Source organism: Bidens hawaiensis, unplaced genomic scaffold, assembly GCF_021521415.1.
Source record: "Bidens hawaiensis isolate Kalapana, Puna unplaced genomic scaffold, B.hawaiensis_p1.1 tig00036429_1, whole genome shotgun sequence".
In the NCBI taxonomy this organism is placed as follows: Eukaryota; Viridiplantae; Streptophyta; class Magnoliopsida; order Asterales; family Asteraceae; genus Bidens; species Bidens hawaiensis.
Genome location: NW_027496369.1, coordinates 110,756 through 182,844, shown reverse-complemented (window position 1 = coordinate 182,844; position 72,089 = coordinate 110,756). Strand labels below are relative to the sequence as shown.

Here is a 72,089-nt window from a genome sequence, read left to right as displayed (position 1 = left end):
TGATGGAAGATTATCATCCTTCAAGGCTTCGAGTTGCGCATCGCGAATCTGATCGGGTAAGTTGGCGTGAATCGTGAGTTGTAATGCTCGCACTCGCCTAGGTTTATCAGTTTCTTTTCTGCTGAGAGCGTCGGCCACTACATTGGCCTTGCCAGGGTGGTACTTGATTGCACAATCATAATCCTTAAGCAGCTCGACCCAACGACGCTGTCGCATGTTCATCTCCTTCTGATCGTAGATATGTTGGAGACTCTTGTGGTCGGTGTAAATGGTAAACTTGGTACCGTACAAGTAATGCCTCCATATCTTAAGAGCAAACACCACAGCTCCGAGTTCCAAGTCATGGGTCGTGTAATTCTTCTCGTGAATCCGTAGTTGTCGAGAGGCATAGGCTATAACCTTCTCAAGTTGCATCAGCACGCAACCGAGACCTTGTATCGATGCGTCATAATGTACCTTAAAATTTTCTGTTCCCTCGGGAAGGGCTAGGATAGGGGCGCTACAGAGTTTGATTTTCAACAGTTGGAAAGCGGATTCTTGCGCGTCACCCCAATTGTACTTAGTACCCTTGTGAGTCAAAGCGGTGAGGGGTTGAGCAATCTTTGAAAATCCCTCGATGAAACGTCGGTAGTAGCCGGCCAGTCCTAAGAATTGTCGCACCTCGGTCGGAGTCTTAGGTGCTTCTCAGTTTTTGATGGCCTCTACTTTACCAGGATCGACATGGATACCATTCTCGTTAATCACATGTCCTAAGAAGTGAACCTCGCGAAGCCAAAATTCGCATTTCGAGAGTTTAGCGTACAGTTGTTCCTTCTTTAGCAATTCTCGGATCAATCTCAGGTGTTCTTCATGGTCAGTATTGTTCTTGGAGTAGACGAGGATATCATCAATAAAAACAATCACAAACTTGTCGAGGTACGCCTTGCATACTCGATTCATGAGATCCATAAATACGGCTGGTGCGTTGGTTAAGCCAAAAGGCATAACTGAAAACTCGTAGTGACCATACCGAGTTCTGAATGCCGTCTTTGAAATGTCTTCTTCGCGCACTCATAATTGATGGTAACCAGATCTCAGATCGATCTTCAAGTAGTAACTCGATCCTTAAAGTTGGTCGAACAGATCATCAATTCGGGGTGAGGGATAACGGTTCTTGATCGTCACCTTGTTCAGCCCTCGGTAGTCGATGCACATGCGGAAAGTCCCGTTCTTCTTTCGGACAAATAAGACAGGGGCTCCCCATAGCGATGAGCTAGGTCGGATTAAACCTTTATCCAACAAATCTTGCAGTTGAGTGGACAACTCTTGAAGCTCTGCCGGTGCGAGCCGATACGGGGCTCGGGCTATGGGTGCTGCACCGGGGGTCAATTCGATTTGGAACTCGACTTGTCGAATCGGAGGGAGTCCAGGCAAATCATCCGGGAAAACTTCCGGAAAATCTCGCACAATCGGTATGTCTTCGATTTGCTCCTCCTCCGCGGTTTCTCAACCATATGGGCTAAAATTGCCGGATGACCCTTTCGTAGGTATTTCTGCTCCTTCATGAGGGTGATGACGCTGGTGGTCATGCCGCTTTTCTCGCCCTGGATCGAAATGATCTCGCCGGAAGGGGTAGTGATGTGGACTATCTTGTCGTGACATATAATCTCTGCACGGTTCTCGGATAACCAGTCCATGCCGACAACGACATCGAAACTACCAAGTGTAAAAGGTATGAGGTCGATATCAAAAGTATGACCCGACATTTTCAACTTACATCCCGCAAGTACATGAGTTGTTTCTATAGACTTACCGTCAGCTAATTCAACAGGAAACTTAGCATCTAACGGGGTTGGAGTTAAGTCTAAGAGTTTACTAAAGGCTTTCGACACAAAACTCCTATCAGCTCCAGTGTCAAACAAAACAGAAGCAAAATAGTCGTTTACAGGAAACTTACCGGTCACCACATACGGGTCGCTGCGGGCTTGGCCCGACCCAATGACGAAAGCTCTACCTTTACCATTGCTTCCGCCACTGCTGCTGCCTCCATTGTTCTCATTCTGCTTTAGCTTGGGGCAATACTTCCTGAAATGACCCTCTTGACCACACTAGAAACATCCTTTAGTCGCCATGGGTGGTTTAGGAGCACCCTTTGCCGCTAGGTCTCCCCTAGATTCTTTGGCCTGATGGCCCATTTTTCCGCATCTCAGACACTTGACACGGTCACACGGGCCAGCATGGTGATAGTTGCACCTGTTGCATTTCGGGTGTTTCCCAGCATAGCCGCTCGAACCCTGCCCGCCACCGTTTTTATTGTTGGGACCCTGATTGTTGAAGCTCCGAGTGAGTTCGGGCTTACGGTAGTGTTGTTGCTGTGGGGGGTTCGATGATGAGGACCTGGTGTTGTCAAATTTCCTCTTTCCATTACTCGGGTTCCTCCTCAGGTGCTTCCTTAGGTTCTTCTTCGGGTTCTGCTGCATTCTGAGCAATTTGCATCTGTAAGACATCGCAACGCTCTTGAGCTATCTCTGTCCGGGTCCTTGCCACATGGAGTTGCTCTTGCAAATCGATTATCTCTGCTTGCATTTTTCTCATAATCTTCATCTGTTGATCACTAGCATCTTGCATTCCCTTCATAGTCATCTTCAGGCGGGAAATTTCCTCCCTAGCCTCGGTTCCATCTCTTATCAATCCGGGAATGTCCGCTCTCGCCGAGCGCATAAAACCTACGTCACGCTCTAAACAAGAGACAACAGCTGCGAGAACTCGCTCCATTGGTTCGGTTATGAGTGGTAGAGTGTTGGGGTAAGCAGGACGACTCGGGTGGGGTAGCGGGGGAACTTGTTCGCGATAAACCATACGCCTGATCAGACTCGGGTACCAATCCCAGCTAACATTGTCGTCGTACATGCCTCCAGACAGGCGATACCTCTTCGGGGCAGGGGCTTCTAGTTCCGGTTCTACTCGGGGTGGCGATGAGGTAGGTAACTGCGGTTCCTTTCCATGAGCATGAGTCATCTGGTCAGATGATGATGATGGCAGCGTCGACATCCCTACAGGTAAGTCGTGTATACGCGCGTATGAGTGAATGAGGTAAAGAGATAAGATAACGAGAGACTAAGCAAAATATATATGCAATGCGTATATAGTCTAGTATGCATGCAATTTCTAGTTCGCTATAACCAATGGCTCTGATACCAATCTGTCACACCCTCAAAATCCACTAACGGAGTTTTACCGTCAGAGGGTGTGAACTAACAGGATCGGAATCATTAGTTATAATCAAGCCATAAATAAAGTTTTCAAACCACGAAAACATTTAAGTGTAAATAAATGCGGAAGCGTAAAACCTTTAACCAAAAGTTGCGTCACGCAGGACAACTTATAAACCCAAATAATAATAGTTTAAAACAAGTTTGCATAAACAATAGCGTTCAAAGTAATGCATGATCCTATACCGCGCGCCCGCCTCGGCTACCTGAGAATAACATACTAAAAGTGTCAACACGGGGTTGGTGAGTTCACAAGTTTATATCAATAAAGCGTTTACGTTTGCGTTTTGCGTTTTGCGTTTTGCGTTACCAGATAGTGTTAAATCAATTATACATCTATAGGTAGCTAGCCTATAAAGCAAGTATTACTAAGTGTTCGACACCGAAGCTGACTGTTTATCATGTGCCTTGCCACCAGGTCTATCCCGACCATGGTAATGTGTTAGCCAAAATTACACCCACTCGACCTCCAGTCGAGCTTAGCGTTGGGTGGGGTTTGTTAAACCCATTAGTACTACTCAACAGTGACTCGCTATTATCGAATACTAAACGGTTCGATGTGTGAAGGACTTCAGTTATTTCGTTTGCCACTTAGCCTTTACAAGTGATATATAATAAATAACAAAATCTAAAGCGTTTCGGAGTATGTATTCTCCCCCAAGTGAAAAGCGTTTTAAAAGAGTTAAAAGGGGAACATGAAACTCACTGTTTGCGAAGAATTCCAAAAACAAGTCACCCAAGTGATGCGCGTCACAGAAAACCCTCACTAGCGTTCTAAAACAACAAGGAGATTTTCTAAGTGTTGGAACTATTATCGAGTCTCTAGACTCGGCACATAATATCTATGCACAAGATACGTTTCGTGTTTCGTTTGTGAATTGTGTGTGTCTCAACAAACACATTTGTGATACGTTACATGTGTGAACAACTATTTACGTGTCAAGTATTAATAGTGTACATTTCTAGCAATTATTTCCCGCAAGGGCAATTTGGTCAAAACATAACAATTATCTAGCAATTAGCACGTTTCATGTATTTTCACAAAGTTCAGCAGCTAGTTTCATCAAGACAGAATTCTACTTGAAAGATTACTCTGTTCAACAGATCATAGCATCTCAATTAATTCACCAAAAATCGTCACAAAATCATACATGAGTTAGGTTTCCAGAACATATTTTATTGTATTTTTATTCCACAGAGATTTCTCACAAAGATCAAAACATTACAGCGAACTCACAGCAGTCAAAATCATGCGCAACAGAATGTTATTTGTTATTCCCGTTAAATGAAAAATCCAATTAATACAAGACCAATTGGGTTAGGTTCTTAACTCAACAAGTTAGCTTCCAGAAGTGGAACCAACCCATTTGGTCTTGTAGTCCATGAGATATGATAATTACAAAAATAACCTAACAGCAGGTCTCACAATTCAGATTTGCACTTCAGTTTTGTAAAATAATAAAAGTTAACTTTTACTCGTCCAAAAATTACAATTTTGGACTTTATAGAAACTAGACTCAACATAGTACCCTGTAGTATTAACAAAATTGACCAATTTCCACATTAACATTTAGTTACAGTTGTCTAAACATAACTTACAATCTGTCCAGTACCAGTTTTGACCTTTAATCACATTTAAATCGTTTGAGCAACCAAAACACCTCCAAATTAGGCGTGGTTGGGTTTTCTGAAAACTAGACTCAGAGTACTACCTCTTAGACTCATAAATAGCTCAGTTTGGTTTTATATTTAACAAGTTACATGTCGTTCAAGTTTAACTATCTCTGCTGTCAAAACTCAGCAAGCACAAACAATCGTCAAACATGCATCCTAAGCATACGACATAACTCCAACATGCAATAAACATCATTAACCATAAAAATCAGTAGTAACCCTCTAGGGTTTACAAACAATCAATGATTTAACAATCTTTCACCGTTCAAAATCACATACGATCATCTAAATCAATAACCAAAGCATAATCAATCATCATCTAGCATAAATCAACCCTAGTTCATCTTATTCATCAATTTCATGACTTAGGGTTTTAGATTAACCCATTCAAAATCAAAATTAAACATAAAGGATGCATAGAATAGTTGTTTATACCTTCCTAGCACCTTAATTCTTCAATAAACTTGAACAATTCTTGTATGTATGTGTGTGTATGATTGACGGCAGCCAAGAGAGCAAGGGGGGGGGGGATCGGGTTGTGTGGGGAGAGGGAAAGAGTTAGGGTTTTGTTATTATTAATAATAATATATTACATCAAGGCCCCTCAACTTCTAATTAATACTTTTCTTGCCTAAAGTAACTTGTTTGCATCTTGAGTTAACGTTTTATACAATATTATCAAATAACACATAAGCCTAACACTTAATTATCACATAATTATTGTTTGGATGTTTTTCGTTTATTCACCAATGATTTGCGTCAACTCGTTTGCGTTTCGGTGCAATCCCGAAAGACTACATATGTAGTGATTGTCAAGCGTCATTTAAAACCCTAGTTTAAATGTACTGAGATGTGCGTTATAGATCAAGTGATCTTAAGTTTGAATTGACGGAGTTTGGATTAACGGAGTTAACCTGAAATTGACGAGTGTCACAGTAAAGGAACAAAAGTGTGAACATTGCGGTCATAAAAGTTCAAAGCAAGGAAACAAAGAAGGTGGTTGATGACCGTCGTTTGAGTCAATCAAAAACCTAATTATTCTAAATAGTTAGAGCAAGTAGGGTATCGTATCACAAGGAGTATGTGGTCAGTGCAATTCGTGTACAGACTTAATATTATGAAGTGAATGGTTTTAGTGCTGATCACACAAGCAATTAAAGTGAGTTTATATAACTAAGCAACGAACGAACAAGCGAGTTGTAAACAATTAACAAAGCAAATCACACCCGGGAATTCAAGTAAGCAACCAAACAATATCTCATGCAACCTAACAGATTGATTATCAACGATTAACTGAAAACTGGTCAACCAGACAAAACCTTAGACGTCAACAATTACTTTACACACGGCACTGGTTATCAAACAGTCCTTGCCAGTGTGACTCAGTTAAGGGTAATTGTACGTTTTATCATATTCAATCTAACCAAACAGTTATATGACTAATTATCTAGCAACTGGTAACAGATCGTTCAGACCAACGTAAACCTAAACCGACCGAACACAAAGAAATACTAAATATCAATAATCATATATCAATAATCAATAACAAAACATAAGTATTCTTAATCACATGAGAAAAACTATAAATGGTTACAAACTATACATCCCGGGTGCGATTCTAGGAGATTAGCCGAGCCTAGACATCATCAAATCTTCGATACAGATGATAGGGATCATGCGGGAGGTCTTGACACGAGCTAGGATAATGGAAATCGCCTATAGGACTACTGGAAATCGCCTTTGGTTCGTAAAAACGGAGTTAGGGTTCTCTTGAATGAAAAATATAATTTAACCCTAAATTCCCGTCTGAGCATCCCATCGCGATACGCGATGGGGTATTCAACGGTCCATCGCGATACGAAAGTCAACGAACAAATTAAACCCATAGCGATACGCTATGGTCCTTCAGCCAAGCCAATCGCGTATCGCGATGGGCCGTGTCATCAGCAAACTTCTTACGTTGTCTACTTTCGCGTGCTGGACATCCCGGGTCTTCATACCGTGTCACCACAGGTCCAAATTATGCACTTAATGCTTGTGACCTGAAATCTAATAATACACGGATGAAGTATCGATAGTTCTAGAATAAACAGTTAAAGCTAAACAACAAACGAGCTAAAACATATACAAATTAACCGACCATCACATTCCCACACTTATCTTTTGCTTGCCCTCAAGCAAAACTCTAAAGCAAATATCGACCTCCATCATAGGTATGTAGATTATCGCCATTAATACTAGTAAGGTTTAAGGCCATACCCAGTTTCCCAGACTGACACTGTTTTTAGATTGACATCTCACAAATACGGTTAAATGCTATAATAAAAACAATAGAGCTGCCCAAATAGGTGTACTTTGTTTCCGGTTAAGGTACACATGCTCATACCACTCGTAATATAACATCTCTCCTCTCGGTTTAATATATGGACTAGCAAAAGATGTGCCAGTATCACCCAGCTCTCAATATCACTCATAGGTACATATTAATCCATCAAGCTTCTTTGGCACAAATGCAAATCAAGAGATCATAAAAAGGGTTGTAACGGGGCTAGGTGTAAGGGTATGGAAGAGAAATATTTAAGTAGCTCAAACGATCCGACCAGGCTTATTACAAAACATCTAAATAAACGAAACTAATGTACAACTAACTGACTGATTATATACATCTAAATAAATAAACTATCAACATCCTGATTTCACAAAAATTTTTTTTGACATAAACGACTTCAGCGAACTACAGAATACATAACTGAATATAAACAGACATCTTTTTGTCTTTTTCTCAATTTTTTTATTATTATTTCTATTTTTTTAAGCATAATAATGTGATGCTTAACAATGGAACAAATACAAAAACAATTACAAAAACAAATACAATTACAGTTACAAATAAACCTAGTAAGCCGGATCGTCTCGTAACATAATGTTGGGGTTAAACAAACGAAAAATAAGTCCAAGAAATGTTTTCTAAGGGACCCAACCCCCCGCCCCTCACATTACCCACGCTCATATGTATAATGTATGAGGCCCACCCCCCCCCAGTACCCACACTCTCGCTCATCCAGACGAGGCTTAACCTAATTGCCTCTATCACTTTTGCATTTTGCCAACTACGATCCCGTAATCCATGAACATCAGTGGAAGCACTCAAATGACATGTGTGTACTATATATTATATGTGTATTATATATATTTGGGTCAACTCACACACGTACCGGAGGAATAGGGTTGACGATATAAACATGTGTACATGTCCCCATGACTCGTTATCCCCGCCTAAACGACCCCATTTTCAACTTCTCGTAATAAAAACATTTGTGAGCAAGACTAATGAGACGCTGAAAAACCAACCATGACCAGAAACCTATGACTTGGCATTAATGGCAATAATTAACAGTTAACAACTTTGGTTTCTGAACACTCTTCGAGGTACTATCGGGCTAAAAATTTTCAAAATTCCCCCCATCCCCACACTTTAGGTTGACAATGTCCTCAATGTTAACAAAAATGATAAAACGATTAATGAACATTTGAGGGACGGGGTTGAAATTGACTTTTTGATTATTAAGCAATTTTAAAATTTCGGGGCTCATGTGTGGCGGTTCTACTAACAATTATACAATTACACTTTTAACATTTTAAAGTAATAAAAAATAAATAAATTATGAAACTGAAATCACCTGATATCAACGTGACTGGAAAAGGACCAGTCGGCTCGTGAACTCTCATAAACACTCGTATACTCTCGTGTCATCCAATTACCAAACTGACAATCGAACCTGCAAAATCTCGAGACGTGTAGAAGCAAGCTTTTCACAAGTGTAAGACATAAGTCTTTTAAGAGTTAAGAAAATGTGTATTTATTTATTTTATTAAATAATTACCGAGACAAATTAAGTCATTTCATAAGAAATTATGTCAAGTTAGTTAAAAAAACGTTAAAAGACCTAACTCACTTTCGTAGGAATCACGATTGCATTTAGCGTATGCAATAAGCCCTGTAAACCCCTCGGTAGCCCGGGAGGACGAGTGGGGTCTCGTGAGGGTTTATAGTGAACGAAACCCACAAAGTTCGATTACAACAAAATATACAAATAAAATCAAACACAGTAGCAATCGAAAGATATATGAACATATAAGCCCAACCAGTTACCCAAACATGATACCCCAAAATATAATATAATATAATATAATATAATATAATATAATATAATATAATATAATATAATATAATATAATATAATATAATATAATATAATATAATATAATATAATATAATATAATATAATATAATATAATATAATATAGACCATGATACTAATAAAAACAAAATAAAGTGAAAAAGGTAACCAAAAAGCTACTGTACTGGCGGATCATCAGCTGCCTCATCCTGCGGATCTACAGGCTGCTCCTCTGTAATGGTCAATGACTGTGGGAACGGTACCTGCGAAGCAACAAACAATAACCGAAAGCAGTCATCATGGCGGGCCAAGGTCTCTAAAATCCGCTGTTGCTGCTGATAAATCATAGCCAATGTGACTGGATGTTGCGGCTGTGAAGATGATGATGCCTGTCGGAGTGCATGTTGCTGCTGTGGCCGCTCAATGCGCGGGACCCGAATATGCTGACGATGAGTCGGAATCCCCCGCTGCATGGCCACGTCAGCTGCGGTACCCTCTGGTGGCGGTACCTGTGGTCCCTGTTGGACTGGGATGAGTGCCGGCGGATCGTCATAAGTACATATCCCGATCCTCTGAGTATCTGCCAACTGAAACGGCTCGGTAGCCGGGCCCGTAGTGAAGTAATCTCTCGGATATCTATCAAATACCTCCAATGTCTCTGCAATCCTGGTAATGTACGACCCCAATGCTAACTGGGCCGATACACCATGTATACTCTGGACTCATGCGAACGATGTAAGGATCAGCATCGCGATATTGGCCTCCCTGTTGTTAATCATGGAAATGAGGCACAACAAATCGAAGTTGCTACACTTATCGCGGCCCGAATGACGACCAGCGTTAGTGTAAGCAACGATGCGGTGTAAGTATCGGTGGGCGGGGTTCCTGATAGCGGATGCTACCACATAAATGGAATGGGCCCCGTCCGCGATCTGCCCCCAAAACTGAGCCAGATCAGGCTCAGTGAGCCAAAACGGTCGACCCTGCTGCTGATATGTTGTATAACCGCGAAAGCTCTTTAAAAATGAGGGAGCCTGAACATCCTCCTGCGTGTAGAAGCTCGTCGCCACAGCGAAATCAGGGACCGACATCTCATACACGTGTCGTCTGAGTGAGAACGACACGGCATGCGGCTCGTCGAAGTCGGGAGCGGTGTATGAGAATGTCGAGTAACACTCGCGTGTGAGCTCAACATATGAAATCGAGTCACACTGTAGTACTGTCCGTCACCGAGCCGACATCAATCCCTGGAGTGTGGTATCTGCCCCCAGATACCCAATAAATCCCAATCAAACGTCCTCATACGCATAAGTTGCATACCTCTCATCCGCGTGTACCTGGTGTACTCCTCGGACGGATAAGAAAATCTAAGCACCTGATGAGGCGTGCGGTGTCCATCGCCCACACTATCTGCTCGCTCAACGCCCTCGATAATCGGCGCCTCGTCACCATCGTAACGTATGGTGCGGGGTCCAGTCCTCTGTCTCTTGCGACTGGAAGACGCTGATGCCCCATACATATCTGTAAAATCAAACATGTAAGTTAGATATGTCAACGGTCAATGTGGTGACAACCGTATAGCATTTCGGTCGCGGTTGTTCCATATAATTAAATAATATTAAAATATTAATAAAATATTAAGACGACAAATTCCGGGACACCCTGTGCGTATATCTAAAAACTAGATTAACCCGCCTGAATGGAGATTGAGTACGGGCGGCTAATCAATTAACAATTCAAACTGTAACGGTATCCCCGAGACTCGATTAACAAAATATAAGAAAACATGACTCGACACGACTCGATTAACCACAAACAACCAAACAAAACAAAACAGAACTAAGTGACTCGAATTATTTAACACACAAACTAACTGTCTCGGAAAACATGCACAGCAAACAACTGATATGTCGATTCGGGTTATGAAATAATAATAAAATATTTTAAAAATAATTTCACATAAATCCTTAAATATCGAACAAACACAATCATTAGTTTCATAATAAAATAATGATTTTTTTTTACTGTGAACATCAAAACCCGACTCGTCACTTTGAACAGTCACGCTTAGTTAAACGAATAATCAACCCGACCAACCCGCCAACTGTAATAGCTAACTAGACAAACTAATCCAAACCGACAACCCTTTCCAAAGTAACAACTAATAATCCCGAACCAATATCCCAACAAACCCAGTCGTCCCGAAAATTCCAAATCAACCTGATAGTAATTCGACAGTAACATGACAACCATAAATCCCAATAAACCCCACTAATCCCACAAACCGAATATCGACGAAATAAAATAATAATATTAAAATACATACCTCAAAATCGACGAACTAAAGTGACTCAAATACGAAAGACGGTGGTGGATGCGGGTTTTCTGTGGTGAGTGATGGTTGGGAGTTGGACAGGCGGTGATGGGTGAACAGTGGGTGGCAGTGTCTGAAGTGAATGACAGGATGGTGGTGATAGTGACTGGTAGCGGCGGTGGTGCAGTGGTAACAGGGGGAGGGAGACGGAGATGGTGGTATGTGGTGGTGTGAATGGGAAGGAAGAAAGACAGCGTTGGTGGTTATGTTCGCCGGAGATGAAGAAGGGGAAGAGGGAAGAAGAGAACGCAGAAGAAGAAAGAAAGAAAGAAGAAGAAAGTAAATAACATCAATCACGGGTTCGGGTTAAATCATGACCCATCGCGATACGCGATGGGTTAAGTTGGATACACATCGCGATACGCCGCCCAAATTTTTACCAATTAGGGTTTGACCACATCGCGATACGCGATGGGGTGTTATATGGCGTCATAGCGTATCTCGATGACGTCATATGCCAGGATATGCCACCTTCCATCGCGATACGCGATGGAGGTAATACGAAGCCTATCGCGTAGCACGATGGGTTCTCTGACAGACTCAAAAATTTTATAAAAATGCAGCTTTTTGGCATCCCGACATCACCCTGGACACGTTCAAAACTGAAAATACCTTTACATACCTGGAGTGACGTGTACTACACCAATGCTTACCGAACTTCTCTAATTTTCCATTCTTCCCCACACTTGGCGTTTACTGCATAAAACTCGAGACGACACTAAGTACAAGACTCAATAAAATAAAAACAAACTGGAATGACACTTACCGACCCCGGGTTGCCTCCCGTAAGCGCTGAATTTAAAGTCTACAGCTCGACAATGCCTCGAACTCAGTTATCTTCATAAACCGGTGAAGTTACAATAAAATTCGCCGATTCCTCATCCAGCTCGTGTATGTCCTTCATCTCCAAATATGGCTTCAGTCTATAGCCATTTACCACTTGTCTCAAATGATCATCAAAATCTTCAATCTCGTACTGACCATGATTCCCGACTCTTACAATCGAGTATGGGCCCGTCCACTTACTTCTTAGCTTGCCCCGGAAGAGTTTCATTCTCGTGTTGTACAACCACACTCGTTGACCAACTTCAAAATTCTTCAACCGGATATTAGCATCATGAACTTTCTTCATCTTTGCCTTGTAATCGGACGCGCAATCGTATGCCTTGTCTCTCAACTCCTCAATCTCGCACAAAGCCAATTTCCTCGCTTTACCTGCATCATCATAATCCATATTAACCTGTTTAGTAGCCCAAAACGCTCTTTGTGCAATTTCAATCGGTAAATGGCAATCCTTTCCATACACAAGTCTATAAGGAGTGGTTCCAATTGGCGTTTTATAAGCAGTTCGGTAGGACCATAGAGCATCAGTCAACTTAGTTGACCAATCTTTTCGGTCCGCCTGAATGGTTTTCTGAAAAATTTGTTTAATTTACCTATTAGAAACCTCCACTTGTCCACTCGTTTGTGGATGGTAAGGAGTTGCTATTCTGTGATCAACACCATACCGTTTAAGCAATTTCCCGAATTAAAAATTCTTAAAATGAGATCCCCCATCACTTATGATAGTTCGGGGAACTCCAAATCTCGAAAAAATATTACTTTGAACGAAATTGCAAACGACTGTATGATCGTTTGTCCTAGTAGCTATTGCCTCGACCCATTTAGACACATAATCAACAGCCACTAGGATATACAGATTACCGTGCGAGTTAGGAAACGGGCCCATGAAATCGATCCCCCAAACATCAAAAATATCAACAACAAGGATCGGGTTCAAGGGCATCTCGTCCCTCTTTGAGATACTCCCGAGTTGTTCACACTTTAAACAGTGTGTCGCAAACTCGTGAGCATCCTTAAACAAGGATGGTCAGAAGAAACCACTCGTTAAAACTTTTCGAGCAGTTTTCTGGCCACTAAAATGACCACCACACGCAGACGAATGTGAGTGTTCTAACACCGCTCTGACATCCTCCTCGGGTATGCATCGTCTGATCATCTGATCTGCACCAATTTTAAACAAATCCGGATCGTCCCAAATGTACTGTTTAGCTTGGGATATCAACTGTTTCTTCTTTCTCCTCGGCCAATGCTCTGGTAAATCACCTGCTACTTTAAAATTAACAATATGAGCAAACCAGGGATTTTGTGAAACTGCCAGAATATGCTCATCCGGGAAGGACTCTTTAATGGGCCCATCTGTGTTCCCACTTTCCACCATAATTCGGGACAAGTGATATGTTACAACATTTTCACTCCCTTTCTTGTCTCGAATCTCAAAATCAAATTCCTGCAACAGCAAAACCCATCTGATAAGCCTCGGTTTTGCATCATTTTTATCCATGAGGTACCTGACAGCAGAATGGTCAAAATATATAATAACTTTACTACCCCAAATATAAGACCGGATATACTACTGCTAGTAACTCCTTCTCGGTTGTGGTATAATTTAATTGAGCATCCGAGAGGGTTTTACTTGCATAGTATATAGCAACGGGTTTCTTGTCAACCCGTTGACCCAAAACAGCCCCGACTGCATAATCACTTGCATCACACATTATTTCAAAAGGTAAACTCCAATCGGGTGATTGCAAGATCGGGGCTTCAACTAATTTCAATTTCAAAATGTCAAAAGCCTTAGCACATTCATCATTAAAGTCAAACGGGGCATCCTTAAGCAATAAATTACATAAGGGTTTGGTAATGTCACTAAAACCCATAATAAACCATCTATAAAACCCGACATGCCCCAGAAATGATCTAATGCCTTTGACATTGGTGGGATGATGTAAAGTGGAAATGACTTGGACCTTAGCCCGGTCCACTTCGATCCCTTGACTCGAAACAACATGGCCCAATACAATTCCCTCTTGGACCATGAAATGGCTCTTTTCCCAACTAAGAACCAAGTTCGTTTCGACACATCTTTTCAAAACTCTTTCGAGTTGGTTTAAACATGACTCGAAAGATGTGCCGAAAATCAAAAAATCATCCATGAAAATTTCCAAAGACTCCCCCACCATATCTGAAAAGATACTCATCATGCACCTCTGAAAGGTGGCGGGGGCATTACATAACCCGAATGGCATTCGCCTTAACGGGAATGTGTCGTACGGGCACGTAAACGTAGTCTTTTCCTGATCTTCAGGATGAATAGCTATCTGGTTATACCCGGAATACCCATCTAAAAAGCAATAAAATTTTTGACCAGATAGCTTTTCTACAATTTGATCGATAAACGGAAGCGGAAAGTGATCTTTTGATGTTGCCGCGTTCAGTTTACGATAATCAATACAAATGCGCCACCCGGTTACCGGCCGGGTGGCGACCTCGTTACCTGAGTCGTCCTTGACGACTTGGATGCCCGCCTTTTTCGGTACTGTCTGTGTTGGGCTTACCCACGTGCTGTCTGATATGGCAAAGATAATGCCAGCATCTAACCATTTCAGCACCTCCTTCTTCACTACTTCCCTCATATACGGGTTCAACCTCCGCTGAGCATCGTGCGCGGGTTTGACAGCCGGATCTGTTAAAATTTTGTGCATCACGATTGAGGGACTGATTCCCTTCAAATCCGCTATTGTCCACCCGATTGCTTCTTTATTCGCAACCAACACCTCCATCAAAGCATTTTCCTGTTCAACAGATAAATTAGAAGCTATAATAACAGGCAATGTATTTTTCTTACCAAGAAAAGCATATTTTAAATGATTTGGGAGCTCTTTCAGCTCGACTTTCGGTGCTTCCGGCATTGACGATTTCAACCTGGTATCAATCTTCTCGGGAAGCGGTTCCACCTGATCTGACCATGGTGGACGGTCTCCTCGCACAGCTGCGATCTCCATTTGTTTTCTTCCTCTTCCAGCAACTTGTCTGTTTCCACCTGTAACTTGTCAAACATAAAACACGTCTCCGCTGTGCCATCCGAACTGACGACAGAGTCGTATAGCGGGATGCACTCGTCAATGACATCAGCCATGAAGCACTAGTCATCGACCGGAGAATTATTTCCACGTGTGAAAACATTAATTCTCAGATTACGGTTACCGAATGCTATGTCAACAGTACCATTTCTACAATTAATTTTGGGATTTTTCTGTAGCCAAGAATGGTCTATCGAGGATAACCGTAGGTTGTTTGGTCCTTTCGCCCGAAACATAATCGAGAACCAAAAAGTCAACTGGAAAGTAAAAGTCTTCCACCTTGACGATAACGTTAGTCAATATTCCTCGGGGCAGTTTCGGTGTCTGGTCAGCCAAGACAATCGTAGTGGCAGCCGCACGAAGCGGGCCAAAATCGTACTGGTCATATATACTGCCTGGGAGGATACTGATGCTAGCTCCAAGATCTAGAAGCGCCCGAGTCATTTTAAAATCACCCACTTGAATGGGTATAATAGGCGTTCTCGGATCTTGTAGCTTGGGTGGAAGCGAACCCGAAAGAATTGCACTCACATTATCGGTAAAATCAATTTGTTTAGGAATCTTATGACTCCTTTTTTGTGTGCACAGCTCTTTCAAGTACTTGGCATAGGCGGGAATTTGTTTAATGGCATCTAAAAGAGGAATGTTAATTTTAACTTGTTTAAAAGTTTCCCACATTTCTTCTTGTTGCGGGCCTCGTTTGATGCCATCTTCGCCTTTGATGGCGCCAACAAAGCATCGGGATATGGAACAGTTTTCACTTTTCCCTTATCCTTAGAGTTGTTGGTGTCATCCTTCGGAACCGATTTGTTATTTTTAGTTTCACTTTTGTTAGATTCATTTAATTTAATCGGTTCCGGCTCATCATCACTAACGAGATTTTCATCAATCTCTTCCACCACCCCATCAACCAATGGTGGTGGACCCCCAACTTTATTATCATATTTCTTACCATTGCGTAAAATACTTACCTGGTTGACGTGCTTTTTCGAACTTGAACTGTGATGATTCGGGTTGACTGTGGTGTCACTCGGAAGTTGGCCCGCATTCTTTTATAATTTCGCCATGTCTGACGCGAGCTGACCAATTTGCTTCATCATTTCCTCTGACGATTTATCCCGTAACTCGAACTGTTGCTTTGTCTCAGCCTTTTGATCTGTCATAACTTTCAATAACGCATCCAACTTCGAGTGTACTGAGTCGTCCGAATTACCCGAGGACCGTTACTGCTGATCCTGATTACCCGAAAAATTTTCACCCCGGTTACTGTCTCTGTTATACCCCCGATTCTGATTACTCGAACCCTGCTGATAACCGCTCTGGCGGTAATTACCCTGCGATATGTTCTGGCTCGATCCTTGAAAGTTCGGGTTCAACTGTGAAGACGCGTTCCCGTAACGAAAATTCGGGTGGTTCCTCAGGCCCGAGTGATATGTGTTCGAATTGAACCCTTGGCCTTTGGAATCCCCGTAAGTGTAATTAACTTCCTCGGTGTCATCCCCCACATCATCATAATACTTGGGACAATTTTCTGCCTTATGCCCGATTTCACCAAAATCTTCACAAACCGGGAATTTAACACCAACTTTCCCGACCTCTCTTTTCTTACCCTTTTTAAACTCAACCAGTTCGCGTTCCAACTTAGTAATTCTTTCAGATTCACTCGTGACTGACTTAACTGACCTGGAGGAATTACCACGTCTTAGTCTTTCAGCTGCTGCTTCTGCTTTGGAATCTTCACACATGAATTCCAAAAAATCCCAATCGTCTTCTTCAGGTTGATTCAGCAACAGACCATTACACGAGGCTTTAAGATGCTTTCTGTCCTCGTAAGTCAAACCATCAACAAAGCACTTAACCAGTTCCCACAGTTCAATCTGGTGATGTGTGTATTTCCTGATCATGTCTTTGTATCTAGTAAAGGCTTCGTGAAATAACTCACCAGGTAACTGTGAAAAGTGACGAATGTCAGAACGGGCCTCGGTAGTCTTCGACTGTGAATAAAACTCGTTTAGAAAAACTTGTTGCATCTTGGCCCAATTTCTGATACTGTGCATCGGCAGCGAGTTAAATCAAAGTTTCGCTTTGTCTTTTAGGGAAAATTGGAATAACCGCAACCGGACTTCATCTTGATCAAACGTACCGTCACCGATAGACCCGCAGATAGCCGAAAAATCAGTTAAGTGTGAATACGGGTCTTCCGAAGCCAACCCGTTGAAGTGAGGAACGATGTTGATCTAAGATGGCCGGGGATGCTCCATCTGAGATAGCCGGTCTGAACCTACTGTTAACACCTGAGCCGGGGCTATGTAATTTCTCCTCTGCCCCCTGGGGTTTCCCATACCGCCCCGGTTAACCGGAATACCACGAACTCTTTCGGGCCGTTCCGCCCGATTCACCCTTTCTCGACCCCTTCCGTTTCTGTCAACTGGTTCAGCCCGTCTTCGATTAACAGGCTCCTCCACCTCATCTTGATAATTATTATCACCCTCAATCTCTGGTTCACCAACCTCGTTCTCGGGCTCAGCCGCCCGATTCCTTCTAACCCATCGATCTACCTCATCATCAGCTACCCGAAAACCTTCGTTTCTATTATTATCTTCCCCCTCATCCTCATCTTCAGTCAGAACACTCGATCAAACATCGTCAATATTTATCCGAACTCGGAGGTTGGAGTTATTGTTTGGAACCGATGGTCTTGCTTGGTCAAAGTTGAGGTTTAAGTTTCGGTTAAGGTTTCGGTTTCGGGTTTGATTTCGGGTTCTGGATGCACGAGCTGAGTTATTTTGGGCGTTTTGGTTATTTTGCTCGTTTTGGTTATTGAAATTGAGTGGTGGAGGTATGTTATCTGGGTGAAACTGGTTATTCTGTGGGAGTGGGTCTTGGTTTTGGTTCTGGTTTTCGTTTCGGTTCTGCTTTTGGTTTTGGTCTTCCATCTCAGAATTTCTATTCTGTACTCGGTTATGCCGAGCTAACCTATCGATTTCGGGCTCGTAAGTTAATGGAGATTGTCGGCCCGAATGGCGGGTGCGCATAAACCTGTAATCTGCACAACTAACTCAACCCGTGTAAAATACAGATAAATAAAAACTTAAAATTAAAAACTAAAATTAAAACGAAAATAAACACAAAAATCAATTAACACGAAAAACACCAAGCGCACTAACTCCCTGGCAAAGGCACCATTTTGATGACCGTCGTTTGAGTCAATCAAAAACCTAATTATTCTAAATAGTTAGAGCAAGTAGGGTATCGTATCACAAGGAGTATGTGATCAATGCAATTCGTGTACAGACTTAATATTATGAAGTGAATGGTTTTAGTGCTGATCACACAAGCAATTAAAGTGAGTTTATATAACTAAGCAACGAACGAACAAGCGAGTTGTAAACAATTAACAAAGCAAATCACACCCGGGAATTCAAGTAAGCAACCAAACAGTATCTCATGCAACCTAATAGATTGATTATCAACGATTAACTGAAAACTGGTCAACCAGACAAAACCTTAGACGTCAACAATTACTTTACACATGGCACTGGTTATCAAACAGTCCTTGCCAGTGTGACTCAGTTAAGGGTAATTATACGTTTTATCGTATTCAATCTAACCAAACAGTTATATGACTAATTATCTAGCAACTGGTAACAGATCGTTCAGACCAACGTAAACCTAAACCGACCGAACACACAGAAATACTAAATATCAATAATCATATATCAATCATCAATAACAAAACATAAGTATTCTTAATCACATGAGAAAAACTGTAAATGGTTACAAACTATACATCCCGGGTGCGATTCTAGGAGATTAGCCGAGCCTAGACATCATCAAATCTTCGATACGGATGATAGGGATCATGCGAGAGGTCTTGACACGAGCTAGGATAATGGAAATCGCCTTTGGTTCGTAAAAACGGAGTTAGGGTTCTCTTGAATGAAAAATATTATTTAACCCTAAATTTCCCGTCTGAGCATCCCATCGCGATACGTGATGGGGTCTTCAACGGTCCATCGCGTATCGCGATGGACCAGGATAGTCAACGAACAAATTAAACCCATAGTGATACGCTATGGGCCTTCAGCCAAGCCCATCGCGTATCGCGATGGGCCGTGTCATCAGCAAACTTCTTACTTTGTCTAGTTTCGTGTGCTGGACATCCCGGGTCTTCATACCGTGTCACCACAGGTCCAAATTATGCACTTTAACGCCTGTGACCTGAAATCTAATAATACACGTATGAAGTATCGATAGTTCTAAAATAAACAGTTAAAACTAAACAATAAACGAACTAAAACATATACAAATTAACCGACCATCAGTGGTCGAGGCAAGTATGGGAAGACTTGGAAGAATAAACAAGGAAATCAAGCCCAACAGGACAAGGATCACATAAAATGTTTCAAGTGTAACGAACGTGGACATTTCAGGCATGAATGTCCAAATTGGAAAAGAAGGCAGGAGGCAAACTTGATCCGGGATGAAGATGACGAACCAACGCTACTGTGATGGCAACCGGATCTTGAAGAAACGAAGATCTCACTTAAACTAAGTTTAGTTTAAAGGGGAGTATTAGTATATAAACTAAACTTATTAATATTTATATTAAGTATAGGGGTCTTATTGTAATTATTGTATTTAGTAGGGTTAATATGTAATTACTTAGTCTATAAATAGGGATGATGTCAGACAAATTAACAACTAATGTATTCAGTATTCATCATCGAATGTTCAATATTTGTTATTCAAGAATCTGTTTGAGTGTATCATCTTGTTCTAATTGAATTGTCAATTGTGTGAATTGATCTCTGAATACTAACAGACTGGTGGGTATAATCACATCCCTTTATTAACGGGTCAGTCAACCCATGTTTTAGCACCAACATATAATCAACACCTCAAATAGAAGAAAACAAAGCAGAGTGTCTACAAAAGAAAAAAGAAGGGCAAACAAATAACATGTATATTTGTATACTCGATTTCCACCTAAGTTAAGGGAGATCTCATATTAAACATTTTGAAGGGTAGCCATAATAGGCTGCAACTGATGGACAACGTCTTTGATATTCATCCGTTGTGGTGGGGAATCCACCGAGCATGATACTTCAATATTCACAATTGAAGTCATACATTCCTCTATTTTTTGTGCATTTGGTGTGTTATTTGCAAAGCAATTTCATCATCTTGATGATAATTTATAAGGTCATCATCAATAACATCTATCACATGGTTCGTCAAGGCCATGCACGCAAACTTATGAAGGCTAAGGCCATTGTTAAACATGTCGGCTATTGGTCTTTTCCCTGTCATGACCTCCAACAATAATACTCCAAAGCTGTAGACGTCTCCACTTCATGTCATCTCACTCCTTAGACCATACTCTGCAACAAATAACCATTTAATATGAGAAAGGTAATAATGAATGTAAATAAATATAGGCATTCTTTCATACTTTCTTTATTTAACATACACAGTACGTCCATAACTATTCTTACATTATAAAGACCATTTCGCCCTACATACCTCAGATGTTATTAGGGTCCGGTACCCTCCATTCTCGGATATTATTAGGGTCCGGTACCCTACAACGAGAACTGGTGGATCTGGTGGGGTTCAATGAGACGAACGCGTGGATATCTTATTTACCTGAATCGGAGTTCGTTTGATATGGTTTCGAGCTATTCGACTGTTAACATGCAAAACCGAACGAACCAGTGGGCTGTTTCAGGTTCTGGAAGCTGTGGAGGCTGTGGCAGAAGGCGAAAGTAAGTTTCTAAGGTCCGGCATGTTGAAACGAGTTCGTGGATATGTGATTCGCTCGAATCGGAGTTCGTTTGATATGGTTTTGAGCTATTCGACTGTTAACGTGCAAAACCGAATGAACCAGTGGACTGTTTCATGTTCTGGAAGTTGTGGAGGCTGTGACAGTAGGCAAAACTACATTTCTAAGGTCCTGCATGTTGAGACGACTTCGTGGATATGTGATTCGCTTGAATCGGAGTTTGTATGGACAAGTTATGACCATTTTAGTTTTTGTTCGCGTCGGTATTTTGGGATGCTGCGCGTATGGGCTCATAAAGAGTTATAATCAAAGGTATGACTACGTACATCTTTTGTGTATTGTTTGGTGTGAATCATGGGATATGAGGCAATTTTTCCGTAATGATGTTTTGATGACATTTTTTGGTAACATTTTTATAGGCTATTTATACGCGAGCGGATGCGTCGGTTGTAACATTCTAAATTTATAAAAATTAAATAAAAGAAAGTTATGTTTGTAAAACGTGTGTTGAATATTTAATTAATATTAAATATAAAGAAAGAAGCATGGACTTGGAATATTAAAAGATGGATCAAGGGGTGATGGGCCTTAGGTACATGGGCTTAAAGAGTATAAATACTCCCTTAAACCACCCTAAAACCCTAAATCCTCATTCCATCTTTCCATAATCTCTACACACTCAAAACACACACATTTCTTACTAAATACGGCCGCGAGCTAAAGGAGAAACCCGAGACCAAACCGAGCCTATGTCTTAATTGATCTTGCATGTACAAGCTATATACAAGATAAAAGTTCATAACCAAGTAAAACCGTAGCTTTAAAACATGTAAAGGTATGTTTTTGATCTTTAAAGTTTATGTTTTCATGAATGGTTAGCCACGAAACTTAAACCTAGAGTAGATCAGGTATAAACGAACATTAAAGTAGCAAACTTGATGTTAAAAACGAACTTAACAAACCTATGGTTATGAACGGCTCGTTAAAGAAAAACCCTAGATCTAGTTTTGAACGTTTTAAGCCTAAAGGTCCGAACTTTATGATTTCCCTGGGTCAAGTCTTATCCGAAAATAACCATGGGAACGTCTGCGGGAATTGTTAAAATCATATCAAAGGTCTACATGTTGTTAAAAACAAACCCGTAGCTGCAGCACGCTAAGTTCGCCTGTTGTTAAGTTAGCCTCATTCAAGTTTGCCTGCTACCATGTTCGCTTAAATACAAGTTCGCCTGATATTAAGTTCGCTTATATCTAAGTTCGCTTATATCTAAGTCCGCTTATATCTAAGTTCGCTTACATTGAGACCCAGATACATGACGACCTATATATGTATACATATACGTGTATACACTTGATGGTATGCATTGTAAGGACCCAAGAGATAGAATACTAGAATGTTAAAATAAATGAGAACCCACCATTAGATTAGATCATATGAGTATTGATACGTGTAACTTATATACAGTTAGCCGAGCTCAATTAAAGAAGGGATTAACAATTAACAGAGAAAGAAACAGAGTTTAGGTGGGTTTCTAGCCCATTTCCTTGTTATGTTTTCGAGGCTGTGTGCATACTCAACGTGAATGTTAATACACTTACCTTAAATGGTATATGTATGCCTTAATGATGAATGTGATACGATGAATGAATGCTTATCAGTACGTGAACGACCTTCGGGTATTGCACGTATTGTTAAGGGAGGTAAATGTAGTAAGTATGGAACGAGTATATGAGATAAAGTATGCATGGACATAGTATGTATGATATGCATATATATATGTAAAATGATGTATGGTTGTATGGTAACGAAGAGGGAACTGGGCCCTAATAATACTCGAGGCAAGAGGGAACCGAGCCCTAATGATACTCTAGGAAAGAGGGAACCGGGCCCTAATAATACTCGTGGCAAGAGGGAACCGGGCCCTAATAATACTCGAGGTAAGAGGGAACCGAACCGTAATAATATTCGAGGCAAGAGGGAACCGGGCCCTAATAATACTCGAGGAAAGTAGGGCGTAATGCTCTTTATAATGTAAGTTATGAAGGTAAGTAGGTGTATGATAAAAGTATGAAAAGTATGAATGAAAGTATGTAAATATGAATGTATTGTATGTTGTATGATTAAGTAGAACTCACTCAGTGTAGCTGACTTTTAGTATGCACGCAGGTGATTAGGATGAGACAGCTAGCTTGAGTGGGGCACGTGGCAAATGAATAAGAGGCTGGCATCTAAAGACTTAAGACATTTTATAATTAATGTTTTGATTTGAAAGACAATGTGTTTGATAAGACAAAGTTATGGATTAATATGTAATGTTTTATGAAAGTTTTAATATTCCGTGAATGTTTTTATTAACTCTGATATTAGAACTGTGTTTATGAGTAAATCCAACGTCCAAATGTGAGGCACCGGTAACAGGGCCTTACATCGGTTGTGCAAATTGGGAACCTTGTGAAGGTTTAAATTAGGGATTTTGCTTCTATTTACTTCGAAGGTATGTCATTAGCTTCATATTTTAATTTCATGGCTATTGGATTTGATTTTGTCGGTCATTTGTCGATAGTTTGAAAACTGGGGGTTATCGAGTGATTAATCGTTAATTGTTGTCATTCCGGGATTATTTGAAGGAATTGCCAACCCGATCAGTTTGTGGAGTCTTATGTTAGTGTAAGAGCAATAGAAAACTTATTTTTTTTTTGTTATACGGGCTGATTTGGTTGATGATTCCTTAATTGGTTTGTAAGAGCGCGTAAAATCGATTAATTGTTAATTAATGTGGAAAATGATGAGATTGCAAACCCCGTCAACTTGGTGGTTAAATATTGATGGGTAGGCTGTAATTGTCAAGTTTTTATCAAAATGGGGCTGGTTTGGTTGGTGGTTGGTTAATCGATTTGTTAACTCACGAATTCGACACAATTAACGTAAGACGGGCATAGTTTGGGAACCGTTGGTGGTGATTATACTGGAAGGGGAGTTTTGGGTAATTTAAGGACTTCGGGGGCTGATGTAAATGAATATGAATATTAGGGTGAGGCTTTGGGTCAATCCAATCACGTTAGGACGTCTCGTAGAGTGAGCGAGTCGTTGCGTTCTTGTTGGTGATTGTTGTGTGCTTTAACTTGACAAGCTTGTGATTTGTGAGTGATTAGCTAGAGGATCCAGTTGTAATATTTCCGTGATCCATATCAGGTGAGTTTCATGATGCCCCTTTTTAAATGTTTTACCTTTTGGGCTAGCATACACGCTTTATGAAGATTTTACCCTTTTGAAACCGTTTGGATGATCTTGCATAGATTATATTATATTCGCTATCTATGCTTGGAAGTTTATATGATTTATATTTGATTTATTTGTATGTGCGTGTGGCCACCATGTTAATGTTTTTGTTAAGCCTTGACCGGGTCGAATGGATGTTTTAAAGTTCCTTAATTTCGCTGTTGGGGGTTAAGGTGGATGTGTCTCAGGATAGTTTGAATGTCCTTGGGGGCGAAATGATGTTTACAAATCCCCTAACAGTTTATCTGTCTTTGGGGTGGATGTTTACTATGGTCCTTGACTTTGTGTTTTGGACTTAATAGGATGTGACCCGTGTTACGTGCTTAACGGAGGAAAATTATTTATTTTTATGGAAGTCGCATGCTAAATATCTTTGTCGATCTTTAATAGATTTTATTTATAAAAACATGAACTCATTCAGCTCAAGATGACTTTGTGTGTATGTTAGATTGATTTCAGGTTGAGTGTGGACGGGAAAACTGCTTGGATGTGCTCAAGACTACCCGAGGTCCCGAGGCAGTTCTAGTCGATGCTCCTTATCGTTTGAATAAATAAGACAATTATAATTTACAATTTTCGTCTTAAGAATAATATTTTAATGTTTGTTAATTTTCAGCAGCAAGAATACTCTATGTTGAATTTTTAAATTATATGAAACCGGTTTATCTTTTATATTTGAATTTGTTTGAAATGATTACCAACTGTAGGACTCCCGGGTTTTGGGGTCTTACAATTATGAAGATAATCAAGTGCACATGCAATATTGATAAGAATATTTAATCATTGGATAAGGTGTAGCCGATGTGCACGTGTACTTAAATGCAACCAATAATTTAAACTCCCGTTAGGCATGTATTCATAAACCAAGGCTTTGAAATTAATGCCTTGAAAAACAGCACTTGAACATGAAGTTATTATCTTCAACAAATTTCGGCGTCGAATACTCCACCATGCGTCACACTCCTTATGAAAGCTTCTGTAGGCTCCTTGGATTTGAAGATGTAACACTTTGATTGCAACAAATTCATCATCATTATCAAGGATTCCTTTATAAACAAAGCTAAAGCAGCCCTGACCAATTAAACTGGTCTCAGGGAATCCATTAGTAGCCCTGGCTAGTTGATTGTATGAAACTTTCAAGAATCTTCTGTTCGTTAGTGATTGAGACGACTGGCTCTTGCTTTTCTTCTTAGGACAAAAATACACAAAACATAATATGGTGAAAAGTGTGGATGCAATCAAAATGACTGTCACCAAAAGAGTAAACTGCTTTCTATGTTTTTTTGTCTCTTTGCATTTGGGTAGCCCAAGTTCAACCAATCCACCACGAATCCTAGTATTCCCTGAAACCAAGAACACGCTTGCATTGGCAAACACGAAACTTCTCCAACAAAATCATTAGAGGTTAAGTCCAAATATTTTAATGAAAAGCGTTCCAAGAAACATGGAATTTGACCATATGGGTTATGAAGAGAAAGATCGAGTTCGAACACTCCTCTTAGGGAACCTAGTGATGGTGGTATCATGCCTTGAAATAAGTTGTCATTTAGGTAAAAAAAAATGAAAGGCTAGTGCAACCACTAAGACAAGTGGGAATGCTACCTGATAATCTAATCTATTGTAAGATAAATCCAGATTACTCAACATTTTGAGCTCTCCAACATCTGTTGGAAGTGAACCAGACAACATGTTATAGGAAAGATCTAATGTTATTGACAAAGATGAAAGTTGAAGAAGTTGTTTAGGTATTTTTCCAATAAGTTTATTGTCATTAAGATACAAATCAGATAGGTGGTGACCATTCCCCATACTTAATGGTATATGTCCTTCCAATCTGTTGGAATATAAATAAAGAGTAATTAACAAGGATAAGTACCCGACGGTGTCTGGGATTGGCCATGCAAATAAAGGTTTAACTTTACAAATACATAACAACCAACCATCCATATAGAATAACGAACAAATACAAGTACACAAATATCAAATAATTCAAATTCAAAGCCGGTGGGTAGAATCCTACTCGCTTATTAATGTGTCTACCCATGATTATGGCACGACGTACATTATCAACACCTCAAACAAAAGAAAACAATGTTGGCACCTACAAAAGAATTAGAAGCTGAAACGTATTAGATGTGCAAGCAAGAGAGATCATGTATCTACCGAACATATATATATATATATATATATATATATATATATATATATATATATATATACTTGTCTATCTTTATTTACACTTAAGTAAAAGGATATCACATCTCAAACATTCTGGAGGGTAGCCATAATACTCTGCAACTGGTGGGCAACGTCTCTGATATGTATCCGTTGTTGTAGGGAATCCATGGAGCATGATACTCCAATATTCACAATTGAAGCCATGCATTCCTCGGTTTTCTGTGCATTGTTGTGTTAGTTTGAGTAGCAATTGCATCATCTTGATGATAATATATAAGGTCAACATCAATAATACTCATCACGTGATCCGGCAAGGCCATGTTTGCAAACTTATGAAGGCTAAGGCCATTGTTAAATATGTCATCTGTCAGCCTTTTCCCTGTCATGACCTCCAAAAACAATACCCCAAATCTATAAACATCTCCGCTACATGTCATCTCACTCTCAAGACCATACTTTACAACATATAAGCATTTGAATATGAAAAAGGTAATAGTGAATGTAAATAAATATGGTCAATCTAGAATACATAAGTTTTACCTGGAGGTGCATACCCAATGGATCCTCTAAATTCTATAGAGTTGCTTTGATTTGTGTAAGTTCCAAGGAATTTAGATAAACCAAAGTCTCCAACATGGGCCACCATATCATCATCAAGTAGAATATTGCTAGGCTTCAAATCGCCATGGACGATAGTTGTTAGGCAATGATTATGAAGATAATCAAGTGCACATGTGACGTTCAGAATATTTATTCTTTGTAGAAGGTCTAGTCAGTGTTTATGTGTACTGGAATGCAACCAATCATTTAAACTCCCGCTAGGCATGTACTTGTAAACCAAAGCTTTGAAATCATTTACTTGAAAATCAAGACTTGAACATGAAGTTATTATCTTCAATATATTTCGGTGTCGAACACTGCGCCATGCTTCACACTCCGCATCAAAGCTTCTGTGAGCTGCTTGAATTTGAAGATGTAAAACTTTGATTGCAACAAATCCAAAATCATTATCAAGGATTCCTTTATAAACAGAGCTAAAGCCGCCCCCACCAACTAAATTGGTTTTGGAAAATCCATCAGTAGCCCGAGCAAGCTGATTGTATGAAACTTTCAAGAATCTTCCGTTCATGATCAATGATTGAGACGACTGACACTTGCTTTTCTTCTTACGCCAAAAATACACTAAACATGATATGGTGAAAAGTGAGGATGCAATCAAAATGACTATCACCAACAAAGTACATTGTTTTTTATGTTTATTTGTCTCATTGCATTTTGGTAATCCAAGTTCAACCAAGCCACCACAAAGCCTACTATTCCTTGAAACTAAGAATGCACTTGCATTGGCGAACACTCCTAAAACCGGTACTTCACCAACAAAATCATTAAAGTATAGGTCCAATTGTTCTAGCATTAAATGTTCCAGGAATCATGGTATTTGACCAGATAGCTTATTACGGGAAAGATCGAGTATAAGAACTCCTCTCAGAGAACTAAATGATGGTGGTATTAGGCCTTGAAGTAAATTGCCTTTGAGGGATAAGAATGAACGGCTAGTGCAACCACCAAGGCTATTAGGAATGCTACCTGATAATCTATTGTATGCTAAATTCAAGTTACTCAACATCTTAAGTTCTCCAACCTCGGTTGGAAGTGAACCAGACAACATGTTCTAGGAAAGATCTAATGCTATTGACAGAAATGGAATATGAAAAAGTTGTTTAGGTATATTTCCACTAAGTTTATTTTCGGAAAGGTACAACTCAGATATGTGATGACAGTTCCCCAAACTTAATGGTATATACCCTTCCAAATTGTTGGAATCTAAATATAAATTAATTAGCAAGGATAAGTTCCCAATAGTGTCTGGGATTGGCCCTGTAAATTGGTTTATGTATAAACCCACAACCTGTAGCTTTTGAAGCATACAAATGGTTGAGGGGATTTTTCCATTTAATCGGTTATCTCCTAGTTCTAAAGTGGTCAAGCCCACTAGATTACCTATACTTGAAGGGAGGTTTCCATACAACCTATTTCCAGATAAATTTAAATACTCGAGCTGATCAGAAAGATTGCAAACTGATTTCGGGAGCACTCCTTGTAGGTTGCAATCAGAAAGAGACAACGTCACTAATTTGCTACAGTTACTCAGAGAATCTATAAACTCCATTTCGCCATGTCCATAGAGGCTGTTATCGTTAAGGTATACAGAATTAAGATCTCTTAGTTTTGAAAAGTTGATTGTCAACTTCCCACTAAATTTGTTTTCACTCACCTCAAAATACTGTAATTTCGAACATTTAGATATGGAGGGTGGAAGAAGTCCTATCAGATTGTTCGACCTCAACTGAAGGTCCACAAGATGAGGAAGCATTGCACCTATGGATTGAGGAAGACTTCCAGTAAGCTGATTCTCAGCTAAGGTGAACTCAGTTAGGAGCGAGAGGTTATACATGGAATGAGGGATGGATCCATGTATGTTACATGCTCCTGAGTAAAATTCTCTTAAGCCTTTCCAATTGCCTAAGGCATGTGGAATGCTCCCTCCTAAAGGATTTTTAGTAGTAGAAAATCTTTCCATTGTTGTAATATTTCCCAGGAAAGGTGGGATTCCACCTGTAAAGTTATTCTTAAACAGTAAAAGTTGAGTTAGTTTTGAAAGGAAACCAATTTCTTTCGGTATGCGTCCTGCTAGCATATTGTTACAAAGACCAAGGCCTTCAAGGTTAGAACAACCTGACAAGTTAGTTGGAATGAATCCATTGAATTTTTTGTCGCAAAGACTGAGGAGACGTAGCCTGGACAAACGTCCGAGTTCATGAGGGGTGCTTCCTTCAAAGCTGTTGTTAGAGAGCCTAAACTCACGGAGGAAGCTGTGGTTCCCTACATGGGGAGACAATGAGCCTTTCAGGCCCCATGAGCTCAGCCGTACACGAGTCACTCTATAGTGTCGCTTCCCGCATGTAACACCACTCCAATCACAAAAATAGAAAGAGGCGTTCCACGAGCTTAGAGCTCCATATGGATCTAGGGTGATCATCCTCTTAAATGACAGTAAAGCCATGTGATCGGTCTCGTTTGCTCCAAAAGAAGCCGAGATGGTGACAATAGTAAAAAGTATGATAAACCAAGAAAAGAGGAAAGTAACATGAAAGGAAGATGGTAAGCAAATTATCGGTTGCTTTGAGCTCATTTTTGTAACTGAAATTATAATTACAGTTAAGTTTACTAGTCAGCCTTTTATAATCAGTTTTGTGCGCATTGTATAAAGTGCACCAGCCACTCAACCAAAAGTCTATGCTTAAATGGACCACTTGGTTGCTGCCTGCCATTTTCTATGTTTTAATGGACGACTTGGTTTCTGACTCCACTATCAAACCAAAAGTCTTTTACATCAGTTGTAGAAGTTTTTCTAGCCTTTTGTTTTAAAGACCAAAAAAACATTTTAAATAATAAAAATAAGTATGAACAATAACTAATCATAATTGTGATTTTCTGCCATTTAAAGAAAAAAGTCACCAACTTTGATTGAAAATAGAAACAGCATAGTAAAATAAACATTGTTCTTGAAAGACATTGATATGTAACTAGCGACCAAGGTACGAAGGAAAATTAGGTGCCAAAGAACCAACTCCAGATTGCTGTCTACCTGTCGCTGCTGATGTGTCAGTTGAAGACCGTCCCACTTGTGGAGTCTGGTATCCACCCAAACCCGTTAACCCGAGTTCAGAAATGGGAACCATCGCCATAACCATGACTCGCATTCCCAATCTCGTTATTATTAGTGACCGGTGGTGTTGTTGGAAGTAATTTCGGACTCTAAGTTACAACTCGGTGAACTTGAAGGGCCAATGTTGACAAGCCGGTCATAGTTGGTTGTGTTTTCTAATTACGTTATGTTTCCAAATTGTATTGTGATTATAATAGGTAATATCTTGGCTAGCAAGTTTGGTTAGTTTATATAAACCAATTAATGGTTAGGCATTATAGAGTGATGTGTGAGGTGTAACCGAGTTTGGGTTCATCTTAGAGACACACACGAGATGTAACCGAGTTAGGGTTCATCAAGAGTCAAACCGAGTTAGGGTTTGATAGTTTGTAATCAGTTTTTAGAGTTAGACTTTATGATTAATACACAAGAGTTATTTGTTTATATCGTGTTTGATTATTGATCCAGGACTTGAATTAGTATAAGAGCCAAGTTCAAGAAATCGATAATTGAGTTAAGTGTGATCAGTGGTGAGGCGGATCAAGCAACTAGTGATCGGGAGTTGGAAACTACAGTGAAGTTGGTTGTGTTTTCCGACGGTGTTTTTGATCTCGTCAAGGGTGGCGTGGACGGAACTGATACGTCGGAGCAGCGGCGTGGATATTGTTTACCAGTGGCGGATTGTCCGTGCAACGACAACTCGGAAAGAAGTTGCTTTCCGTTCTAAAAGGCTTTGGTGATTTTCAGGTTCATGTTGTTTCGATGGACTGGAGCAAGGGGTTGGACAAGCGGGTTTAATTTGGAGTTGGTTTTTACAAGGGTTAAACGAGTTATGTTTTGGTCAAGGTATTGATTTAAACTATGTGCTCGTGTTTTGATTCGGGAAGAAAAGATTATCAAGGAAGAATGATGTTCGCTCGATTAAATGACCGGGATTGCATCCAAATGAGTGATTCATGGGTCAAATCAAACAGGGCAAACGAGACATGCTCGGGGTTTAAGAAGCACCTATTTTGAGTCAGAAATTAGGGGTGATTGTTGGAAGTAATTTCAGACTCCTAGTCACAAACCGGTGATCTTGAGGGATCAATATTGACAAGTCGGTCATAGTTGGTTATATTTCCTAATTACAACATGTTTCCTAATTGTCTTGTAAATGTGTAATGTCTTAGCTAGCAAGGTGGGTTAGTCTATATAAACCGATGTATGGTTAGACATTATAGATTTTGGTGTGAGGTGTAACCGAGTTAGGGTTCATCTAGATACACACATGAGGGATGTAACTGAGTTAGTGTTCATCTAGATGCAATCGAGTTAGGGTTCATCAAGAGTCAAAACCGAGTTAGGGTTTGAGATTTGTAATCAGTTTTTAGAGTTAGATTTTCTAATTTATATAAAAGATAGATATTCGTTTAGTTGGTGTTTGATTATCGATCCGATGTTTTCGGTATTAACGGTTCCTTCTCCTATGTCAATTTCATCACCAAAGTTAACCCAAAACATGCCAGGTGCTCGATCCCTAAGTCAAACTCTACGAGTTCAAGTGGTGATGGGGTGAAGAAGACGACGAATAACCGATAGTCGAAAATGCTTTAACAAGCCCGGCTAGTACAAGCAACACGGTTACACCTGGGCCGGCTGTTTGAAGATCATCTCGAACCACGGTTACCCCAGTACATTTTAATGATTATGTCTTGAATTCAAGTATGATTGATGAAGATATTTTATTGCTTGCTGATGATGAACCGGTTTATTTTGATGATGCAAAATCAAAACCGGAGTGGGTGAAAGCAATGGGTGTCGAAAATTGAGTCGATTAATAAAAATAATACGTGGACGTTGACCGAGTTACCACGTGGTGCAAATGCGATTGGTTTAAAGTGGGTTTTCAAGGTTAAAAAAAACGCGGATGGCTCGCTTAATAAACACAAGGAGAGACTCGTGGCAAAGGGTTATGTTTAGCAACCCGGAGTCGATTTTGACGAGGTTTTCGCACCAGTGGCTAGACTCGAAACGGTTCGTTTATTGTTATCTCTCGCAACGAATGGAGGTTGGGAATTGCATCACCTCGATGTCAAATCCGCATTCCTACATGGCGAGTTAAAAGAACAAGATTTTGTTTCTCAACCGCTTGGTTTTGTTAAAAAGGGTGAAGAACACAAAGCATACAAATTATCCAAAGCGTTGTACGGCTTAAGGCAAACTCCGAGGGCGTGGAATACAAAGTTGAACGGTATTTTGTTAAATTTGAAGTTTCACCGGTGCATAGAAGAACAAGCGGTATACCGAAAGAAAATTGGAGCCTATCTTTTAATAGTCGGTGTGTACGTTGACGACTTAATCGTGACGAATTCCAGTTTAAACTTAATAATGGAGTTTAAGCGTGAGATGGCTTTAAACTTTGAGATGTCAGAATTGGGAAAGCTAACTTATTATCTCGGAACTGAAGTTTCACAAATCAATGATGGGATAAAAATTAAGCAAGAAGCGTATGCGAAGAAAATTCTAGCTGAAGCGGGAATGGAGATTTGCAATCATGCTCAAATTCCATTGCATCCGAGTATAAAAGTTTCTAAATTTGAATATGAAGAAGATTTTGATGCTACGAGATATCGAAAAATTGTCGGGTGTCTCCGGTATCTTTTACAAACTCGTCCCCGACTTGGCGTATTCGGTCGGAATCGTAAGCCGGTACATGCAAAGACCGAAGCAATCTCATGCAACTCTTATAAAGCAAATTCTTCGTTATATTCAAGGTACTCTCAGTTTTGGTATTTCTTACACTCGTGGGAAAAACGTGTTACTTGGTTATAGTGATAGTAGCCATAACATTGACCAAGACGATGGCAGAAGCACTACGGGGCACGTATTTTATCTTGGGTCTTCACCAATTACTTGGTGTTCTCAGAAACAATGTACAGTTGCACTCTCATCGTGTGAAGCAGAGTACATGGCAGCAAGCACATCCGCGTGTCAGGCAGTTTGGCTAAGAGACTTGATAAGTGAGTTATTCGACAAGGAAATTCAAGAAGTGGTGTTACGTATCGATAATACATCAGCAATAGCACTCGTGAAGAATCCGGTTTTCCATGGAAGGACCAAACACATTAAATCTCGGTTTCACTACATTCGAGAATGTGTTGATCTTAAAGAAGTAAGCGTCGAGCATGTTAGTGGTGTTAAGCAATGTGCCGATATCTTGATGAAGGCTCTTTGGAGAATCAAATTCAAGGAGATGCGAGAATTACTTGGAGTTGAAGACTTGTCGGTTTCGAGTTCGAAATTCCGGGGGTGATTGTTGGGAATTTCGGTTCAAGACCGTTACTTGGCGTGCAAGGTTAAGTAACAAGATTTAAGGAGTGGATAACTATAAACAATTAAATGTGCTTAGATTTAATTGTTAGTATAATTATTATGTCCTAATATTTAGCAATCCTAGTTGTAGTCTAAACGTGATAGGTTAGATTTATAAATACTCGTGCTTTGGGTTTAGAGATTGTAATTGGGTAATTGAGTTTTGTGAAGTTTCTCAAAAATAATATTTGTGTTCGTGTGCGAGTTCATGTTCCATACCTGATACCAATTCATTTATGTATATCTCAAAAGACAACATTCCACTATTACAACTACACACCAATTTTGTAAACAAGAGGGTGTAAACCACCTCTCGATATTATATATCTGAAACTTCCTTTAAAATATGTTTCCAACACATATCCAACCATTATTTGTTGATCAAAAAGTTGCTGGAATAAGGGTTTAACTTCTCAAATACATAACAACCAACCATCCATAACAAACAAATACAAGTAGATAAATACCACACAATTCAAATTCAAAGTTGGTGGGTAGAATCCCACCCGTTTTAATTGGGTCTACCCATGATTTAGCCATGACATGCATGATCAACACCTCAAACAGAAGAAAACAATGCTTGGTGCCTACAAATAATAAGAAGGGGAACCGAATTAGATGTGCAAGCAAGAGAGATCGTGTATCATCCGAAAAAATATATATACCTGTCTATCTTTATATCCAATTAAGTAAAAGAAGATCACATCTCAAACATTTTGAAGTGTAGCCATGACACTTTGCAACTCATTGGCAACGTCTCTGATATTCATCCTTTGTGGTCCGGAATCCACCGAGCATGATACTCCAATATTCACAATTGAAGCCATGCATTCCTTTGTTTTCTGTGCATTTGGTGTGTTAGTTTGCATAGAAATTGCATCATCTTGATGGTAATTTATAAGGTCACCATCAATAACGTCCATCACATGGTTCGGCAAGGCCATGTATGCAAACTTATGAAGGCTAAAGTCGTTGTTAAACATGTCGTCCGTTGGTCTTTTCCCTGTCATGACCTCCAACAACAATACTCCGAAACTATAGACATCCCCGCTACAAGTCATCTCACTCCCGAGACCATACTCTGCAACATATAATAATTTAATATGAGAAAGGTAATAGTGAGTGTAAATAAATACGGGCATTCTAGATTACATGAGCTTACCTGGAGGTGCATACCCAATGGTTCCTTTAAGTCTTATTGAGTTGCTTTGATTTGAGTCTGTTCCAAGAAATTTGGACAAACCAAATTCACCAACATGGGCCACCATGTCTTCATCTAGTAGAATATTGCTAGGCTTCAAATCTCCATGGATGATAGATGTGTGGCAGTGATTATGAAGATAATCAAGTGCACATGCGACATCGATAAGAATATTTATTCTTTGGATAAGGTCTAACCGATGTGTACGTGTACTTGAATGCAACCAATCATTTAAACTCCCGTTGGGCATGTCTTCATAAACCAAGGCTTTGAAATCATTGCCTTGAAAATCAATACTTGAACATGAAGTTATTATCTTTAACAAATTTCGGTGTCGAATACTCCGCCATGCTTCACACTCCTTATCGAAGCTTCTGTAAGCTCCTTGAATTTGAAGATGTAAAACTTTGATTGCAACAAATCCAAAATCATTATCAATGATTCCTTTATAAACAAAGCTAAAGCCACCCCGACCAATTAAATTGGCCTCGGAGAATCCATTAGTTGCCCCGTCTAGTTGATTGTATGAAACTTTCAGGATTTTTTCGCTCATCAATGGTTGAGACGGTTGGCTCTTGTTTTTCTTCTTACGCCAAACATGCACAAAACATAATATGGTGAAAAGTGTTGATGCAAGCAAGATGCAAATGTCAAACACATGAAACCTTTTTTTATGTTTTCTTGCCTCCTTGCATTTGGGTAACCCAAGTTCAACCAAGTCACCACAAAGCTTAATATTCCCTAAAACCGAGAATGCGCTTGCATTGGAAAACACTCCTAAAACTGGCACTTCACCATCAAAATCATTAAAAGATAGGTTCAAATATTCTAAGGAAAAACGTTCCAAGAATTGTGGTATTTGGCCTGATAAGTTATTACAAGAAAGATCGAGTTCGGCCAGTCCTCTAAGAGAACTTAATGATGGTGGTATCATGCCTTGAAACAAGTTTCCATTTAGGTATAAGTTTGAAAGGCTAATGCAACCACCAAGGCTGGTAGGAATGCTACCTGATAATTTGTTATATGATAAATTCAGATTACTCAAGATCTTAAGTTCTCCAACTTCTGTTGGAAGTGAACCAAACAACATGTTCCGGGAAAGGTCTAATGCTACCGACAGAGATGGAAGTTGAAGGAGTTGGTTAGGTAGTTTTCCGCTAAGTTTATTGTCACTAAGGTACAACTCTGATAGGTAATGACAATTCCCCATGCTTAATGGTATATGCCCTTTCAATTTGTTGGAACTGAAATCAAGATAACTCAACAATGATAAGTTGTTGACGGTGTCTGGGATGGGCCCAGTAAATTGGTTATCATATAGAGAGGCGATATTTAGCTTTTGAAGCATACCAATGGTTGAGGGGATTTTTCCAGTGAATCGGTTGTATCCTAGATCTAAAACGGTCAAGCCAACTAGATTACCTATACTTGAAGGGATGTTTCCGTATAACTGGTTTCCAGATAATATCAAATAATTGAGGTTATAAGAAAGATTACCTATCAATTTTGGGAGCATTGCTTGAAAGTTGCAATTAAAAAGAGTCAACCTCATTAATTGGCTGCAGTTATTCAGAGAATCTATAAACTTCATTTCATCAACTTCTCCGTGTCCATAGAGATTGTTATTTCCGAGGGTTAATATCTTAAGATCTCTTAGTTTGGAAAAGTTAATTGTCAACTTCCCACTAAATTTGTTATCATTCATTTCAAGAAATTGTAATTTCGAACAGTTAGATATGGAAGACGGAAGAGGTCCAGTCAGTTGGTTATTCCTTAATTGAATGGTGAGAAGATGAGGGAGCATTGCACCGATGGCTTGCGGAAGACTACCGGTAAGCTGATTGCCAGCTAAACCAATGTGAGCTAGGAGTGAGAGGTTATAAATGGAACGAGGGATGGATCCATGTAAGTTACACCCACCAGAGTAAAATTCTCTAAAGTTTTTCAAATTGCCTAAGGCGTGTGGAATGCTCCCACCCAACGGATTTTCGTTAGTAGAGAAGATTTCCATTGATGTAATATTCCCTAGGAAAGGGGGGATTCCACCTGTTAAGTTATTATTATGTAGTCCAAGTAGAGTTAGTTTTAGGAGGAAACTGATCTCTATTGGTATGTTTCCGACTAACATGTTGTGATGAGTCTCAAGTTTTTCAAGGTTAGAACAACCAGACAAGTTAGTTGGAAGAAATCCAAGGAATTTGTTGTAGCTAAGATTGAGGATACGTAACCTGGACAGACGTCCGAGTTCATGAGGGATGCTTCCTTCAATGCTGTTGTTAAAGAGCCAAAACTCACGAAGGAAGCTGAGGTTCCCTACATGAGGAGACAAGGAGCCTTTCAGGCCTCGTGAGATCAGCAGTACACGAGTCACTCTTCTGTGTCGCTTCCCGCATGAAACACCGGTCCAATCACAAAAATGGGAAGAGGCATTCCACGAGCTTAGAGCTCCATATGGATCTTGGGTAATCAGATTCTTAAATGACAATAGAGCCATGTGATCGGTCTCGTTTCCACCAAAGGAAGCCGATATGGTGACAATAGTAAAAAGTATGATAAGCCAAGAATAGAGGAAAGTAATAGGAAAGGAAGATGGTAAGCAAATTATCGGGTGCCTTGAGTTCATTTTTGGAACTACACTTATGATCACAGTTAGCACACAAGTTAGCCTTTTTATCCTCAGTTATGTACAATGTAAATGCTAGAAAGTGAAGCAACAACTATCCACGCTATTTTGTCCGTCCATTCAAACCAAAAGTCTTTTATATTGACATGTAATTTGGAATGATTCTAACAAACATGTTTTATATCTATCAACGTGTAATTTGCTATGATTCCGGCCGAAGTATCATTGTATCAGCGTGTAATATAAATATTTTCCATTTTAGATTTCCACTTTGGTCAAATTTAATGTTTATAATTGTATGAAGAAAGGTGTTTATCACCATAAAGAAACACATACTTCCAAATTACACCGAACGCATTGAATCGTCTCACCCTTACAACTGAAATCTATTTCTAACTACTGATAAAAGAGAGTGGAAAGCTTAGTTATATTAGGGATGAGCAAATTCGGTACTGGTACAAAAAATTTATGATTTTCGGGACCGAGAATTTCGGTACGGTACCGATCTCATCCATATATGCATCATAAACTCAACAGAAACAAGTAAAATAAAATAACCAAAATGACCACAAGCGAACCATAACCGACAGTTTAACTGAACCACGGTTAACCAACCATCAGTTACAATTATGGTTAACCGACTTTGCACTACCCTAACTGATGAAACAAGTTAAATAACAGTTTTTTGGTTTAAAGAAAAATGCCAGACTTTATATGAAAATATACACACTTGTTTAGGAACAAAAAGGTCAATAACAATCAAAGATTTAACACATATCACTAGAAAGAAATTTATAACTAACTAGCGGCCGAGGTATGATGGAACTCCGGATTGCTGTCTACCCGCCACTGCTGATGTTGTGTCGGCTGAAGACCGTCCCACTGTGTTTGAACCCCCAATACGTGGCAACCCGAGTTGCAAACCATATTCGGTTGGCCATTGTGTTTTTCTAGCCTTTCGTTTAAAGATTAGGAACACTTTAAATAACAAAAATAAGTATGAACAATAACTAATCATAATTGTGATTTTCTGCAATTTAAAGAAAAAAGTCACCAACTTTGATTGAAAATAGAAACAACATAGTAAAATAAACATTGTTCTTGAAAACAAAATGTCTATAGATTAAAGAGAGAATGATTACTAGAAAGATCTAAACTAGCGACCAAGGTACGAAGGAAAATTAGGTGCCAAAGAACCAACTCCGGATTGCTGTCTACCCGCCGCTGCTGATGTGTCAGTTGAAGACCGTCCCACTTGTGGAGTCTGGTATCCACCCAAACCCGGTAACCCGAGTTGAGAACCATAATTGGCCAGCATGTTTGAACCCACTGTGTTGATTCCATAACCACCACTTAACCCAAACGGCTGAGCCGTTGAAGAAACGTTGTTTTGATTCAAAGCAGACATCAACATCGGGTTCGCCCCGACCATAAGTCCAGCTGCCGGGTTGATAATCTGAGGAGCATACAACCCCCCATAATTACCATAACCCACATTCCCAGTCTCGTTATTACTAGTGACCGGTGGCGTACTTTTACCAGCTTTGTTTCCACGTTGGTTATCTACCGCTTGTCTGCACTGCAACTTACAACCATCAAAAGCTTTATTCGGTTCTTCCAAAGCCTTCTTGCACCCGTCAACTGTTTTGTATATGAAAATAGCAAACCCTTTAAACTTTCCCGTTACATTGTCTAACCCTAACGGGCCTTCCTCGATTTCCCCAAACTTAGCGAAAAAAGACCGGAGCGCAGTTGGGTCCACGTGAGACAAAACGTTTGCAACGAAGATCTTTCGTCCGGCTGGATCTGGTGTCGCTGTTGTCTGGTTGTTACCGGGTGCACCTGGCTTGCCTGCTGCAGCTAACTGACATGACGCCATGCGACTTCCTATTTTCTTCTGTGTCTGTTTGAGAGATTTGTTTGCACTTTTTCGGGTCTTGAAGAGGACAAAGCCGTAGCCTTTGGCCTTCCCGGTGACCTTATCGGTAACGACTTTACAGTCTTCGATTTCACCGTATTGTTTGAAGACGGAAAGTACTTGGTCTGATGTGGCGTCCCATCCGAGGCCGAAGACGAATATCTTACGGTGAGCGGGGTCCACCTCAGCGGTTTGATTGAGGCTGGCAACTATTGAACGGTCGTTCAGGGCTGCTTCTTTGAGAATTTCGATGATCTTTTCTTTTGGTAAGGGTTCTAGAAGCTTCTTAAGAGTTTCCTTTTTAGAACTCTCATCATCTTCGTCTTCGTCTTCACCATCGTCGTCTTCTTCTTCTTCACCTTCTTCTTCCTCTTCAACTTCTTCTTCTTCTTCAACTTCTTCTTCAGAATCAGTTACTTCAACTTCTTGTGTTTCTTCTTCTTCGGCTTCTGATTCTTCTTCCTCCTCCTCGGATGGTTCATGTTTAACTACTATCTTCGGTTTCTTTTCTTCTGCTTGTGCTTTGGTTGCTGTTCCTGCTCTTTTCTTCCCCATTTCACAGACACTGCTTTTTAGCTGAGATTTCAAACAATTGCACATAACATATTAATAACCGAATATATCAGTTCAGAAGAATGACATTACAACAACCACCACACCCAATATATCCCACAAATAGCAGGATTCAGAGGCATGACATTATTAAGCTAATATATGGTTCAGAAGCATGACATTATTAACCTAATATATGAGTTCAGAAGCATGACATTGTTAACCTAATATATGGTTCAGAAGCATATTAATAACCTAATATAAGGTTTAGACACATGACATTATTAACCTAATAATATATATGCTCGCTTATGATAAACAGCGTTTGAACGATAATCACCAGCAGGGATGAAATACTAAAAACTTATCAATTACGAAGCACAAAATTACAAACAATTGCATATAGCATATCAGTAACCTAATATATGAGTTCAGAGGCATGACACTATTAAGCTAATACATGGTTCAGAAGCATGACATAACCTAATATATGATTCAGAAGCATATTAATAAGCTAATGTAAGGTTTAGTTGCATGACATTATTAACCTGATATACATGTTCTTTTATAGGAAAAACTCAACAGATAAACAGTGTATGGACAAAGTTTGAACTTGCAAGGATGTTTTAGTAAAAATATATATCAATTATGAAGCACAAAGTTTCAACTTGCATAAGTTTGATTCACATTTTTGCCTTCTATGGTGTGCGTATTAGTGTAATGCTTAAAAATTTCTTTTATTTCTCTTCGCAAAGTACTGAATGCGTATTGCACCAGCTACCTACAAAATTTTATTATACATTGTTAACCCTATTTTATTACCTTAATTATGTAGATTTGTTAGTAACTGATAAAAAAACGCCCTGTTAACTGGCAAGAAAAGATAACATATTGGTATTCGCTTCAGTTTTATCAATTCTCCAAACAGAAAAACTATAACATGCGAATAATCTTACTATGTGTAATTAACCCCATATTTATCTATGTTGTCAAAGTTCCTAGACACTCAGGCGAGGCTTAGGCGATTTGTCAACCTTCAAGCAAGATTCGGGCCTGATTTTGGTAAGAGTCTGACCTAATCCCAAAACTATAGCAAACTTCTACAAATTGAACTACATATAAAAATTTGTGTATGTATATATAAAACTGAAAATTATACATTAAAGTCTGATCCGATTAACCGCTAGTCCCCACCCCACTCGTTAATTTTGGGCTATTCGTCCAATGGTTTTATACCTAATCCCAAGGTTGTAAGAATCCTGACTAGGCGCCGATTAATCGCTAATCCTCACCCCACTGATTAATTTTGGACTAACCGGTGGCCAAAATGTGTATGTGAATATATAAACTACATATAAAAATGTGTGTGTGTGTGTATAAAACTAAAAACTATACATTAAAGTCCAATGTGTGTGTGTACAAAACTGACAACTATACATTAAAGTTCGATCCGATTAATCGCTAGTTCCCGCCCGATAGCCCGGCCAGCTACTACCACAACATAATATTATTGTTATTATAGCTTGAATTGCAAGGATTAATTTTAATGGAGTAAACCCTAGGAATGAATTGACAGGAACGAGTACACATATATTAATAATGAATAGAGTACATACATATCATACGCTTATAATAATTATAAAACAGACGAATTGAATTGTGAAGCGATGAAACTTATAATATAAGACAGACTTTACCGGATGTATGCTCGTGTGCGACTGACCGACGACTGGGTTTATGTTTATGATTTGGGTGTAATTCTGTACTTGTGACTTGAGGCTTGGTTTATATACTTTTTTTGTTTTTGTTATTTTTAAACCTAATTTGAGTTCTTTTTTACTAACGATGTAAATTTATGGCACGGACCTGACACGACACGAATTTTAATAAGTTTGGTTGTCTGTCTGGGTTCGAGGTTAACATGTTTATGTCTTAAACAAGTCGACATGTTTAAATCTGTGTTATAAATAGATTAAAGACTTGTTAACTTGTCTGTAACTTTTGTAAATTTCTAATTTAAAAAGATAAATGAATATATTCTCCTAAAATCCCAAATCTAAAGTCATACTCACATATAACATTTCACCCATGCTCGTCAAAACTTGATATTATAATTTTAATGAATGTTATGATTTTTTGTTTCAACTATGTTATAGATTTGTGTTTTTTTGGTTCAAGTATGTTATGATATGTTGTTTTTTGTTTCAAATATGTTATGGAATATGTATTGATTAAGACTTTTAATCTCGTATTGAAACTTTTTGTTTCGTTACACATGTATTAACTATTGTATCTTTAACGCATGTCCCTTAACATGTTAGCATGCTACTAAACAGGTTCATGTGTGTGTTTAGAAAAAATGACACAATTAGTTATCGTGTCGTGGTATGCTTGTGTTTAGTACCGCATGTCATCGTGTCTTATCGTTTCGTGTCCGGCATGTTATGGCAACCCTAATTTTAACTGAACCGTTGGATAGAACTAAAGATTAACTTTACGACCGGTCGATTTTTTGGTCTTTGGATGAATGGGAAGGAAACATGTGTGGTGTGAATTTAACATGAGTTTCCCCTCTTGTGGGCTTGTGGAGTAGTTGTTTCACGGCCGGTCAAACTGCTTTAAAAGTTGTTTAATGCAAGGTGGCTAAACCATGAGAAGACGTGTCTTGGCAACCAACATGCATTTATTTATATCTTTCGCATTTGACACTTTTAGTTTCCTCCTGCGAAGCTACTTACTTAGTCAAGTCCAACAAGTCATGCATAGTATTACCACGAATCTAAGATCTACCGATATAGTTTTTAAAACCATGTCCGAGAACTTGTATCTCACGACGAAGCTTACATTCCAGCTCCTTACCCTTGATACTAGATGGTATGTGTTCTTCCAAAATACATAATAAAATGGTTCAGATTCATACCTTGGGATTTGCCCGAACCATAAAGGCTTAGTTCAACCAAAACATATGGGGCTTACTTCGTGTGAAACTACTTGCGGTTATTGATCTATCAATGTCCGCACCCATGACAATGGAAATTGCACACAAGATCAAGCATATAAAGGTGACACTCACACGCAGTGGTGGATCTAGAAAAGATATACAAGGGTATCCTAAAAAAATGTTAGGGCAATCAAATTTAATTTGTCCCTTTTTAATGCATTTACGCCCCGGTGAACGGCGGCCGTAACTATAATGGTCCTAAGGTAGCGAAATTCCTTGTCGGGTAGCTAATATATCAGTTTTAAAAGTTGTAGTTTGGCAAAAAAAAAAAAATGTTTCAAAATATGTGGATGTCAGGATTCAAACCTAAGCAGGCAAACCACATGATTTCTAGTCTTGTAGTTAACCACTTAGGAAAAATATATAATATGCATGATGGTTTGAGTATTTGCACTTGGCCGACGAAATTAAGGGGTAACCCGTCCTTAATAGATCCGCCCCTGCTCAAACGACTGATATGCAAAGTGTCCAATGCGTTCATCACCCACGCTGCAGGGGGTCAAGTTAGGATGTGTTGCACTTTTTACGGTTTCACGTGACTCCTACTAAAATACCACTTCAAATTTTGCCAGTCATATATGTATGACAAACTCCCATTTATTCCACTTATGTTTGCAAGCATGTTCATATCTTTCACATGTTTAAACACCCAGCATCAAGCATTCATATCTCATTTATCTTAGAATCATTGAACGTGGTTTGATTCATTGCAAAGCTCTCATATCATAGAACATAAACCCGGTAAGTAATACTTATATTAACCAGAGTTGCATATAAAGTTTAATGTCAAAGTTAGTGAAAATTTTACTTTTATACTTGGTGAAAAAACTGTCCATAACATAAATTGCACAGGATATCACAATTTCAAATTAGACAAAACTTCCTGATAAGAAGCAAAACATAATAATAATAATTCAATTCTCCTCCAAAAGGGGATTAGATTTATAACATACAACAAGAAAACATGGAAATCATACAAGATGTTTAGTTCGAAAAGAGGGACTCGTCTATCTCAATCTTCACAATCTCTCCGTCGTCATATTTGTCCTTCCTTGGCGGAGCTGGTGGAACCGGCACTCTTGGTGGCCCTCTCCCCTTCTTCTTGTTCCTCGGTCTCGCCTACCAGTTGATACACAATTTCACAACTTAGTTTCGTAATACTCGAAATTCATACTATTGGATATTAGGTTTATTATTATGGGCCCACAACCGATAAGGTTTCTAAGATTTGTATTCCGTTCTCTAAATTGAGATAGTACGTGCATGAAAACAAAAACAAGATAAACGATTTGAAACCAAAGAAACCAAACAGAAACAAAACCCGACGGTTTGTTTTATGTTTTCTCGAAAAACTGAACTTCGGTTCTCCATGTAACTAAAACCGAACTGATACAAAAACCAACAATTTGGTTTTATGTTTTAGTAAAAACAAAGTTTCGGTTTGGTAAGTTCGGTTTTAGCTACGCTCAAAACCAAACTGAACCGATACAAAAACCGACGGTTTGGTTTTATGTTTTCGTAAAAACTAAGCTTTCCATTCGGTTTAGGTTTTGTTTGTAACTAAAACTGAGATGACCGAATATTTTGAATTTAAAGTAATTTATAGCATTTAATACATAGTTGAACCCACATATTTTAGCTCAAATGTATAATAATAACTAATTATTTATAAACTCACAAAAAATTGGGCCAAAAATAAATTCATTAAATTATGCCAAAATTTTCTTTTCAGACACAAAATTTTCAAGCACATATGACAAAACTGAAACCGAACAGTTTTCAAGGAGTGACATTTTGTTTGTTGGTTCGGTTTTAGCCCAAAACCGAACCAACCAATGGACACTCCTAAATTGAGATATTGAACAATGAACAAATACTAGGTTTATCATTACAGTATCTAGCGTTTGCATTCCGTTCTCTAAAACATTAAAAAATAAAACTTACATTTCCGAAGGAATGATTGAATCGTTTGCCTTTAGCAGTCTTCTTATCCCCTCTTCCACAATAAACTGAGCCTCAAAACAAACCAATTAGTTTTGAAATATCAATAATAATAATAATAACTAGGTTTACGTACTGAGAGGTGAAATTGGGGTTGTTGTTACAGAGGCGGAGAGAGAGACTGACGACGGCGCGTGAGAGAGAGGCACGGCGGTGACAGACGGAGAACGGGAGAAGGAGAGAGAGTTGGAAGTGATCGGAATGGATGCCACGGCTAACGCCATTGACGCCATGGTTTCAAGCACAGGATTGATTTGGTACAATTAATAGTGAAAGAAGATAAGAGTTGATAAGTTCCCTCCAAATATACTCACTCTGGTATATAATATACGGCGTCGTATCACTTAACTCACTTTAGAGGTCCACAGACCGGGTTAGGTTGAAACCGGTTCAGTTTCAGTTCAGGATTTGACTGGTTTTTGCCTGGTTAACCAGTTTGAAAACGAATTTGTTAGAGAAAATTACAATCCAATTCTGAACCGCAGTTTCAAACCGGTTTCTACTTAATCGGTTTCAAACCAGTTCAATTAACCGGTTTATTTGTCCACATCTAACCCACTTAACTAGCTTGCTTTACTTACCGGGGATCTTGCATTAACGAGTTAATAACTCATTGTTTGTAAGTTACTCAAGATCGACTCGATAAAAAAATAAATTGGTTGGGTTTAAAAAGGTAAAACTGGAAGTTAGAGCCTACAAGAAGCTCGTTTAACATATTAGTCATAACCCAAGTGTTATTTATCAAGCTTGAGCAATTTCGCAAGATATATTACTTACAAAAATTTTATTGAAGGTCATATAGACATAAATAACTATTATTATATCAAGAGTAAACTATTATCTATGTTCCTATGTTTGCTAATCATTATAAAAGTAGTTAAATAATTTATGTAGTATATGTGCTCCCGGCCATAGTAATAAAATATAGATAAAAATATTTATAAATTTATATAACTAATAAATAGTAATAAATTAGAAAATTCTAAGCTTAACTCAGGTATGAAAACGAGTTTTACTTGACTCGTTTATACCCCTAATTTTGAGTACATATAATATCATATTAACATAAATCACAAAGTTTACTCGTGCAAAATTTGATTTGTTTGCATTCAAAAATAAATTTTAAAAGGATTTTAAAGTCATATATACCAAATGGTATGCGGAGTGGTGTTCTCAAACACACATTCGAAAAGGATTTTAGTTTAGCACCGGAATCCATGGGCCGGTGTTCCTGCCCATTTTTCACATTTCTTTCTGATCCTCCAAACCACCAGTCTCATTTTTGATTTGTTCTTTCATGAATACCGAAACCCCGTTTAGAGTCCACTCCATCCACCCTTATAATTGATGAAGTAGGTTGAATTGGTTTTTTTCTTTCATATGAGTGGTTAGTTATAACTAATTTTATTACTATCATTGCTATTGAGTATTGTTGTTAGACCAAGAGTGATGGGAAACACCCAAAATGTCAAAACGCCCCCCAACTCCTATCTTCATTGGTTGGTTTCATTCTTTGATCCCACCATTATATTCATCAAACGTTTCTCTATAAAGTTGTGAGACTTTTTGAACCTTAAAACGCCTGAAAACATTCTCCACAATGTTGCCGGTTGTCACTACGCCTTACTATTGCTTAAATTATTACTAATATCATCGATGTTAAATTTAAAAAAAACAATAGTAATAACTATTATTATAGGTTATGTACATCTGCGAGACTGCGACATACAAATATCTTAAAAATCTAGTATATTTAGGTAATGGGCCTCCATCCATTAACCAGTGTTATCGGGCTTAATACTTTTCAGCCCCTATTTACTTATACCTCTTTAGGGTTCACTATTCCATGATTCCATCTAGGCATGTTCAAAACGGTTTGGGACTAGGAACCGGAACCGGTTTTTTGGTTTGGGACTAGGAACCGGAACCGGTTCCTAACCGGTTTCTATATTCAAAACCCCCTTTTAAACCGGTTCCAGGCTCGAACCGGTTAGGGAACCGAACCGGTTCTCCCACCCTCGGACCCCTAACCTATCTAACCGGTTCTTACCGATTCCTAACCCGGTTCCTGTTCGATCCAACGGCTATTTTTGACCCCAACGGTCAAAAAACGGCCAAAAAAACGATTTCCAACGGCTATATTCGATCCAACGGATAGAACAGGTTAGGAACCGGTTCCGGTTCCTACCCGCCTCCACTCAGAAATGCAAGAACCGGTCACGGATCATCGGGTTGAATCAGATAGGGTCCGGTTCCTACAAAAAACGGGTAGGAACCGGTTCGGGTCCGGTTCGGGTCCACCGGTTCGGTTCCAGGAACCGGTTTCGTTGAACATCTCTAATTCCATCAACAAACAACTCACAGCCGACCAAACAATCAAACCAAACCAAACCAAACTACAAAACATGTCGTCGAAGATGGTTCTGAAGACAAAACCCAAATCCTCAAAAGCCCCAAAACCATCAGATGACAAATCAACATCAAAGGTTATAAAGGAATGGAGCACATGGACCATGAAGAAGGCTAAAGTCATAACTCGTTACGGGTTCATTCCGTTGGTTATTATTATTGGCATGAACTCTGAACCCAAGCCATCGATCTATCAGCTTCTTAGCCCGATTTAATTCCTAATTGTTGGGTTGTTTATTATTATTTGTCGAATTTTATTAATAATTATTAGACCGGGTTTATATGGTTTGATTAGTGAATTTATGATGTGTCGTTATATGGATTTACTCATTTACATGTATTAACATTTTATTATTATAAGTTTTTTGTGTTGTTTGGTTGTTTTTCGAAGCTGGACTTATATAAAGCTTGTTTAGTTATTGACACACGTAGAAGAATGTTTAATTTTGCCTATTATAGACAAAGCATGTATATTTTATCTAAAGAAACTGTCAAGTGGCATGCAACATGTCATCCAAGTGTTATCACTTATCAGTTTTGTTACTTGTTCATGTTTTTCGATGCTGCTTGTTACCTGACTCATCTTTGCATGAATCCAATCCTTTGGCGGGATCGATCGCGCTCTTGTTGATTGCTCTCGGCCACGTGTATTGAAGGCAATTGGTTACTTTCACCTTGCGTGTTCTATTTGTTGGGTTTGTAGGCCTTGTGTGGCCCGGTTTTTTTATTTGAAGTCCAAATGGCAGACTGGTGTAGGGTAGCTAGACCGAAGCCCGGCCCCGGTTTGGATTTCTTGTTCAATAATTTACAAACCTTAGTTCAATTTCTATATAAACCACATTATGTACTTGTAATCATTGTCAATGTTTAAAAACCGGTTTTTTTACTTGTACCGGATTAGACTAAAAAATGGTACAACCGGTTGAACCGGGTTATACCGGGAGGTTCAACCGGTTCAATAGTTTACTATATAATTGCCTATAGATGTAACTTTAATCCAAAAATAACATAAAACTAAATGAGTTCTATAACAAAAAATAATCCAAAAGTTAATCTATATTAAAAAATAATAGAAAAGCACTCAATTTTTAAAAAATAGTTCTAAAGTTTACACGTTTAATGTTAATTGTTGGGTTAAAATCAATTTTGAAAAATATGACCCACAAATATCAAAAATTTCTCGGGCTTAAAACCGGTTTACCGGTAAAAACCGGTATTTTAGACAAAAACCGCCGGTACGATGTTCTAGCAAACCGGTCAAAAATACCGGACTCAAAATACGGGCTATTGTGCGAAATCCGGTTTAACCGGTTCAACCGGCCGGTTTGAACCGGTTTTTAAAACACTGAATTCATTGTCACTCAATAAATAATATATAGTTGTCACCCGTAGACGTAGGTCAGTTTAGACCGAACCACGTTAAATCCTCGTGTTCGTTATTGCTTTCGCGTGTGTGTTCAGTTTCGTGTGTGCGTTTAATCATAACAAGTGGTATCTAGAGCTTAGGTTCGGATCACACGAAGAACACGAGAACCAGCCGAGTCGCCGTTAAACCAGCCAGCCACCGCCACCCTACTGCGCTAGGATTCCGCCGCCGCTACGGTTCTCCGATTGTCGTTAGAGTTTACGCCGCCGTTGTTTCGCCGCCACTAAACTCAGTCCGACGATCACGACAAAGGTTCTATTTACGAAAGCTATTAACCACCGCACCACCACCAGTATATCGCCGTTGAGGACCGTCGCCGCCCAGGTTTCAGATTCAAGCAGAAGAGGAAGGCAGGGAAAAGAGAAGCACCAATCTCTTTGTTCTTGTGCGCGCTGTTCCTCACAGCAAAATTAAAAGGAAATTGAACCAAAGAAAGTGTTTTTTCATATTCTTTTGGGCCTCGTGGAATCAAAGGGCAGTAGCCCATATTGTTTTTCTGTTAACTTAGTGGGCTGGATACAAGGGCAGTGAGCCCAATTTGGTTGAACTTGTGTGGCCCAACTCTTGAGGCAGTTTGGCCCATAAATAAATTTGGGTCGAGATCCTATTTTGTAAAGTACGAGCCAGGAACGCGTTAATCAAGATCCTATTTTAGTTGAAGAACAGTTGTCAAATCAGAAGAAATTGTTTAGAAAAACGAGAACCAGTGCCAACCGCGTTTGTCAGGTTTTATCGTTTCAGTTTAAAGTTTCGGTTTGTGATTTTCAGTTAATTATTCCGCTACGTATAAATAGGTTGATTGTTTAACAGAGTTCAGTAGAACAGTCGTTAAGTTCAGGCTTGTGCCGTTGCTGTGTCTGTCTCTGTTTTTATCCAGTTTTTCGTTTTAGTCATTGTCATGGCAGAAGACGGAAAGGTTTCGATACAGAAGTTTGATGGGCAGAAATTTGGTTGGTGGAAGATGCAGATTGAAGCGCTAGTTTGTCAGAAAGACTTGGATGTAGTATTTGAGGATGAAAACCCAGAAAAGTTGTCAGAAGCAGATTGGAAGACGTTAGACAAGAAAGCTAGGGCTTGTATTACTTTGTCGTTGTTGGAAGATGTGGCGTTTAACGTCATGAAAGAAACCACAGCCCGTGGTATGATGGAGGCTCTATCAAACTTGTATAAGAAGCCTTCGGCAGCGAATAAAGTCTATCTTATCCGAGAGCTAGTGACAACAAGAATGAAAGAGGGTGGGTCTATTGCAACGCATATTAGTAATCTTAATTCAAACCTCTCCCGCTTATTGTCAGTCGACATTAAGTTTGATGATGAAGTTCAAGGTCTTTTGTTATTATCCTCTTTGCCTGACAGTTGGTCGCAAACAATGACTGCGGTTTGTAGTTCGTCTACAAAAATTACCTTTGATGGGATTCGGGATTTGATTCTTGGAAAAGATTCAAGACGCAGAAGTTCAAGTGGAAAGTAGTTAAATGGAATCTCGTGGTTGCTCGTGGCAAGAAAATGGGTTTGTTGTATATGGTCGATATGTCACCGAAAGGAGTGGATCCAGTTTTGGTGAAAGACAAAGTCCGGTTCACAGAATCTCGTGGGCAGAAGAATGTTCGTTTTGCAAGTAACAAACCCAGAGCCAAAGTGAAGTTTTAGGATGAACGAGCTAGGAAGGTTAAATCAGTCAAAGGACATCGTGACAGTGGAAGCACAGGTCGTGTTTCAATTACAGTTCCAGGTCGACAGTGGATTAAGAAAACCAGTATTCCAGCTGTAAAAGTCTCTCCAGTGGATTACTTGCTGAATATGGAGAGTGTTTGTTCTCAGGATCCGGTAGTTTGTTTCAGTGGGAGCCGGTAGGGACAGAGAACGGGTCATGGGCAGTTTTAGCCGTGACTGACATGTTGGAGCTCCGGGGAGCTTCAACGGGCCTTCAGGTTAATTGATGAGAAGGCAGTGGCAACTAGAAGATGGTTAATGTTCGGATTACAGAAGTACAATCAGGAGTGCAGACGAGAGAACTCAAGGCCTCCGAGTGGGAGATTGTTGGGTTCGTAGGCTTGTGTGGCCCGGTTTTTTTATTTGAAGTCCAAAGGGTAGACTGGTGTAGGGTAGCCAGACCGAAGCCTGGCCCGGTTTGGATTTCTTGTTCAATAATTTACAAACCTTAATTCAATTTCTATATAAACCACATTATGTACTTGTAATCATTGTCACTCAATAAAGAATATCTAGTTGCCACCCGTGGACGTAGGTCAGCACGTTAAATCCTCGTGTTCGTTATTGCTTTCGCGTGTGTATTCAGTTTTGTGTGTGCGTTTAATCCTAACATTGTTTGTGTTATATGCTTCTAGTGTGCAATGTTGCTTGATGTTTAAACAATAGTAGTTATCCACGTTATACAACTTTGCAATCATCAGTATGATCAGTTTCTTGTTTACACGATTGGCGTGTTGTTTTTTGTATTTGAGACGTGGTTAAGCTGTTGATTACCTTATTAGTTGTCAATCCGAGACCACTCAAGGTTTAGAAAGATGAAATCTAAAAAAGGGCCCTAAATCTTTTATTCGCTTTGAGCCTTCGAAATGGTTGAGTTGCCCCCACGCCAAAAACCAAACCCAAATCACAATGAATATGTTGATAGGGATCACGATAGCCACCTATAGTCGTCGAGCTTGGTAGAAAGCAGGGGACGAAGTATAAGAGGGACCGGGGGTGACCCTGGTCACTGCCATTTTTCGCTTCATAGGATAAATATTCACGATTCTGTCTGAAAATTTTTATAGGTATTGAGCAGAGTCACCCCCGTGATATTGGGTCTATGACTTCTTCACCACTGTGATTAAGCCCAAGCTTCGCCACTAATAGAAAGAATGGTGGCCTCTCCATCGCATTCTGCACTCCACGCAATATATTTAATAATTTTAAATGAGACTTGAGACTGCAAATGAAGGTTTATTAAAACAAGTAAATGATAATGGAATCACACCAAACTTTGTGGTTTACCATATTTCATTTTCACATCTTCATATGATTGTGAAATGCTATAGTTATTTGGAAGTTCCCGTGTTCGAGTTATCGTATATACGAAGTTGAAACAAGTCATCTCTAGTTCCAATCAAAACGGGCCGGGCTGACCTGCAAAAAAGTTTGGCCATTTTAGAAAGAAAAAAAGAAAAGTTACAAATAGTTAATGTGTTACTTATAGTTGACAAAAAAATAATGTTAACTCAAAAACAAGAACATAAAATGACAAGTTACAACTTTTTTGTTACTAATGGCCGACTAAACCTGATATTATCATCCCCATTACCGGGACAGACTTAACAACATTAGATAAAGGTGACATAAATCATCAACAAATTAAATCTTATTTTTTTATTATTACCATTCAACAATAATTTTATTGGATGTGTAATTGGGTGGAGGACCAGAACCCACTCATGCTTGCCGGTTAACAAGTTTACATGCCCATTGTAGCTTGTCTTAGGAAATGTTGTCACCATAATTCATGATCATGTAAGCTACAGTGTTATTAAAGTTGTTGTAACCATTGAAGTAGCTAGGATATTTTTCTTATGGTATCAGTATTTTCCAATGTTGGAATTTGTAACAACCGGACACTGAAACTTTCAGCTAGTGTCGGGTCACATAAAAAAAGACAATGTCTTAGTTGAAGTACATTGTCGATGGTCGCAGGTCTGAGGTTGCTCGTTGGTCTTTTATAATAATTCGGTTGACTTATTTTTTGGTTTAATATTTAGGTTAAACAATTGGGAAACTAAGATATTAGCGAAATAGAAAAATGGGCTTATTAAAAAAAATAATTGGGCTTCTTTAAAATGGAAAGAAGAGTAATAGTTTTGATTAGAAGGGTACAAAACCGTTTTTTTTTTCATACTGAAAAGGTTCTAAGCCAAACCGGTTTGGTCAAAGCCTGGTAAAATCCGGTTTGACCCAAACTAGTCCTGTATAGAAACCGGTTTAAGAGCATGAATGTTCGAACTGGTCAAACCAATTCAGTTCGATTTAAAACCGGTTTTTTTTCAAATCGGTCCGGTTTAAAACAGGTTTGGTAGTTTCTAAAGGAGAACTGGTAAAAGAACCAGCAGGCTAGGTCAGTTTGGGAACCGGTTTTTTGGTCAAATCAGTTTGGTCGGGCTGTAGTGAACCAGTCCCAAATAAGTTAATTTGCTCACCTCTAATTTTGATTATTTAAACTTTAATGATAAACTTGTTTATTCAGTTAAAGTTTTATTAAAAGATCTATTTAGTAAAACTTTCATGGGCAATTGTTGCATGTTTTTTCTTCATAAAATCCAATGGGTTCATTCGTTGATACAAATAGCGTTCTTTCAAAATTTTCATGTTATACGTTCTATATGAATCACGAAAATGAATGGTGTCGGTTGAACCCGTCATCGGTTTCATTGATGAAAGATTTTTAGGGAATATCTCATAGAATAGTAACCAACTTTTAAAACTGTTTCAATTAGGTCACTCATGCATATTTTTCTCAAACTGGGTCACTAAATCTTTAAATCGAGTCTCACCGATTTTCGTGTGCGTTAAGAAAGAAATGGAGGATAAGATACGGGGGTCGGAATTTGCAATCTATGTAGTTATTTTTTAAAAAAATTAAAAAACGTTAATTATTTTAAAATTAAAAAATAAAAAATAAAATCCACGTCGTCACTCAACGTCAACATCAAAAAAAAGATAAAAAGATTTCCTATGTGAACCAAAAAAGAAAAACGTTAAAAAACATGTTAAAACCTTCAATTTAATAAAATATGAAAATTGAGTGACTTAATTGAAACACTTTTTAAAGTTGAGTGACTTAATTGAAACACTTTTGAAACTTGGTTACTGTTATATGAAGTTGCCCCAGATTTTTAATAAAAACTAACAATTTTAAGAATTTTATAAAACCGGTTCAAACAGTTTGACTGTAAAGATATCCGGGCCTTTAAAGTTTACTTTCACCAATAATAAACAAAGCGTGTATAATTAATCAAAAAGAAACTGCCATAAATGCTTTTCCTAACTTATTATTGGATTAATGTTTGATCTTGATTTTTCAGAGTTTTTTATCAAAACGGGGTGTAAGGAAAATTTATTTACCAAAATAGGTTAAATGAAACATATTTATCAAAATAAGGTTTTTATTTATTTCTCATTTATTTTGTTATGGCCCCACAATCACTGCCTAAGTCCCTCACTACCAGAGTGGTCGCCGGCCATCACCATCAAACGCTCCGCCGCGACGGCTATCGTCGCCGGAGTTCACGTCGTTACTATCTCCTTCTCCCTCGATGGTTTCTTGTGTTATTTTAAGCTGACGAGAGATAGGTAGATAGAATGACTACGTGAACTTGGACGATTAAGATGGTTGGCGCGGCGGAGCATCTGATGGTGATGGCCGGCGATTAAGATGGCCGGCGCGGTGGAGCGTTTGATGGTGATGGCCGGCGACCACTCTGGTAGTGAGGGACTTAGGCAGTGATTGTGGGGTCATAACAAAATAAATGAGAAATAAATAAAAACCCTATTTTGGTAAATATGTTTCATTTAACCTATTTTGGTAAATAAATTTTCCCTACACCCTATTTTGGTAAAAAAACTCGATTTTTCAACATATAAATTATTAAAAACAAGATATAAATACTGTGATAAACCTATAATAGGCATCTGATAAGTTTGTTTTTTTTTAATTCTTGTTAATCATTTAACTATGTAATTAGGTCGAATCCGTTCTTTTCTCGGTTTTATATATAACCTATGGTATCGAATCAATGAATGGACTCATTCTTTTTCGGTGAACTAACCTAGTGTCACTCTAAAAATAGTATTCGAACCCATTAATTATAAAAATTTGAATTAAAATTGTTATAGTAATGAATTTTTTTACAATATATAAAAAACTTTAAAAAATTGCTAACAAACATTATAAACGGGCCAATAATAACCCATATATAGATTATGCTTATAAAAAAGTCCAAATTATTCATAGAATTGCCTAGTAAACCAGACTCAGTTAACATTCTTAAACATAATACCTAAGTGAAAATTAAATAAAAAAATAAAAACATCCATCGCCTCAGTGACCGATAAATTATGTTTCTATTGACCAAACGACCATCACATCATCGCCTTCGCTGGTTCTTCTCAAGGCTTCAACCATTACCATACCTGCCGCGCTTCAACCAGACGACAACGGTCGGCCGACCGACTCTTTCTTTGATGAGCCTTCAATTGATCCAAACCTCACGAAAAATATTTCTTTGATTTTGCGTAATTAAATGGGTGACAACTGTATATATGATACATGCATTTGTTAGATTGAAAATGAGTTCTTTTTTGGAGTCGCGATTGAAGATGTTATGAATCGATTACAAAACACGAAAATGTGTAGGAAACAATTATAATATGCAATTCTTTTTTATTAAATATGACTTTGGGCCCGAAAACTTTGACGCTGAAAAAAAATCGAGCACCTAAAAATACCGAACCCTTAAGAAATATTTTTTGCTCCGCCACTATGCTATTATTACAATTGACCCACCTCTATCATTTAATAGCTGACAGTATATACCTATTATTTGGGACATGTGGTGTTGTCTTTAGTTTCAATGTTTTTAGACCAGTTTAGTCATGTTGTCTGTATTAGGGTTTGGAGGTCTTTGCCTCTTTGGTTTTGTTATGTTTCCAGCATTGGTTTCTTGTTTTGTTTGGTGTTGTTTTGTTACTTTGTTTTTGTCCAGCTTGCCTAGCTGGTTGGGTTGTTATATAAAGAAATCCTATTAATTAATCTTAGTAGCAGTGGCGAAGTTTGAATATATACATCGGGAGTACGGACTCAATATGTATAAGCAACTATATGAACGAGAGGGGGCAAGGCTCTAAGTTTCGGGAAAAAAACGGGATAAATTTACACTATATATAAAAAATTTCAACCGAAAAGAATAAATTTACACTAATGAGCAAAAAAACGGAGAGTGTCGGGCCACCCCCTTGGCCCCAACTAAGTTGCGCCATCGCTTAGTAGTTATGTGTCCATATACACAAGAAGAAAATAACTATATAACAGACATGAATATAGTTGTCAGGAATCTTATTTGAAATCTTATCTTAAAGTTCGCGACCAATCTTTCGTGGGCAATGAGGTTCCATAAAAGACGACAGGATCTAGACTTATGTGTGTCATGTTCGTGAATGACAGTTGGTTGTCCTCGGATTAGGCTGTCCGTCAATAATTAGCGACGGATTACATTTTTGTTCTAACATACAAGCAATTATGGCATATTACAAACAATAAACATCAAAAATATTAAAAACAACTTGTGAATATATTCTTAAAATTGTCATAAACAAATTAAAATCAAACCTATGTTATATTCCAACCAAGACTAAATGCATCATCAACCATATCTTCATATATTACCACTAGACTAAAACCAAAGAAAAACAACCAATGAACCAAAACATCAAACTCAATGATTATGAGCCGGTAACGATGCCGGCGGAGGCTTGCATTGGTAACACTTGGCAAACAGACCGAACGTGTCAACTTGTTTGATGAAGTTTGTCATGCTAGCCCACCCACCGAACCCGAACCCAACCACAAAAACCCAAACCACAATGAATACGTTGACTATGTACATAGCCGTCCAGCTCGGTAGAAAGAATGGTGGCTTCTCCGCTGCGTTCTGCACACAACAAATTTGACAATATTAAGGTGAGCATATGTGCTAATGGGTTACTAATTATGGTCACGAAAAAATTATTATTACGATAATAATCTAAATCTTTAATTACCTGGCGGGCGGAAGCCTTTCGGTAAGTGAGCATATGTGCTAGAGCCGGGATGATGTAAACCGTGAAGCTAACCAACAGAGCGCCAACAGCCGAGTTAATGGGCCCAAAAAACGGGAAAATAATGGCTAGGAACCAAATTGGTATCACAACCGGAAGCCTAGCCAATGCGCGTAAACATATGCTATTTGTATCATGCATCCCCACAACTTTCTCCCACACAAAGTACAACGGGGTACACGCGAACCCAAATGTTATAAACTGATGGATTAACATGAGGATAACCGCTGTATCACGAAAACGGGTTCGTGGCAAAAGGGAAAACGCGTTTGAATGGGTTAAAAGCTGGTCACCAAAGGCCCAATACATTGCAGCAGCTGATGGGAGTGTTAATGTGAATACATATAATGTAGCAAATAGATATATGTATTTAAATTTCCTCGGCTTCCACATCGCGTGCATTATTTCACTAAAATTAAACATGCAAATAAAATCATTATTTATAGTAAAAGATTATGATTAAGACATTAAATTAGGGAGTGATTTATTATTTTATTTACTAACACTGTGACCGCGTGTCCACCGAAAGTGTAGAGTATGTTAGTGGCTCCAGTGAAGTACAACACGAGCTTTTTGGGACCCGAGTGAACCACGTCTTCGACCTGGTCGTGGACCAAGGCCGCGATGGTTAGGTACCAAGCGGTGTAGGTGGTCATACCGAGGCCGAGAAATGACCAAATTCGGTAGTTATGGAACGATGGTATGAAGACGGTTGTAGCACAACATGCTCCAAATATATATGTCCATGTCCTCTTGTCCAAATGATCATTTATGTAGTATATATTGCTGTATAGATAATATGTCACACAATATATAATAATTTAATAACATCAAATGACTAATGTAACAATGTTTTGTATAATAATTTGTATGATGGTTAAAATAATAAATAAGGTTGGGATTCAAACCTTGCACAAGCTATGAGTTGTATGACTGAGCCAAATAGAAGGAAGGTGCAGTTGAAGGCTAACCCCACAGCTTTCCAATGTGGGCCCAAAAGCCCATCTAGCACTTCAAACCACTACATCAAAATAGTGTGAATAAGTATGGATGGCATGCATATGTCATAGCAAAATGCATCATGTAGGGCATATAGAAGCATGGTTCACATGTATCAAATGATGTTCTAGTTTAATGCATTTGTCTACAACTAAAATACAAGTGTTTAAGCACATGGTACAATATGTCATGAAAACTGATGGATTTTGTATTGCATCACTCAAAAGAACAAAGTTTGTGTTCTCAAGTGGAAGCAAGTCATGACTTATGTAAATTGTAAATATTAATCAAATACTAATATTTTTAATTGATGCAAATATTAAACTTATAAAAGATTGAATTTTGAATAAGTATATATGTATGGCAAGCATGTGTCAAAGGAAAATGCATCATGTAAGGTCCAAGTAATTAAGCACATGGTACAATATGTTATGGAAACTGATGGATTTGGTATTACACCACACAAAAGAACAAAGTTTGTGTTCTCAAGTGGAAACAAGTGACACGTGTAAATATTGATCAAAACAAGAAATAAAAACTAAACTTTTTTAGTAAGTCAAGATTCAATTTTCTTGATGTAAGACAACATGCTTAATCAAAGACTAATCTTTTTTAGTGATGTAAATATTAAACTTATGTAAAAAAGATTGGATTTTTAACCTGAATCACATGGTTCTTGAAGCTGACATTCTCTTTTCTGGCTCTATACTCCACATAAAGAACACTTATAAGATAAGCAGTCCAACTTCCAAGAATCCCATAAAACACTTGTAATATGACTCCTGAAAGCATGCCCAATTGAGAGAAAGAGTATGGCAAAGTTAACAACACTTGAGCCACCTGATCAAAAAACCCATACAAGAAACAAAAAAAAGATTCAAATTTTTAGCAAAATAAAAGTACAAGCTCTAAAAGGGTATTTTGGTAAATTTACCTGGTTTGAAGCACAACTAAACCAAGCATCATAAGCAGAACCACCATGCCAAAGAAAGTTCTTGAAACCAGACATTGACTGATCTACCCCTGCCTCTTCTTCACCATTTTCTTGCTCAGTTGCAACTATTGCTTCTTTATCAGTTTGTTTGTTTGGAACCATTTTTGCTCTCTTTTTTAACTTTCACCAAAAAACCCTTAATTTATCTGAACCTGAAAACACAAAAAGGTTCCACCTTTATATAAACCAATCCAAAATCTTGAAAAAAATGAGTTTTTTTTTTTTTTTTTGCACCAGAAGAGAGAGAGATATAATGATCAAATGGGTGTCTCATAAATTCAAAAAAGATTAATAAATTTGATGAATTTAATCATGAAAAAGACATACCAGCAGCTAAAGAAAGAAAATATATATGATATGATTCTTGGTTACTTTCTCTCACTAAAATTATTGGGATTTGTTGAAAAAAGAAGAGAATTTGATGAAGCTTTAAAGAGAAAAATGTGAAGGCTTTTTGCTGCTGAATTAGTGTTTCTTTGTCTGTAAAAATTTCTCTTATTATTATTTTGGCTGCTTAATGTTACAGACAGAATCTTGTACAGTTGTTAATGTTAGTGTACAAAATCTTTTCTTTTTTACTTCTCTTTTGGTGTAAATGATATAGACGTTACATTAGTTCTACTTACACTCTATTTGTCTAACAAAATAATTTAAATATAAAGCTTACATTTTTTTTTCTCTTTTCTTGCAAAAGTTTAATTTTAGTCTTTGTTTTACACGTTACCAATCATTTATCTCTTTTATTAAAATATTTGAAGTTAAATATTTCCAATGATTAAAGTTACTTAAGTGTGTAATATACTAATATGTACTTGTTTATTTATTTATTTTGTTGGAATAGAATCATAAATTTTACTTAAATGTAGTTGAATAAACCTAAAATCTCAATCATATAACCTGGTATGATAATAATAAAAAAAAAACAAAAAAAAAAACATGCCCACAAACGATAACTATGAAAAATCACCTTATTAATTTTAAATTTATTGAATTATATTAAAATCATAACTGTACAGGAATAAAAATATGAATACTGATATAACCGAAAACTATATATAAATTATAATATGAATTATTCTGCTTAATTTAAATAAGAACAAAACGAATCTCTAATACAACCCAAATATGTATGACTTACAATATGGTTCGTGTTTGTGAAAATAAAATAACAATGATATGTTAACTAGATAATAGCGACTTACCTGATGATTTACAATTTAACTCCAAAGCAATTCGTGCTGATAAAGTGTTGTGAAATAAATCTAATACAATGAGATACATTATGATATTATATAGGGATGAGAAGACTTAGAGAATAAGCCAAATCTATTTTATGTGTTGATAACCGTAATAATAATTATTTATAATAAATTAATATTTTTTAAGAAATAAACAAACGTTTGGCTAAAGTTAACGCTTTAGTCCAAATATTTATTTTTTATTTTAGTCCAAAGATTTCCTTTTTTATATATATACTTAGACAAATTGACTCACTATATCCAACTGTAGAGGTAGGGTATGAAATCTACCATTCGGCTAAGTATGAAGCTAATTGCATGCGCCAGGTGGAACATTATACGCCAATAAGCCACTAACGCAAGGCGTAGTGCATGGCGCAAATAATGGAAGCCCAAAGTAACTTTCCCTGACACCTCGGGAATAGTAATGAAAAGTCCCACCAGCATGGGCCAAAAAGATGGTAACCCACCTAGGGATAAACACCAAACCAATGGTGATTGAACAATACATAAAGGATGGTACAAACAGTACAATCAGATCCTTGTCAAAAGGCCATGATGCCCACCAACTCCCACCAACCACCACAACCACACGAGTGGAGAATATTATTGGTGGAAAACCTGACAAGGTGGGTGGTCACACTCTCTCTCCTCCGGCTATAAATACCAGTAAACCTCCAAATGGTAGAGGACAGACTCTCTCCTACTATCACTATCAAATTATACTACCTCGTATTATCGAATACTGATTCTCACGCCGGATGGTGGTTACGAGAGAATCCCCCCCATTCCTCGTAACGAGCTCACGGTGTTATATTTTGCAGGATACACTTGTCTGCGCCAAGAAGGTTTTATAACCCATCATGTAGAATACTTAGCCATTACCCTCGGACTAACGTGTTAGACCTTGAGAGGTGGATTCGTGTTTCTTCATTGGCGCCATCCGTGCATAAAGCTAGAACAGTAACTCACTCCGTTCTTGGCTCCGATGAGAGGCAAGACTACACCAAAGGAGGTTGGCCAAAAAACCAACCTAGAGGGAAACATCGAAAATCTGGACGTAGAAAATATGGATGGAGGTCTCCTTAATGCCTCCACCGTTCACCCTACCATGACAGATAGCAGCAAACAAAAGCGCGTTCCAAAGCAGCCATGCCACCGGACATCATGGCGTGGCTCGAGGTTGAACAACAAAAGTTGAGAGACAAAGTACAAGAAAAAATGGCATCCGTTGTGAAACCTAGATCACTGTTTGAGACAGATTCTAGTAGCAACGAAGAAGAATCTGAAGAAAACTCCACGCCGGCTCAGGTGAAAACACCATTCGCCAAAACGCCTCCTGCTAAGCAAAACAGCAAAGCATGAGAGAAAGCCCAGAGGTCGAACAAAAAGGCAGACTCACGCCTAGACGACCCTGACTATGAAGAGAGCTGGAAAGGACCAGAGGCCAGAAAGTTAGTAAAATACCACCCAGAAGCGGCGGCAGATTTTTCCAAACCATACCGGCCAACAACATCGGCGGGAAAATCAAAGTTCGTGGCAAGAATAGCCGAAGCCGAACTACCAGAAAACCCCAAAATCCCGCCAACGGTGGGTCAATATGATGGTATCTCAGATCCAGACGATCACTTACAAACCTTCACTGCTGCGGGATTAGTATCAGGGTGGACCATGCCGTTATGGTGCCATATCTTCACATTAAACCTTGTATGAGCCGCTAGAGCATGTTTCGAAAGATTACCAGATAACCAAATCACAAGCTGCGAAGACCTAGCAAAAAAGTTCACTCAACAGTTTAGCCAGCAGCGGCGACACGTCAGTGACCCAGCAGATATTCTGAATGTCATCAGAAAGGATAACGAAACGCTTGAAGACTTCACTAAATTCAACCAAGAAGGCCTGAACATCGGCGGCATAAGCGAAGAACTTCTACGGGCAGCCTTTCGCCAAAACGTAAAGTGCGACGATCTCATACGGAACCTTACGGGCAAAGATTGCATGCCGCAGCGATGGGACGATGTTATGACCGCGGCCAAGAGATACGCGGGAATGGAAAAAAGTTTGGGAAAAGAACTGGCAAAGAACGATGCCAGGAACGACATTAATAGGGCCCGCCAGGACAAAAGAATGTCCTCTGTATGGTCAAGGTTGAACAGCGAAAGAGAGTCCACATTCGATCCATCCAAAGCAAGACAAAAAGGTCAATGAGTACACCCCAAACGAACGGATCCAGATGGACCCCGCTGACAAGAAGCCCCATATAATGTATAACGAAGGAATCCAACTGAAGAAGCCGACACCAGTCAAACAGGGGCCAAGCACATATACGAAAAGTTATTGCGACTTTCATGAGCAACATGGCCACACGACAAATCATTGTATCAACTTGAAAGACGCGATCGAAGAATGTGTCAAAAATGGAAAACTGGATCACCTTGTCAAAAACATACGAGGGAAGTACAGACGCCCACCTCCAAGAGATAGCGGAAGACCAGAATAAAAGATCAAAGATCTACACGCTAATATGATCTCGAGCAACGTTCAGAGCAAGAAAAGGAGGACAGAATGGGCGCCATGGAAGGAAGAACAAGTCATCTTTCCAAGAGTCAGAGGAGGGGCGAACAAAAAGGCACCCTTAGTAATCACAATCGTTTTCGGTAATTACAGGACGCCGCGCTTCTTTGTTGACACAGGGGCAACGTCCAATATCATGTACCGCCAGTGTTTCGAACTAGTAGACGAAGAAGACAAACGCCGGTTGACAGCAGTGAACGCCCAATCACAGGGTTCAACCAAAGCATCGCATACCCGTTGGGACAGCTGACATTCCCAGTCGAGCTAAGCGATGGGCTCCACTCCCGAACAGAAGAGGTTGATTTCCTAGTAATGGAAACTTCTCACCCACAATACGATATAATCTTGGGAAGAGAAGCCATTGGTGACTTCAATGCCACCCCGTCAACAGCACATGGGATGGTCGGATTACCAACTCCGACCGGGATAGCAATGATCCACGCCAACAAAGAATGCAACATGGCAGAGAGAAAAGCGCCAAAAGTACAAAAAATGAACATCAGAGAAGCGGAAAAGTGGGCGCTCAACAAGAAATTCCCAGAGCAAAGCGTAACCATTGGCCCAAACATCTCAGAAGGGGCGCGTGGGCGCTCAAAACCTTATTACTCAAAAACATCGATGTCTTCGCTTGGACCCCAGCGGATATGACAGGAGTCCCAAGAAGTAAGGCGGAACATGAGTTAAAAGTTAACCCAAATTTCGTCCCGATGGTACAAAAGCGAAGAAAGATGGAGCCAGAACAGGCGAGAGCCTGTGATGAGCAGGTCCAACAACTAATCGATGCAGGTATAATCAGAGAAATTCAGTACCAAACTTGGGTAGCGAACCCAGTAATGATACCTAAGGCGAATGGTCAATGGCACATGTGTATCGACTTCAAAGACCTAAATAAGGCATGCCCGAAAGATTGCTACCCTTTGCCAGAAATTGACCTTAAAGTTGACGCACTGGTACCCTTTCAGTTCAAGTGCTTTCTAGATGCTTACAAAGGGTACCATCAGATCCATATGGCGACAAAAGACCAAGACAAAATGGTGTTCAGAACAAACAGCGGAACATATTGTTACAAAATGACGCCGTTTGGCCTCAAGAACGCCGGGTCTACGTACCAAAGGTTAATGGACAAAGAGTTTAAACCTCAAATTGGGAGGAATTTGAAAGTCTACATGGATGATCTCGTCATTAAAAACAAGACGGAAGAAACCATGTTAAAGGACATAGAGGAAACCTTCAAAACTCTAAGGTCAATTAGCATAAAGCTCAACCCATGAAAATGTTCCTTCGGCATGGAAGACGGAAAATTCCTAGGAGTAATCGTGACAAATGGTGGCTTCAAATCCAATCCAGAAAAATTGGAAGCTGTGCGAAAAATGCCATCGCCAAAATCGGTAAAACAAGTACAAACACTCAATGGCCGGTTAGTCGCGTTGAATAGGTTTCTGTCTAGTCACGCTGAAAAATCATTCCCATTTGTCTCAACCTTGAGAAATTGCCTCAAGAAGTCTCAGTTCCGATGGACGGAAGAAGCAGAAACAGCGTTCCAAGAAATCAAGTCACGCCTGGAAGTGCTGCCAACACTCACAGCGCCCAAAGCTGGAGAACCATTAATAGTATACTTAGCAGCATCAGGAAAAACAGTCAGCGCAGTCTTGTTGGTGGAAAGGAACGGCATTCAAACGCCCATTTATTACATAAGCCGAACTCTGGCGGATGCAGAAATGATGGTCGGTTAATTTGTATATGTTTTAGTTTGTTTATTATTTAGTTTTAACTATTTATTTTAGAACTATCGATACTTCATACGTGTTTTATTGGATTTCAGGTTATAGGCGTTAAAGTACTCAGTATGGACCTGTTGTAACACGGAATGAAGACCCGGGATATCCAGCACGCTAAACGATGAAAAGAATGAAGGTTGCTGTAGCAGTGTCCCATCGCGGTACGCGACGGGCTTGCTGAAGGTCCCATCGCGGTACGCGATGGGAGGTTAATGAAGTTTGACTTTTTAGTCAATCGCGGTACGCGATCGACTCATAGAAGACCCCGTCGCGTACCACGACGGGTGTTCAGACGGGATTTTTTGTTTATAACTTCTTTTTCATCAACAAGAAACTCTAACTCCGTTTTTACGAACCAAAGGCGATTTCCAGCAGTACTATAGGCGATTTCCATTATCCTATCTCGTGTCAAGACCTCCCGCCTGATCCCTATCATCCGTATCGAAGATTTGATGATGTCTAGGCTCGGCTAATCTCCTAGAATCGCACCCGGGATGTATAGTTTGTAACCATTTACAGTTTTTCTCATGTGATTAAGAATACTTATGTTTTATTATTGATGATTGATATATGATTATTGATATTTAGTATTTCCGTGTGTTCGGTCGGTTTAGGTTTACGTTGGTCTGAACGATCTGTTACCAGTTGCTAGATAATTAGTCATATAACTGTTTGGTTAGATTGAATACGATAAAACGTACAATTACCCTTAACTGAGTCACACTGGCAAGGACTGTTTGATAACCAGTGCCGTGTGTAAAGTAATTGTTGGCGTCTAAGGTTTTGTCTGGTTGACCAGTTTTCAGTTAATCGTTGATAATCAATCTGTTAGGTTGCATGAGATACTGTTTGGTTGCTTACTTGAATTCTCGGGTGTGGTTTGCTTTGTTAACTGCTTAATACTCATTTGCTTGCTCGTTGCTTAGTTCTCTTAATTCAAACTATTGCTTGTGTGATCAGCACTAAAAACCAGTACTTCATAATATTAAATCGGTTACACGAATCGCATTGACCACATACTCCTTATGATACGATACCCTACTTGCTCTAACTATTTAGAATAATTAGGTTTTTGATTGACTCAAACGACGATCATCAAAATGGCGCCGTTTCCGGGGAGTTAGTGCGCTTAGTGTTTTTCGTGTTATTTGATTTTTGTGTTTAATTTCAATTTTAATTTTAGTTTTAATTTTGTTTTCAATTTTTAGTTTAAATTTTATTATCTGTATTTTACGCGGGTTGTGTTATTTGTGCAGATTACAGGTTTATGCTCACCCGCCATTCGGGCCGACAGTCTCCATTAGCTTACGAGCCCGAAATCGAGAGGTTAGCTCGGCAAAACCGAGTACAAAACAGAAATTCTGAGATGGAAGACCAAAACCAAAATCAGAACCAAAACGAAAACCAGAACCAAAACCAAGACCCACTCCCACAGAATAACCTGTTTCACACAGATAACATACCTCCACCACTCAATTTCAATAACCAAAACGCCCAAAATAACTCAGCTCGTGCGTCCAGAACCCGAAATCAAACCCAAAACCGAAACCTTACCCGAAACTTAAACCTCAACTTTGACCAAGCAGGACCATCAGTTCCAAATAATAACCCGACCGCCGAGTTCGGATAAATATTGATGATGTTCAACCGAGTGTTCCGACTAAAGATGAGGATGAGGGGGAAGATAATAATAGAAACGAAGGTTTTCGAGCAGCTGATAATGAGGTATATCGATGGGTTAGAAGGAATCGGGCGGCTGAGCCCGAGAACGAGGTTGGTGAACCAGAGATTGAGGGTGATAATAATTATCAAGATGAGGTGGAGGAGCCTGTTAATCGAAGACGGGCTGAAGCAGACAACAGAAACGGGAGAGGTCGAGAAAGGGTAAATCGAGCAGAACGGCCCGAAAGAGTTCGTGGTATTCCAGTTAACCGGGGCGGTATGGGAAAACCCGGGGGGCAGAGGAAAAATTACATAGCCTCGACTCATGGTGTTTACAGTCGGTTCAGACCGGCTATCTCAGACTGAGCATCCCCGTTGGTTCCACAGGAACGAGTGCAGGGACAACCAACTTTCAAGTCCCAGCCATCTTACATCAACATCGTTCCTCACTTCAACGGGATGGTTTCGGAAGACCCGTATTCACACTTAACTGGTTTTTCAGCTATCTGCAGGTCTATCGGTGACGGTACGTTTGATCAAAATGAAATCCAGTTGCGGTTATTCCAATTTTCCCTAAAAGACAAAGCGAAACTTTGGTTTAATTCGCTACCGATGCACAGTATCAGAAATTGGGCCGAGATGCAACAAGTGTTTCTAAACAAGTTTTATTCACAGTCGAAGACTACCGAGGCCCGTTCCGATATTCGTCACTTTTCACAGTTACCTGGTGAGTTATTTCACAAAGCCTTTACTAGATACAAAGACATGATCAGGAAATGCCCACATCACCAAATCGAACTGTGGGAACTGGTTAAGTCCTTTGTTGATGGGTTGACTTACGAGGACCGAAAGCATCTTAAGGCCTCGTGTAATGATTTTTTGCTGAATCAGCCGGAGGAAGATGATTGGGATTTTTTGGAGTTTATGTGTGAAGATTCCAAGGAAGAAGCAGCAGTTGAAAGACGAAGACGTGGTAATTCCTCCAGGTCAGTTAAGTCAGTTATGAGTGAATCTGAAAGAATTACTGAGTTAGAACGTGAACTAGCTGGGTATAGAAAGGGTAAGAATAAAGAAGTCGGGAAAGTTGGTGTTAAATTCCTGGTTTGTGAAGATTGTGGTAAAATCGGGCATAAGGCATAAAATTGTCCCGGGTATTATGATGATGTGGAGGATGACACCGAGGAAGTTAATTACCCTTATGGGGATTCCAAAGGCCAAGGTTTCAATTCGAACACATATCACCGGGCCTGAGGAACCACCCGAATTTTCGTTACGGGAACGCGTCTTCTTAGTTGAACCCGGACTTTCAGGGATCGAGCCAGAACAGATCGCAGGGTGATTACCGACAGAGCGGTTATCAGCAGGGTTCGAGCAATCAGAATCGGGGGTATAACAGAGACAGTAACCGGGGTGAAAATTTTTCGGGTAACCAGGATCAGCAGAAACGGTCCTCGGGTAATTCGGATGACTCAGTACACTCGAAGTTTGATGCGTTATTGAAGGTTATGATTGATCAAAAAGCTGAGACGAAGCAACAGTTCGAGTTACGGGATAAATCGTCGGAGGCAATGATGAAGCAAATTGGTCAGCTCGCTTCAGACATGGCGAAATTACAAAAGAACGCGGGCCAACTTCCGAGCGACACCACAGTCAACCCGAATCATCACAGTTCAAGTTCGAAAAAGCACGTCAACCAGGTAAGTATTTTACGTAATGGTAAGATATATGATAATAGAGTTGGGGGTCCACCATCGTTGGTTGATAGGGTGGTGGAAGAAATAGATGAAACTCTCGTCAGTGATGACGAGCCGGAACCGATTGAATTAAATAAACCTAACAAAAGTGAAACTAAAGATAACAAATCGGTTCCGAAGGATGACACCAACAACTCTAAGGATAAGAAAAAGGTGAAAACTGTTCCATATCCCGATGCTTTGTTGGCGCCATCAAAGGCGAAGATGGCATCAAAACGAGGCCCGCAACAAGAAGAAATGTGGGAAACATTTAAACAAGTTAAAATTAACACTCCTCTTTTAGATGCCATAAAACAGATTCCCGCCTATGCTAAATATTTAAAAGAATTGTGCACACAGAAAAGGAGTCATAAGATTCCTAAACATATTGATTTTACTGATAATGTGAGTGCAATTCTTTCGGGTGCTCTTCCACCCAAGCTACAAGATCCGGGAACGCCTATTATACCCATTCAAGTGGGTGATTTTAAAATGACTCAGGCGCTTCTAGATCTTGGAGCTAGCATCGGTATTCTCCTGGGCAGTTTATATGACCAGTACGATTTTGACCCGCTTCGTGCGGCTGCCACTACGTTTGTCTTAGCTGACCAGACGTCGAAACTGCCCCGAGGAATATTAACTGACGTTATCGTCAAAGTGGAAGACTTTTACTTTCCAGTTGACTTTTTGGTCCTCGATTACGTTTCAGGTGAAAGGACCAAACAGCCTACGGTAGACCATTTTTGGCTACAGCAAATGCCAACATTAATTGTAGAAATGGTACTGTTGACATGGCATTCGATAACCGTAAGCTGAGAATTTAATGTTTTCACATGTGGAAATAATTCTCCGGTCGATGACGAGTGCTTTATGGCCGATGTCATTGACGAGTGCATTCCGCTATACGACTCTGTCGTCAGTTCGGATGGCACAGCGGAGACGTGTTTTTTGTTTGACAGGTTACAGGTGGAAACAGACAAGTTGCTGGAAGAGGAAGAGAAACAGATGGATATCGCAGTTGTGCGAGGAGACCGTCCACCATGGTCAGTTCAGGTGTGTTGGTGCATGATGTCAGTAGTTCAGTATCTAGTGTCTGTAATCGTGTTAGTTGGATTTGTTTATGTGTTTTAGATAACTTGTCTCACAAGTTCGCCTGTTATAAGCGAACTTGTGGAACAAGCGAAGTTATTGACAACTTCGCCTAGCATGTTAGGCGAAGTTGTCGAATGATATATATGCATAGCTACGGCTTATTTTGAAACAGTGGTTCAGTACGTGTAATTGTGATTTGGCTATCACGTGTTAAGGTTGCAATACAACGTGTCTTTTGAGTATTGTAACGTGTCTTTGTGCTTGGTATTAACGTATATCGCGTCTAACACTCGTATCGTCTTACGTAGGGATTCCACACCTACGTAATACGAGATATTTCCGTGTAGATCCGGCTGGGAACCTACAATTGGTATCAAAGCTTTTGCTCGGTTGCTTCAGTTTGAAGGACATATCTTCGGATGTGTTTGGTCCTCACTTCTACCAGTAGATTATGAGGATAGCCATTAACCAGATGACTGAAAGCGACTGGGGCGGTTTATGATGTGTTTTTATTCCGTCGCTGAAAAATAGTCGTTCATACTTAGTTAAAAGGACGCATATTCGTATGTGGTCGGTCCGGCTGATCCATTGGATCTTCAGGATAGCCGTTTACCTGATGACTTTGACTTGATCGGGGCGATAGAATTTAAATTTTTTAGGGAGATGAAATAATTTTTCAAGTCTACTACTTCGTAAGAAGTTTCTATACAATGTTTATATGAAAATTGATCCAACCTTGGAAAGTGATACACAAACTATTTCTGTGTGCTTAACTAGTGAAGTTATTAGGCCTAAAAGACTCTAGAACAGTCATTGTATGTTATGGTGCGTAAAAGTAGAAGTGATACTAACTAAATCTTCTCGATTTAAAGGGACAATTCATTAAGAGTTGTGTATGTCTCCATATATATCTTTCCGAACGATAGGCAGAAAAGTGATTACCCAGTCATACACGAGCCCGTGAGTGTTCTGATTCTTTAGAAGATAGTGTGTCAAGAAACTGCAGTGATCCAGATTCGGGACTTGCAGTAGTCTACTGTTTGAGGCTATGTAATTTTTTTTTTTTTTTAAAATTATTAAGCCTTTTGAAGTCTATTATGTAATACTTATCAATCAAGAGGCAAGAACGAGAACGAGACGAAGACTCTAAAAGATCAAGATGTATTTACAGCTTAATCAGACACTACGGGTCGAGGTCAACTCGGGGTGACTTGGGGAAAGCCAAATAAGCTTTGAGAATAGATAGGAGGCATCACAATCTCTGATGTGGTGTCCATTAATATTTTGAGCTTAATTGAACCTAACCCGTATCACAGAAGCGATGAAAACCATACTAAGTTGTTTACCTGCTTACAACCTGTTTCTTTATGTCATAATACAGCTGAACATGGATCTATGTGACAGCCATCTAATTAGTTTGATTCCTGTTCGGATCTTTTCTAGAACATGCTAGTCCCTATCAAGACTGAAATTTGATCCCGTATACTTTATTTCTAACCTTTTCATTGTATACTTCGTTTTATGGTTTAATACCTAGTTACTTGGTCTTTGATCGTAACACGTAACTCTTTAAAGAAAGTTTTTAAAGGAAAATTGAATACTGTTCAAACTTATAAGGGTCTGTTTTGCAAGTTTAAGAATAAGCGAAGTTGTGAAAGGGCGAACTTGTTACTAGGCGAAGTTAAGGGGTAAGCGAAGTTAACCCTAACTTCGCCTGTATAATGTTCAACCCTATATAAGGTTTAACTCAGTCAAAACTTGTACATATTTTCAAAACCCAGCGAAGTTATATTAAGCAAACTTGTGATATTAAACCCTCGGCGAAGTTAAATCTCGATTCAAACTTGTTGTTTATCTCCGTTTTTAATCCGTGATAAAGGTGTGTAAGGTCGAGTGACTTATACTTCGCATTAATGGTGTTAATCAAATGTCGTTTCGGTCCGATTTGAGACCTCGTTTATGCAAACCATTACACAACCTCTTTTAAACTCGTTTTTACGTGGTCGTAACCAACTTGATCGTCGAAATCTCCATAAAAACATGTTTGTTTGAGTCCACAATCACCAAATTCACCAAATTCACATCGTTTGGCCGTCTAAACCTTTGCCGTTTCAGTTCAGGCGAAGTTATAGTTTAGGCGAAGTTGTTCTCAACTTCGCCTAAGGCTTAACTTCGCCTGTTACTTTATATTTTAATTAATCAGGGGCGAAGTTGTTCAAGGGGCGAAGTTATGATTTAACTTCGCCTGAAGCTTTACTTTATTTAAAAGATTAATCTGTTGTCAGGCGAAGTTATTGTATTGGCGAAGTTGTGCTCAACTTCGCCCAATATCTAACTTCGCCTGTACACTAAAGTTATCTTAACTTCGCTCATGGTAATAGGCGAAGTTATGCTCGGCTTTGACGATTCTCTAACTTAGACCGTTTGTGGTGCAGATATGGCAGCTGTAGCGGGAGCCGGTGGTGCTGGTGGTGACGAAGGAGGAGATAACAATCGTCAGTTTTTCCCGGGACATAATATGTACATCATTTTGGACCCTGATGCGACCGGTGTTGATGATTATCGCAAGATCATCACTTTTCTTATCCGCTCGCGTATCTTCCATGCTATTACTACAACTCTACCCATCTCTTTACCAAACATAGAAGATTTCTGGCAGACGGTTGAATATGATTGCAGAGTCGATCCCCCAGTTATGCGTGCAACGGTTAACAATCAGGAAGTGCAGTTCTCATCAAAACAGATACGGGTTGCTTTGCAGTTTGGGGATGAAACGAGAGATGATCCTACAGACTTCGTGGCTCCATTCAGAGATGGTGCTTTTTTAAGAATGGGTTATTCTGGTCCATTGACTTACAACAAGTGTTATAGCTTCAGTCAGATGGTGTTCTATGAGATAGACCGTCAGAGACGAGCGGTGGCGCGTGAGAGATTCTTGATGTATCCAAGATTTTTACAAATGATCTTGAATCACGTGGCTCCTACGCTACCTCAGCGCCGTCCGATTCGGTATGTGGAGAGTGTCAGCAAGAGAATCTTCGCCCAATGTAGATCATCAAGTGCTAGAAGTAAACCAGAGCTCCGTCCTCGACATACTCCGTTATTTGGGTACTTGATCAACCCGGAGTATGTTGCAGCTCGTGGGGACGAGTTTCGGGATCCGGCACCGCAACAGGCTGGAGCACCTCAACCACCATCTGTGGTACAGCAATCTCTTCCTGCTGCTCCTGTTGTGGCACCGGAGGAACACGTCGACCTTGAAGCTGCTTTCGGCGGTCAAGGATTTTTCGATATGGAACTTGTTGATCCAG

The 72,089-nt window shown here is 39.3% G+C and overlaps 4 protein-coding genes and 2 pseudogenes across 5 annotated transcripts; 1 reads left to right on the top strand and 5 right to left on the bottom strand.

The window, feature by feature from the left end:
* Positions 1 to 26,678: 26,678 nt before the first annotated feature.
* Positions 26,679 to 30,094, bottom strand: LOC143588527 (receptor kinase-like protein Xa21; annotated as a pseudogene).
* A 4,300-nt stretch (positions 30,095 to 34,394) lies between these two features.
* Positions 34,395 to 37,532, bottom strand: LOC143588519 (uncharacterized). Its single transcript, XM_077069496.1, has 2 exons — positions 34,871 to 37,532; positions 34,395 to 34,789 (listed from the first exon to the last, which is right to left on the bottom strand). The coding sequence occupies exons 1-2, from the start codon at positions 37,530 to 37,532 to the stop codon at positions 34,416 to 34,418; spliced, it is 3,036 nt and encodes a 1,011-aa protein (XP_076925611.1). The 3' UTR covers positions 34,395 to 34,415.
* A 1,019-nt stretch (positions 37,533 to 38,551) lies between these two features.
* Positions 38,552 to 41,765, bottom strand: LOC143588524 (UBP1-associated protein 2B-like). Of its 2 annotated transcripts, none has more exons than XM_077069501.1 (2): positions 41,695 to 41,765; positions 38,552 to 40,026 (listed from the first exon to the last, which is right to left on the bottom strand). In XM_077069501.1, the coding sequence occupies exon 2, from the start codon at positions 40,003 to 40,005 to the stop codon at positions 38,689 to 38,691; it is 1,317 nt and encodes a 438-aa protein (XP_076925616.1). In that variant the 5' UTR covers positions 40,006 to 40,026; positions 41,695 to 41,765; the 3' UTR covers positions 38,552 to 38,688. The 2 variants fall into 2 exon arrangements, with proteins under 2 accessions (XP_076925616.1, XP_076925615.1); XM_077069500.1 differs by lacking the exon at positions 41,695 to 41,765 and adding an exon at positions 40,227 to 40,607 and having other exon boundaries at positions 38,552 to 40,157.
* A 2,040-nt stretch (positions 41,766 to 43,805) lies between these two features.
* Positions 43,806 to 45,288, bottom strand: LOC143588526 (small ribosomal subunit protein bTHXc-like). The gene is made up of 3 exons (XM_077069502.1): positions 45,081 to 45,288; positions 44,948 to 45,012; positions 43,806 to 44,122 (listed from the first exon to the last, which is right to left on the bottom strand). Exons 1-3 carry the CDS (start codon positions 45,235 to 45,237, stop codon positions 43,988 to 43,990), a joined length of 357 nt encoding a protein of 118 aa, XP_076925617.1. The 5' UTR covers positions 45,238 to 45,288; the 3' UTR covers positions 43,806 to 43,987.
* A 2,072-nt stretch (positions 45,289 to 47,360) lies between these two features.
* LOC143588525 (mitochondrial import receptor subunit TOM7-1 pseudogene) lies at positions 47,361 to 47,701 on the top strand (annotated as a pseudogene).
* Positions 47,702 to 56,247: 8,546 nt separating this feature from the next.
* LOC143588522 (auxin transporter-like protein 2) lies at positions 56,248 to 58,846 on the bottom strand. Its single transcript, XM_077069499.1, has 6 exons — positions 58,642 to 58,846; positions 58,368 to 58,547; positions 57,617 to 57,729; positions 57,213 to 57,494; positions 56,652 to 57,117; positions 56,248 to 56,542 (listed from the first exon to the last, which is right to left on the bottom strand). Exons 1-6 carry the CDS (start codon positions 58,801 to 58,803, stop codon positions 56,327 to 56,329), a joined length of 1,419 nt encoding a protein of 472 aa, XP_076925614.1. The 5' UTR covers positions 58,804 to 58,846; the 3' UTR covers positions 56,248 to 56,326.
* Between the last annotated feature and the right edge of the window lie 13,243 nt (positions 58,847 to 72,089).

Excerpts from the sequence above, each read along its gene's own strand:
- LOC143588519 (XM_077069496.1), bottom strand. The coding sequence starts at position 37,532 with ATGAACTCAAGGCACCCGATAATTTGCTTACCATCTTCCTTTCCTATT. Across the intron at positions 34,790-34,870 it reads CATTGGGTATGCACCTCCAG|AGTATGGTCTCGGGAGTGAG; the intron begins GTAAGCTCATGT and ends TATATGTTGCAG.
- LOC143588524 (XM_077069500.1), bottom strand. The coding sequence starts at position 40,050 with ATGTGCAATTGTTTGAAATCTCAGCTAAAAAGCAGTGTCTGTGAAATG.
- LOC143588526 (XM_077069502.1), bottom strand. The coding sequence starts at position 45,237 with ATGGCGTCAATGGCGTTAGCCGTGGCATCCATTCCGATCACTTCCAAC. Across the intron at positions 45,013-45,080 it reads AACCCCAATTTCACCTCTCA|TTTATTGTGGAAGAGGGGAT; the intron begins GTACGTAAACCT and ends TTTGAGGCTCAG. Across the intron at positions 44,123-44,947 it reads TCAATCATTCCTTCGGAAAT|GCGAGACCGAGGAACAAGAA; the intron begins GTAAGTTTTATT and ends ATCAACTGGTAG.
- LOC143588522 (XM_077069499.1), bottom strand. The coding sequence starts at position 58,803 with ATGGTTCCAAACAAACAAACTGATAAAGAAGCAATAGTTGCAACTGAG. Across the intron at positions 57,730-58,367 it reads TCAAGAACCATGTGATTCAG|TGGTTTGAAGTGCTAGATGG; the intron begins GTTAAAAATCCA and ends ATTTTGATGTAG. Across the intron at positions 57,118-57,212 it reads GGTGGACACGCGGTCACAGT|TGAAATAATGCACGCGATGT; the intron begins GTTAGTAAATAA and ends GTTTAATTTTAG.